This window comes from Meriones unguiculatus, chromosome 6, assembly GCF_030254825.1.
Source record: "Meriones unguiculatus strain TT.TT164.6M chromosome 6, Bangor_MerUng_6.1, whole genome shotgun sequence".
Lineage (NCBI taxonomy): Eukaryota > Metazoa > Chordata > Mammalia > Rodentia > Muridae > Meriones > Meriones unguiculatus.
Window position 1 is genome coordinate 98,772,275 of NC_083354.1, and position 72,089 is coordinate 98,844,363.

A 72,089-nucleotide genomic window follows, 5' to 3' on the forward strand; every position below is an offset into this window, starting at 1 on the left:
GCCATCACAGCACACCAAAACATGTCTCTCACTGCTGTTTGCAACTGCACTTCTCCCAGGTTATAGGATTTACAAGAAATGGTGTTATTTCCCCCAAAGAATATAGTATCGAATACAAATCATCAGTTCTATTGACTTTTTTTCTTCAGTGTGATTTTAAATTAGATGGAATCATACTAAGAAAAGATTGGTTTTTTGTACATCACAAAAATAAATTCTGTGCATAAATCTACACATAATGTGTCCATTCAGATAAATGTTTTTCTTAATGGATTACTTTTGAACTTATAGAATACATTGTATTTTAGAGTAATTTTTACAAAATAATTTTGTTATTTTGAAAATGTGACTCAAGATCAATAGGGAAGCTGTGTCCTTTTATTTCTGAAGTCTCTAAAATCAGAATTCTTGATTAATTTCTACATGCTATGAATTATTCATCATTTATTCAATACAAGCTAAATGGGCTGATATTACAGAACTTGAATAAGTAGGTGGAAACATAACACTATATCAAGGCAAGCAGAACACGTGTTTTCAAGTGTTTTTGATTCAAGATTAGTTGTCAAAAAAGACCGCATATTATTATAGCAAATCAATAAGCAGACACTCACTTGTTTGCATATATTTTAAATTAGAAAGCAAGAAAATACCTTGAATACAAGTAAATGAAGGCACTAAGTGGCTTTGCAAGTTACAAAGACTATTAAATAATTTCATCAGTATTTTATGATTAGTTCAATGTTTTCTGTTTTTGTTTCATTTTGGCTTGTAATGTGTAAAACAGGTGTTCACAGTTATTCTGTTACTTTCTTATTATCATGAAATCTAACAGTGCTTTGCAATGGCAATTTAATCTCAATCTCAAATTCTATTTTAAAGTAAGTGTGTGAGAAAGAATTGGGATTGGGCTAAACATAGCTCTATACAAACATAATCACTCACTCGTAAGTCTGGATGCTGTACAGGGGGAAAACTCAGCAATCTGGGGAATTTCAGGTGGATAGAACTGTATAATAAAATTATTTTGTTCACATGGTTGTTAATTTTACAAACAGTACAACCCAGAGGTGGAATCTAAGTTCCTTTTGCTGAAGACACCATGAGCTTCTGAAACAAGGCTCAGAGGCTCTTGACCTAGAGCTGACCCGAATGCCTCATCCCAGAGATACGAGAATGTAGCAAGAAAGCCTCAAAAGCAAGAAATCAACCAGCAGTCCCACTCAGCTATGATATCTGTGAAAAAATCAACATGGCAAGACAGCCCTGAAGGTTGCAACAGAGGCAACATGCTTTGGCAGTGACCAGTCACTCTCTAACTGGATTTAAGACCTACTCCAAAAGAGGAAAAACATGCTTAGTACTGGAAACCTAGGCAACTCAGTGCTAGTGACGTCATGGAACTTGGAGAAGAACCTACACCCACCACTTTGCTACACCTGCAAATCCCAAACTACATCCTAAACTTTTCTCCTCATACCTGCAGATAATAGTGCTTTTTACCCCTCATCACGGACTCTTTTCTTACAACAGGTAGAGACCATTACAGAAAATCATAACAAATCGAACTGCAGAGTCGAGGACACAAGCGTCACTGAACATATCTACAGAGTACTCCTATATACAAGGCTTAGGGAACTTTCTGGAAAATAGGATTAAAAGATGTTAGGAGCCAGACAAAGAGGATGTTTACTATGAGATTGTGTACAGTGGTAATAGCAGACACAATTCCCATAAAATATGACCAAAATGTCTGCCAAAACATGAGCTGAACAAATATGGCATAGATATACACCAAAGTAGAAGGGAAAAGCCCACGAGGTTTCTCAAACCGAACCTAAGAACACATAAAAGATATCATCCTGTGTGAACAAGTAGCCTGCATCCTAGACATGTAGGGGTAGATCAATATACAGAAATCTGTCCATGTAATCCACTATATAAACAAACTTGACAAAAACCACACCATCACCTTCTTAGATGCTGAAAAAGCATTTGAAAAAAATTCAACACCCATTCATGTTTGAAGTTTTGGAGACCTAAGGGATAAAAGGCACAAACCTAAACATAGTAAAGACAATATACAGCAAGCCTATAGCCAACATAAAACTCAATGGAGAGAAACATAAATCAATCCCACTGAAATCAGGGACAAAACAAGGCTGCCCACTTTCTCCATAGCTCTTCAACACAGTCCTAACCAGAGAAATAAGACAACTAAAGGAGATAAAGGGAGTATAAATATGAAAGGAAGAGATCAAAGTATCACTATTTGCATATGAGATGATAATATATATGAGTAACCCCAAATATTCAACCAGAGAACTCCTTCAGCTGATAAACACCTTCAGCAAAGTGGCTGAATACAAAATGAACTAAAAAAAAATTAGGGAAACAACACCCTTCACAATAACCACTAATAATATAAAGTACGTTAATGTGACTACAACCAAGCAAATTAAAGCCCTGTTCAAAAAACCTTCAAGTCTCTGAAGAAAGAAATTTAAGAAGGCATCAGAAGATGGAACGATCTCCCATGTTCATGGACAGGAAAGATTGATGTAGTGAAAATGGCCATCCTGCCAAGAGCAATCTACAAATTCAATGCAATTTCCATCAAAACACCAACACAACTTTTACAGAACTAGAAAAACAATTCTCAAATTCATATGGAAAAACAAAAAAACCTGGATTGCTAAAATAATCCTGTGCAACTACAGATAATCTAGAGGTATCTCCATTCCCTGATCTCAAGGTGTACTATAGAACAATAGTAATAAAAACTGCATGGTACTGGCATAAGAAACAAAATGATGGATCAATGGAATGAAACAGAAGACCCAGAAATAACCCCACATACCTATGGATACTTGATTCTTAACAAAGAAGTCAAAACTATACAATAAAAAAGGACAGTATCTTCCACAAATGGTGCTATTCTAACTGGATATCCACATGTAGAAAAATGCAAATACATCCACACTTATCACCCTGCAGAAAACTAAAGTCTAAGTGGATCAAGACCTCAACATAAAACCAGATACACTAAATCTGTTAGAAGAAGTGGGGAAGAACCTGGAACACATTGGCACAAGAGACAACTTCCTAAACAGAACACCAACAGCACAGGCTCTAAGAGCAACAGTCAATAAATGGCACTTCATGAAACTGAAAAGCTTATGTAAAGCAAAAGACACTGTCATCAAAACAAAATGAATGGCTACAGATTGGGAAAGAATCTTCGCCAACCCTTTATCTGACAGAGGGCTAATATCCAGTATATATAAAGAACTAAAGAAGAAGAACAGCAGCAAACCAAGTAATCCAATTTAAAAATGGGGAACTGAGCTAAACAGAGAATTCTTGAAAGAGGAACATAGAATGGTAGAGAAACACTTAAAGAAATGCTCAACCTCATTAGCCATTAGGTAAATGGAAATCAAAACGACCCTGAGATTTCACCTTACACCCATCAGAATGGCCAAGATGAAAAACTCAGTTGATAACACATGCTGGAGAGGTTGTGGAGAAAGGGGAACCCTTCTCCACTGCTGGTGGGAATGTAAACTGGTACAACCACTTTGGAAGTCAATCTGGCGCTTTCTCAGACAATTAGGAGTAATGCTACCTCAAGACCCAGCTATACCACTCATAGGTATATACCTAAAATTTGCTCAAGTACACAACAAGGACATTTGTTCAACCATGTTTGTAGCAGCTTTGTTTGTAATAGCCAGAACTTGGAAACAACCCAGATGTCCATCAACAGAGGCATGGATACAGAAATTGTGGCATTTTTACACAATGGAATACTACTCGGCAATCAAAAAGGAGGAAACCATGAAATTTGCAGACAAATGGTGGATCTAGAAAAGATCATTGTGAGTGAAGTATCCCAGAAGGAGAAAGACTAACATGGAATATACTCGCTTATATAGACCTACAAGATATGATTAACATAAAGAAATCTATACACCTAAAGAAGATAAACAAGAAAGCAGACACTGGGTAAGATGATCAATCCTCACTTAGAAAGACAAATGAGATGTACATTTGACATATGACAGGAGTCTACCACAGAAGGTATCTGAAAGACTCTACCAAGCAGCATTTCAAAACAGATACAAAGACTCATAACCAAACCTTCAGCAGAAGGGGAGTTAGTATGACTTGGAAACGATAGGAGCCTCACAAGGACCAAATATATCTGGGCACAGGGTTTTTTTCTGAAACTCTTTCTCCAACCAGGGACAATGTATGGATATAACCTAGAACCTTTGTTCGGACGAAGCTCTTGGTAGTTCAATAACCAATTGGTTTCTCATAGTAAGGGGAACAGAGACTATTTCTGACAGGAACTCAATGGCAGGCTCTTTGACCTCCCCACCCCCCAAGGGAGGAGCAGTCCTGCTAGACCACAGAGGAGAACTTTACAGACAGTCTTGAAGATACCTGATAAAACAGGGCCAGATGAAAGGAGAGGAGGTCCTCCCCAATCAGTGGACTTGGAAAGGGGCAGGTAGAAGCTGAGGGAGGGAGGGTGGGATTGGGAGGGAATAAGGGAGCAGGATACAGCTGGGAAACAAAGTTAATAAAATGTAACTAACAATAATAAACAATAATAAAAAAAGACAGTACCATCAGAATAAAATAACAGAATACAGACTGGGAAAAGCTCTTCACCAACCCTCTATCTGTCAGAGGGCTAATATCCAGAATATATGAAGAACTCAAGAAGTTAAACAGCAACAAAACAAGTAATCCAATTTAGAAAAGAATAGGATATATAGGATATTTTCCACAGTAGTATTTATACCAATAATGCTGACAACCTCACAAAAGAAAAATATCTCTAGAATATCTATGAAACTTTTGTTTGTTCAATAAAAAAGACACTTTTGTTTATCCTGTTAAAGGACTGAGATGCAGAGTGAGAGTCCAGAATAGCTGGAGCTCTGCATCTGGATAAGGAAAGATAGGGTAGCCATATTTACTGTAAGAACTTTGCATTTATTCCACTACTTTTCAACATCTGCCCCAATTTTCATGCTAGGCAAAGACATACTATTTCTATCACTTTTGGGGGCTTGGCATATAAAAATGTAGCTACTATCTCAGTAGAGTTATGACCAGTTGAGTTTTTTGGACACTTTTCATCTCTGAATTATGTAATATTTGATGAACCGTGAACAAACACTTGAGTGCAGTGACTAAACATAGAGAGTATGGAGAAAGCTTTCTTTCAAAAATTCTAAACAAAGGTGGCTTTTCTCTCTCCAAGTGAATCTGGTCTCTTTGACTCACAAATAAACTGAGAAGAGGAAACATAAATTGCCTGAAACTATCTCTGCTGACATTAAGCAATGGCCTCTGAGGGGAGGAATATTACTTTTGCAATCTAGAGAAGTGATTAAGCCTTTACAATAAACCTAAGGATTAAAGTGCTGCTGGAGAAAACATTGAAGTTCAATATATTTGCAGGACTTTTGCAATTTTATGCCTCAGTGTAATGAGACATGACTCACTTAGGAAGAACTATGTCACTCTTTCCAGGTGCTCTCTGACCAATGCACATCTATATATAAGTGCTCATCAAACCTAAATCAAGAATGCTAAACTAACAAAACAAAAACACTAATAAAGATGAAAGCAGATAAAAAAGTGATGGAAAAAAGAATTAGATCATGTACCAAAATTAAGGAACATCACAAAGTTTACTTATGTCTGAATTAAAAATTCATGTTTTGAAAATCTAGGACATCATACATGTCTTAGACACCAGCACCTTCAAATGGACCTCATAGTGCAAACAGAATGCTATTCTTTATTTTTCAATTTTATAAAAACTTGTTCTAACACTTATTTTATAATTGACAATATTATTTGATACATATATCTTTGAAACGTGTTTTAAACTATGATTATTATAATATAGTTACTATCACCTGGGACAGATTCTGGCAAACTGTTCTTGATATCAAAAAGGCTAGACATGAATTGGTTAGATGCATTCATGAAAATCTAGACCAGAGATAAGAAAGAAATCACCTGATCTAAAAAACACAAACTACCTTCCACTGCCTGTGCATTAAAAAAAAAAAAAAATCAAAACTCCAGCTTTTATTGAATGGTGGGGCATCTTTTCGGTATATGCCCAGGAGTGGTATAGCTGGGTCTTGAGGTAGCACTATTCCTGATTTTCTGAGAAAGCACCAGATTGATTTCCAAAGTGGTTGTACATTCCCACCAGCAATGGAGGAGAGTTTCCCTTTCTTCACAACTTCTTCCACTGAGTATTTGATCTTAGCCATTCTGACTGGAGTGAGGTGCAATAACAGGGTCCTTTTGATGTCCATTTCCCAGATGTCTAAGGATGCTGAGCATTTCTTTAAGTGTTTCTCTGCCATTCGATATTCCTCAGTTGAGAATTCTCTGTTTAACTCTATACCCCATTTTTTAACTGGATTATTTGTTGGTGTTTAACTTCTTGAGTTCTTTATTTATTCTGGTTATTAGCCCTCTGTCATTTACAGGGTTGGTGAAGATACTGTCCCAGACTGTAGGCTGTCATTTTGTTGCGATCACAGTGTCCTTTGCTTTACAAAAGCTTTTCAGTTTCATGAGATCTCATTTATTGATTGCTGTTCTCAGTGCCTGTGCTTTTGGTGTTCTGTTCAGGAAGTTGTCTCCTGTGCCAATGAGGTCAAGGATCTTTCCTAATTTTTCTTCTAACAGATTTAGTGTATCTGGTTTTATGTTGAAGTCTTTGATCCACTATGCCTTTGCTTTTGCGTAGGGTGATAAATATGGGTCTATATGCATTTTTCTACATGTAGACATCCAGTTAGATCAGCCCCTCCATTCAATAATGACATTTGCTCAACTATACTCATAGCAGTTTTATGTGTAATAGCAGGAATCTGGAAACAACCTAGGTGTCCCTTGATGGAATGGATACATTTACACAATGGAATACTACTCAGCAATTAAAAACAAAGAAATCATGGAATTTGCAGGCAAATGGTGGGAACTAGAAAAGATCATCCTGAATGAGGTATCCCAGAAGCAGAAAGACACATATGATATAAGTGTCTTATAAGTGGATATTAACAATTTAATATAGGATCAACAAACTAAAATATATAATTCTAAAGATATGATAAACATAATGAAATCTATACACCTAAAGAAGATAAACAAGAAAGAAGACCCAGGTAAGATGATCAATCCTGACTTAGAAAGACAAATGGGAGGTGCATTGGACATAAGAGAAAAAAAAGTAACAGGTCAGGAGCCCAATGCAGAGGGCCCCTGAAAGACTCTACCCAGCAGTGTATCAAAGAAGATACTAAAACTAATAACCAAACCTTTGGCAGAGTGCAGGGAATCATGTGAAAGAAAGGGGAGTTAGTATGACATGGAAAGGATAGGAGCTCCACAAAGAGCAAATATATCTGGGCACAGGGGCCTTTTCTGAGACTGATACACCATCAAGGACGATGTATAGATATAGCCTAGAACCTCTGCTCAGATTTAGCCTGTGGTAGCTCAGTAACCAATTGGTTTCCCATAGTAAGGGTAACAGGGACTATTTCTGACAGGAACTCAATGGCAGTCTCTTTGACCTCCCCACCTCCCAAGGGAGGAGCAGTCCTGCTAGGCCAGAGAGGAGAACTTTGCAGGCAGTCCTGAAGATACCTGATAAAACAGGATCAGATGAAAGGGGAAGAGATCCTCCCCAATCAGTGGACTTGGAAAGTGGCAGGGAGGGTGGGATTGGGAGGAAATAAGGGAGTGGGAGACAGCTGGGATAAAGAGTTAATAAAATGTGACTAATAATAAAAAATGTTAAAAAAGAAAAAAATTAAACAAAGAAGCTTAACAACAACAACACCCCTATTGAAGACATTGGAACCTCACTCAGAAGTGCAAATAGGGTAGACATCATCAAAAGTAGGAGAAGACAGGAGCAGGACAGGAGCTTTCTACAGAGGATGTCTTAAAGAATCTACCCACCAGGTTATAGAAGGAGAATCTGAGACTCATAGTGAAACTTTGGGCAGAACTCAGGAACCCTTATGGAAGAAGAGGGAGATGAAAAAATCCGGAGAGGACAGGAACTCCACAGGAAGCCCTACAGAACCTAAAACCCTGGCCCAGCTGGGCCTACAGAGGTCTATACTCCAACCAAGGATCATGCATGGAGAGGACCTACACCCTCTGCTCAGATGTAGCCCATGGCTGCTCAGTTTCCATGTGATTACCCTAGTAAGGGGATCAGGGGCTGTCTCTGACCTGAACTTAGTGGCAGACTCTTTGATCACTTCCCACTGGAGGTGCAGCTTTGCCACACCACAAGGGAAGATGATGCAGCCAGCCCTTATGAGACCTGATAGGCTAGGGTCAGATAGAAGGGGAGGAAGTCCTCCTCTATCAGTGGACTAGGGAAGGGCATAGTGGGAGAAAAGGAAGGGAGAGCAGGATTGGGAAGAGAAAGGAGGGGCTACAGTGGAAATACAAGTGAATAAATTGTAACAAATAAATAGGTAAATAAATAAATATATAAAAAGCTCTAGATCTAAGGTGAGACTGCTCTGCTGACAAGCCATATAAACACTGGACTAGAATTTGAAGCACATAAATGTAAAGTCATGGTTTTTAAAATATAACCAAATGTTTTTTCAACAGCAGAAGGTACACTGAAAAACAAGATTTTATACTGAACCTAGAGACAAACAGATAAAAATTAAGTTAACCATACTATTAGAACAGTTATTTATCATTAACAATTTTAATAACTAGAATAATTTTCTATCATACTGGTCATATACTGATTCATCACTAAAATTTCTGCTAATTATCTTTTATGAGATCATTTTTCAGAGGTTAGATTCAGAACATATACATATTTTCTCAGTAGATGTACAGTCATTCTAATGTTCATCTTTTACAAGTTTAAATGAGAGCTCAATGAGGTAGTTATTATCATGGGAGTGCTATTGTGTACAGCAGAGAAGCATTCTCTAGCCTAATATTCCCTCAGACCTCCATTCAATGACAGGGAATTCATTACCTACAGACTTAATATTTGACCTGTATCTCAAATATTTTTTATGTAGTCAAATCTAAAAGTGATAAATTACATACATGATATTTTCTAGATCACTGGCCCTTTGAAAGTATCACATGTAATTAACTAAGCTAAAATAAACACTATATTGATCCTCACATTGCAGTGAATGTGTGTGTGTGCTCCTTTTAACTGTCTTTCATAATTTTATGTCAACTTGTTACAAAGCATGGCAAGCATGCATAAAATAAAATTTTACATACATTGAAAAACTACTTTTGTATTCTATTTATATTTATATACATCTAAACCATCTACTTTTTTACTAATAAATGGTCAGCAAATAGCAGAAAGATTGCAACTCAAATACTCTCATGAAATATTTGTGAGTTGACCACATTAAGTAATGATTGACCAAAGAGTTAGTCACTTGCTATAAGAAAGAGTTGATATCAGCATTTTTTAATTCACATTTTTAACCAATCAATAAATTTCTTTGTTGAAATATTGATGGAAATTACCAATGACATTTTGGGGATCTTCCTTTCCTCCCCAAAATATCAAAATAGATATCTTGCTGAAAGGTACTTGTTATTAAAAACATAACTGGATAAAACCACAGAGTAAAATAAGAATTTTCTTTTTACATTTTGATTAGTGATCATGTATATGTATTCCTAAAATATAATAATGAAATCTATCTTACGTTTTAGGTGTAAGTAACTAATTAAATCAACAGGCTATATTTGGGAAGCACTTATAAACTAAAACCAAAGTTTAAAAAAAAATCTCCTAATGTTGTTGAAATCATGTAATAGACTGTTAATACCTCAATCAAATTCAGCATAGGATGTACTGAATTTTGTCTGATTAATTTTTAAACAAATTAGATTTGATTAGGTGGTAATATACTTTATGTAATTTTAGTGCTCTCATTAAATTTGAGCTTTAATTGCCTTTGTTGTTTTATTAGAACTTAATTTCTGCACACTTCCTGTATGATACAATGGTCTTTTCAGACAAACACGGTAGCATCTAGAGTTATTATTTAATGGTGTTGTAAAACTCTGTCCTCCATAGGCATGATTGCTGCCTTCTTCAAATCAAAGTAGTTGTGATTACCCTCAGGAAATTCTCATGTGCTTGACATTTTCACTCCATTGTGGTTGAGGAGGATGACGGATGACATACATGAAGCTCAGGAGACACAGGAGGCCCCAGTCCCTGACAAAGATATGTGAGTGGTTTATAATTGCTGGTGGACATTTCTTATTGGTGTGGTAAAGCTATAAACTGCCTGTACTCTTGTAAATAGCACCAATTAAATTCAATAGTTTGCAAAAGCTGTTTTTAAAAAGGTGGGGGATGGGTGGTTGGAAAGAACATTCAGAGATCAAGAGAATTTAATGCTCTTGCAGAGGATCCAAATTTGGTTCTCAGCACCCATCCTGGTGGCTTGAAGACACTTGTAACTCTAGCCCCAGGGGATACAGTGGCACCTTCTGGCCACATACGCCCATGTGCACATGTGAGCAAACACACAAACATAATACAATAATAAACATTCAAACTTTTTCGGAAAAGCCAATGAATGGTATGCTTGCTCCTTGGATAACCACCTATCCGTTCCTAGCTTTACTCAGTTGCTCCTGGTTATTTATGTAGCACTGAGGCTTCATGGGATTTTCCCTGTCCATTTTGACATGTTTGATGGTGTCCTTCTTGTTCAGATCACGTTTGGGTGGTCATGATCGTGAGAATTTATGGAAATAGTACTTGATGTTACTGGAAAATGCAATTTCACAGCAAACTGACACTCTTCTGCCCCTCCCTCACAGTTTTCTCTGAGCCTTAGGTGCAGGAGTTGTTTCCAAAGGAGTTAGGCTGCACAACTATGCATTTTTACTGTTTGTGGTTTTCTGTACTAGTCTCCATCTGTTGCAAAGAAAATTTTTCATGATAAAGGGTAATGGATAATTATAATTATCTGTGGATATAAGGAAAATACTGATAAAATGTATTTATGGTTATGGTGGTTTAATGAGTTAGTGATTGCAGATTATCCCCCAGAGTATAACAGTTTACTTTCCAGTGCCAAATAGTCAGCACTGAAAAGCTATATACAGGCAACATTGTATGGACTTAACCTCAACAGGTTATAGTTAGGAATTTATGCTTATATACAAATATGCATAAGCATACAATAACACTTAATTGAAAATCAGTCCATGAATTAGAGAGAAGGCAAGAAAGGCATATGTAAGGGTTTGAAGAGAGGAAATGAGTAAAGAAACATTGCAATTAAATTATAACCTCAAAAATTAACAAGCACACAAACAAATATCCATTGATTCATCCAAATTAACTTGTGTAATTATTTCTATAGCCTTTTACCTTTTTTGTTCTGGTGTAAATAGAAATGCACTCCCCAGAACACATCATGCAAGAGTCTTTGTCTTAATATAGACAAGATCAAACAAATGATAATGTTTCGAAAGACACGTATGAGGGCTCTGCTATGGATTTTAAGATACAGAACTGAACCTCTGCCACTGGACGGTAGACTAACTTTCTGAGTTACTATGATGTAGCTGTCTTTACCCATGTAATTTCGAATGTCAGACCTTGCATTGCCTCCGCTATGAAGGAGAATTCTTACAACTGATGCTTCATTGTATGCTTAGACAGAATTGGCCCATGACATGGAGGCATTAAAGGAAACATATATGTGAGTATGTCTTCAAAAGGTCATCTAGTAGGAAAGGTAAATGGAGGATAGTTTGAAACTGAAGCACTTGCTTGTTATTTCTTCATGTCAGGGGAGCATAAGAGAAGAGACTGAAATATTTATTTGTGTGAAATAGTGCCTTATGGCATACAGGAACTTATTTCGACTGTATGGGAAGGTTGAGAAAGGAAGAAGAAAGTATAGTGATAGTGCAAGAAATGATAGTGCAAGAATGGAGCATGGGATGATACAGGTGATTAGATATTCATTCCACGAGACTGGTTAGTATTATATCCACTAGAGACTGAAAGATAAAATTAATTCATCAGAGACCATTTGAACAGAGGTTTTAATTGAGTTAAAGTTTTTGGTTGAATATCATTCCCACTAGGAAAATGTTATTTAAAATAAAAAAATTCTAATTTTATCTCTCATATATGTGTGTAAGAGAGAGTTATTTGTGTATATCAGAACTTTTACTATAAAATGATCAAGAAATTTTAGAGAGAAAAGATAGAGTATTTTTATTAGCAATCTTCAAATAAAAACTTAAATAACAAAAAGTGTATTACACAAGAATCAGTATATCAATCATAATATAGAATAATAAACAAGATGAAAAGGTATTTCCGATCTCTTATGTCTCTTGACAAAATATAACTTTGGAAGAAACAGAATTACAAGCATTAAACTAATAGGTTTACTGAAAATTAATAAAAGTAAGCTGTATATGATATAAAAGCACATGAAAACTTATGTATTGAGTTGGTAAACTTCAAGGTGTTGGAGCCTGCAATGCTTCCAGGACAGGATTCCAATCAACATTTATTAAAATTTATTATTTAAATCTTTACTTACCTTGCTGCTGTAAGGTAGAATAACAATGGCTATGGAAGTTATTAAGTAGGTGGCCCTGGCTAAAATCATATTAGTTTGTTTTATCAGAAAGAAAACAATAGAATTCTTATGAAAGGATCCCAGGTACAGGTAATAATTGTAAAGAGAAATTGAAGAAGACATCAGAAGATGGAAAGATCTCCTGTGCTCATGGATTCGTAGGATTAACATTGTGAAAATGGGCCATCCTGCCAAAAGCAATCTACAGATTCAATGTAAATCCCAACAAAATACCAACTCAATTTTTTACAGACCTTGAAAAAAAGTTTCTCAGCTTCATATGGAGAAACAAAAAACCCAGAATCTTCAAAACAGTCCTGTAACAACAGATCATCTGGAGGTATCTCCATCCCCAATCTCAAGCTGTACTACAGAACAATAGTAATAAAAACTGCATGGTACTGGCATAGAAACAGAAAGGAAGATCAATGGAACCGAATAAAAGACCCAGAAATAAACCCACACACCAATGAATACTTGATTTTTGACAAAAAAGCCAAAACCATTCAATGGAAAAAAAGACAGCATCTTCAACAAATGGTGCTGGTCCAACTGGTTGTCTACATGCAGAAAAATGAAAATAAATCCATATTTATCACCCTACAGAAAACTAAAGTCCAAGTGGATCAAAGACGTCAACATAAAACCAGATACTCTAAATCGGTTAGAAGAAAAAGTTCTAGAACAGCCTAGAACACATTGGCACAGGAGACAACTTACTGAACAGAACACCAACAGCACAGGCTCTAAGAGCAACAATCAATAAATGGGACCTCATGAAACTGAAAAGCAAAGGACACTGTCATCAAAACACAACGACTGCCTACAGTTTGGGAAAGAATCTTCATCAACCCTTTATCTTATATCCAGTATATATAAAGAACTAAAGAAGCTGAAAAGCAGCAAACCAAGTAATCCAATTACAAAATGGGGAACAGAGCTAAACAGAGAATTCTAGATAGAGGAATAACGAATGGCAGAGAAACACTTAAAGAAATGCTCAACCTCATTAGCCATTAGGTAAATGCAAATCAAAACGACCCTGAGATTTCACCTTACACCCATCAGAATGGCCAAGATGAAAAACTCAAGTGACAACACATGCTGAAGAGGTTGTGGAGAAAGTGGAACCCTTCTCCATTGTTGGTGGGAATGTAAACTGGTACAACCACTTTGGAAGTCAATCTGGTGCTTTCACAGACAATTAGGAATAGTGTTTCCTCAAGACCCAGCTATACCGCTGCTAGGTATATACCCACAATTTGCTCAAGTACACAAGGACATTTGCACAACCATGTTTAGCAGCTTTATTTGTAATAGCCAGAACCTGGAAACAACCCAAATGTCCATTAACAGAAGAATGGATACAGAAATTGTGGTATTTTTACACAATGGAATACTACTCAGCAATCAAAAAGGAGGAAATCATGAAATTTGCAGACAAATGGTGGGATCTAGAAAAGATCATTCTGAGTGAAATATCCCAGAAGGAGAAAGACAACACGGTATATACTTGCTTATATAGACCTATAAGATATGACAAACATAATGAAATCTACACACCTAAAGAAGATAAACAAGAAAGCAGACACTGGGTAAGATGATCAATCCTCAATTAGAAAGACAAATGGTATCTGGTTTTATGTTGATGTCATTGATCCACTTTGACTTTAGTTTTGTGCAGGGTGATAAATGTGGATCTATTTTCATTTTTCTGCATGTAGACATCCAATTGGTCCAGCACCATTTGTTGAAGATGCTGTCTTTTTTCCATTGAATGGATTTGGCTTCTTTGTCAAATATCAAGTATTCATAGGTGTGTGGGTTTATTTCTGGGTCTTCTATGCAGTTCAACTGATCCTCCTTTCTGTTTCTATGCCAATACCATGCCGTTTTTATTACTGTTGCTCTGTAGTACAGCTTGAAATCAGGAATGGAGATACCTCCAGATGATCTGTTGTTGTACAGGATCGTTTTGGAGATTCTGGGTTTTTTGTTTCTCCATATGAAGCTGAGAATCTTTTTTTTCAAGGTCTGAAAAGAATTGAGTTGGTATTTTGATGGGAATTGCATTGAATCTGTAGATTGCTTTTGGCAGTATGGCCATTTTCACAATGTTAATCCTACCAATCCATGAGCACGGGAGATCTTTCCATCTTCTGATATCTTCTTCGATTTTTTTCTTCAGAGACTTGAAGTTTTTCTCAACATAAAACCAGATACTCTAAATCAATTGGAAAAAAAAAAGTGGGGAACAGCCTAGAACTCATTGGCACAGGAGACAACTTCCTGAACAGAACACCAACAGCACAGGCTCTAAGAGCAACAATCAATAAATGGGACCTCATAAAACTGAAAAGTTTCTGTAAAGCAAAGGACACTGTCATCAAAACAAAACGATTGCCTACAGATTGGGAAAGAATCTTCACTAACCCTTTATCTGACAGAGGACTAATATCCAGTATATACAAAGAACTAAAGAAGCTGAAAAGCAGCAAACTAAGTAATTCAATTAAAAAATGGGGAACAGAGCTAAACAGAGAATTCTCGACAGAGGAATATCGAATGGCAGAAAAACACTTAAAGAAATGCTCATCCTCATTAGCCATCAGGGAAATGCAAATCAAAACTACCCTGAGATATCAGCTTACACCCATGAGAATAGCCAAGATGAAAAACTCAAGGGACAACACATGCTGGAGAGGTTGTGGAGAAAGGGGAACCCTCCTCCACTGCTGGTGGGAATGTAAACTGGTACAACCACTCTGGAAAGCTATCTGTCGCTTTCTAAGACAATTAGGAATAATGCTTCCTCAAGACCCAGCTATCCCACTGCTAGGTATATACCCAAAGTTTGCTCAAGTACACAAAAGGGATACTTGCTCAACCATGTTTATAGCAGCTTTATTTGTAATAGCCAGAACCTGGAAACAACCCAGATGTCCATCAACGGAGGAATGGGTATAGAAACTGTGGTACTTTTACACAATGGAATACTACTCAGCAATCAAAAAGGAGGAAATCATGAAATTTGCAGGCAAATGGTGGGATCTAGAAAAGATCATTGTGAGTGAAATATCCCAGAAGGAGAAAGACAAACATGGGATATACTCACTTACATAGACCTATAAGATATGATAAACATAATGAAATCTATAGACCTAAAACAGATAATCAAGAGAGTGGACATGGGGCAAGATGATCAATCCTCCTTTAGAAAGACAGATGGGATATGCATTGAACCTATGACCTGAATTGACTGAGCACATCTGAAAGACTAACTAGCAGTGTTTTCAAAGCAAAGACTCATGACCAAACCTTTGACAGAGTACAGGGAATCATAAGAAAGAAGGGGAGTTAGTCTGATGGGGAAAGGATAGGAGCTCCACAAGGACCAAATCTATCTGGGCACAGGGTCTTTTCTGAGACTGACATTCAACCAACGACCATGTATGGATATAACCTAGAACCTCCGCTCAGATGTAGCCTGTGGTAGCTCAGTAAGCAATTGGTTTCCCAAAGTGAGGGGAACAAGGACTATTTCTAACAGGAACTCAATGACTGACTCTTTGGTCTCCCCACCCCCGAAGGGAGGAGCAGTCCTCTTAGGCCACAGAGGAGGGCTTTGCAGCCAGTCCTGAAGATACCTGACAAAACAGGATCAGATGAATGGGGAGGAGGTCCCCCCCTATCAGTGGACTTGGAAAGGGGCACAGTGGAGATGAGGGAGGGAGGGAGGGACTGGAAGGGAATGAGGGATCGGGACACGGCTGGGATACAGAGTTAAAATGTAAGTGATAAGAAAAAATTAAAATTCAAAAAGAAAAAAAAAAAGAAAGACAAATGGGATGTGCATTGGATGTATGACAGGAGTCTACCACAGAAGGTATCTGTAGCAGTGTTTCAAAACAGATACTAAGACTCATAACCAAACCTTCGGCAGAAGGGGAGTTAGTATGACATGGAAAGGATAGGAGCTCCACAAAGACCAAATATATCTGGGCACAGGGGCCTTTTCTGAGACTGATACTCCACCAAGGACCATGTATGGATATAACCTAGAACCTTTGCTCAGATGAAGCCCATGGTAGCTCAGTAACCAATTGGTTTCCCATAGTAAGGGTAACAGGGACTATTTCTGACAGGAACTCAATGGCAGGCTCTTTGACCTCCCCCCAAGGGAGGAGCAGTCTTGCTAGGCCACAGAGGATTTTGCAGCCAGCCCTGAAGATACCTGATAAAACAGGGTCAAATGAAAGGGGAGGAGGTCCTCCCAAATCAGTGGACTTGGAAAGGGGCAGGGAGGAAATGAGGGAGGGAGGGTGGGATTGGGAGCGAATAAGGGAGAGGGATACAGCTGGGATAGAGGTAATAAAATGTAACTAATAATAAAAATAAAATAAATTAAATTTTTAAAAAATGAAAACTAAAAGAAAAAAACAAAAACATGTGTCTCCCTTTCCTGAGCTGTCACTGGGTGTGCCAAATTGGTCTAGATCTGGTAGGATCTGGAAAAGTCAGCATAGGAAATATAATTTCCTGTAACTTTCATGACTGTAGATCAAGCTTTACAGATGGCTTTCATAACATGTGTTGTAAAACTGTAAATGTAAGAACCCACAAAAGCTGTAGGTCAGGACAATAGTATGTATCAATAAGTACTCAGAGATTCAATACTAGTCACGTGTACAATGTGGAAAGTAAAGCTCAGGGAACAGAAATCCTGGAAAGAGGCAGGTCCCCAGCTGACTTTATTTCAACATGAATACATTTAATTGAGAAAAAAGCATTTCTTCACCTAGTGAGAGGAAGACTCTGATATCAACAGTAATAGTAAATAATCATCAAGAAGTGATTTCAAAATATCCCTGTATTCAAAAGATCTCAAATGAAGCTTAGAGAGAGGGCTGGACTTTCCTAATGTGTCTATGTAAAGCGGCAGTTGTTGACATCAGTCTGTGTTTGTGTCCCTGAGTCCTATATTTTTACGAGTCTCAAGTGCACTTCTGCATCTTCTCCACTCGAATCAGTGGTTTTTCTAACATTCTTGGATCTTTATAGTCTCTGGAAATATATGCCAGCAGCTTTTTAGCAAGATTACTGCTCAAATACTGTGCTTCCTTTACCTCTTAAGCCTTAGGCTATGTCACTTTGAATTCGAAAGATCATAAAGGAAGATGAAAGCATGGGATGATTGAGCACTTTGTTTTACTACTCAGATTTAGTTCCTGAAAATTTGAGTGTAATTATCAACTTTTGACTTTCTGGGTTTGAACTCTGCATAAATATCTCACAACTCCTCTATGGCTAAATTTATTACTATGTAGAGGGGGGTGTCATGTATGCCCTGACAACTGCTTGGGAATATTACTTAAAATGATGTATGTAAAGGCATTTTATTTGTACTAAATTTCTCTCTATCTATCTATTTGGGTATGCATATATGTGCATATAGTTTTTAAAATTAAACACACAAATAGATGAGTACTAATATGTGTGTAGTATTTGCAGATATAATGGTAAACAATGTTTTTAAATAGTAGTATCACGTAAATTTACTTTGAGAAGAATCCATGTCTGAGTAAAAGTAGGTGTTAAAATAATTTAAAAAGTAAATACATTATAACAATTGTGTAACAATATATTTCAGTCAGAGAAATCAGCAGCATTCATAAAAACTTTGAAAATGATGGGAAAATTAGTATACTTTCAAATGTGTACTGATACATTCTTATGGCTATGTAAATTTATTTCATATTATTCAGTTATTCAGTAATTAAAATCAGTAAAAAGTTGTAATTACATAAAACCTATCACATGTGTATGCTGTATATAATGGAATTGATTTTAAATGATAATTAGCAAAAGTCTGGCAGAGTAGTACATTCCTGTAATCCCAGGTATCAAGAAGCAAGAGTAGAGTGAGCAGAAATTACAGACCAATTTTTCTATACCCATCTGGACTACGTGATGAAATGCTGTCTCAAACAAAACAAAATGTCAGTTTTAAAGTTCAATGATTATAGAACGGTCATATGAGACACAGCCTGAATATGCAACTTTTCCAGAACATATTTGCATATTTCTCCTTAAAAGTTACTGAATACTTTCTTTCAACAGGACTTATAGACCAGTAAAACAATGTACTAAATCTATTAATGTGAGGAAGACAATGTAGCCAGTCCTGATGAGTCCTGATAAGCTAGGATCAGCTGTTAGGGGAAGAGGACCTCCCCTATCAGTGGACTTGGAGAGGGGCAGGGAGGAGATGAGGGAGGGAGGGTAGAATTGGGAGGGAATGAGTGAAGAGACTACGGCTGGGATATACAAAGTGAATAAACTGTAATTAATATAAAAAATAAAATTTTAATTAAAAAAATCTATTACATATATTGAGTCTGGTTCTAAAGTGGACAAAAACTGTAACAATGTAGAAAGAAGAAATGAGTGTAAAGTGAAGCCAAGAAGCTAAATTTTGTTATCATTGGACTTATAGGATTTTTGACATGTTTCTTTATTAGTTAGATATAACATTTGGATATATATTTTTTTGTTTTGATGGTTGTGATCCACCATGTGAGTTCTGGGAATTGATTCTAGGACCTTTGAATAAACAGCCAATGTTCTTATCCTCTGAGACACCTCTCCAGCCACTGAATATAATGCTAATAATATGGTTTCTGTGCTTTGCTTTCTCAGAATTAGAATTTATTAACTATTACTTTAAAGCTATAGGTAAAGGTTAAAGATTTGTAAGCAGCCAGGAACAATGGTACATGCCTATAATCCTAACACTTAGGGATGCAGAAACAGTTGGATCACTGTGAATTTGGGGCTGGCCAGGTCTACAAAGTGAGTTTAGGACAGCCAAGGCTATACAATGTAGGCAGAGGATTTATAATTAATGACATTAATTTCTGTGGAAGCATAGTTAGACTGTAGTGTCTGTTAATCAAGAGTATTACTCAGAACTTAAACTCCTATTTTGTCTAATACTCTTATACTCTACAATAGTTATAATCAGACTTAATTAATTCTTTTGCATAAATAAGTGAATACCCACTTTGCTAGGTTATCATTTTAAAGTGTTCTTTCATAAATGTTATTTTTTCCTTTAAAACTATTTTTGCTTGACAGTGATGTAGATGATTGAAATAAGAATTATTAGTAATAATAAACATAAAATGCAGGTCTTTGAAAAAAATTACATTCTTTCCAATTTTGGATATAATACCCTAGTTCTCCTCTTTTACTGTGCAGACTGCCAGAGATTTCTTTTGAAGACTCTTTTTCTATATTTCTTTAAAATATGCCAAAATGTATGAGTGCTATGTTAATGTGTGTGTGTGTGTGTGTGTGTGTGTGTGTGTGTGTACTATTTCAGGAGCTAAACATTAACTTTTATAGGTCTATATTCATCCTAATATCAATCTGGTATCAACTTCATCTGTGTATGTAGAATAAACAACTTGAATTGAATTAATATTAATGAATTGTGAAAACTAGAAAAAAGTATGAGGTGAATATAAAATAGTTAAATCAAGTGATGAGATCTGACTTTTGCAAAAGATTACATAGGAGTGAAAAGTAAAGTCATTTTCCATTCTAATTATTTTTATTTACTTAGCCATTAATTTTACATTTCTTCTTTTAATTTATTTTTTTATTAATTACAATTTATTCAATTTGAATCCCAGCTGTAGGCTGCTCCCAAGTTTTAACAAAAGGATTATATGACTATATAGCAATGATTCAGCTATCTGACAGAGACTATACATAGAGTGTTTCATTTTGGTAAGTTTGAATTTGACAATTAATATGCTTCAATTGAAGCATTTTAAATAACTTAACCATTGCAATATATATATGAGCCAAAGCTGCCACTTTCTCAGAAAATCAGGAATTAGTGTTACCTCAAGATCCAGCTATATTATTTCTGGGCATATACCTAAAAGATGCCCCACCATTCAATAAGGACATTTGCTCAACTATGTCCATAGCAACTCTTTTAAAAGAAAGCATTAAATTGGAGCTAGATTATAGTGCACAGGTTTAGTACATTGTCATTGTCATCATGCTCAGAAGCACTGGTAGCATGTGAGAGCATGGTGACTGACAGACCATACTGTGCCCATACTGTGGCCATACTAAGGCCTGTCTCTGCCACATCCCTAAGCCACTTGCCCAAACCCACCATCTGTGGATACTTTCCTTGGACCAGCAACTCACAGCTCCCCCACAGCCTTAACCGAACTGCCAAAGCCCACCTTCTGTGGATACCTTCCTGGTACCTGAAGGTAGCAGCTTAATCCCCAGGCACTCAAAATCACTGCCTCTGGAGTGAATACCTTTGTTTGATGAGAGTGAGGCTCCAAACCTTTGCACCTACTCTCACAGTCCTGTGGACACCTTCTGGGTACCAGTGACTCTTGGTTCCAAAGCCAGAAGGGCCTGGACAGATGTAATGTAGATACTAAGAAACTACATATGTCAACCCAAACGATTATACCCAGCAAAACTTTCAATCAATGTAGATCGAGAAAACAAACGATTCCATGACATAACTAAATTTAAACAATATATATACAGCAACCCAGAGTTTTAGAAGATACTAGAAGGAAAAATGCAACCCAAGGAGATCAATCACACCCAAGAATACAAAGGATAAAGATACCTTCACAAAAACAAAAGCAAAAGAAAACAAGTACACAAATACACAATAATCACCAAATTCACAATAAAAGGAACTAACAATAATTGGTCACTAATATCTATCAACATCAATGGACTAAGCACTCCAGTAAAAAGACACAGACTAATAGAATGGTTGTGGAAATGATATCCAAAATTCTGCTGCATTCAAGAAATATCATCTGCAAGAAAGATAGACACTACCTTAAAGTAAAGGGATGGAAAAAGGTTTTCCAAGCAAACAATGCAAGCTGGAGTAGCTATCCTAATATCTAATAAAATGGACTTTCAAACAAAATTACTCAAAAAAGATGGAGTGGAAAGCTTCATTCTCATTAAAGAAAAATCCACCACAAGGATATCTCAATCCTGAACATCTATGCACCAAACTAAAGGCCTCCTGCATTTGTAAAAGAAACTTTATTAAACCTTAAATCACACGTCGATCCCAACACCTTAATAGTGGGAGACTTACACACCCCACTATCACCAAGGGAAAGATCATTAAACTAGAAACTAAATAGAGAAATAATGACACATACAGACATCTTAAATCAAATGGACCTAATTGATATCTATAGAATTTTTCACCCCCCCCCGAAAAAAACAGTATAACATTTAAGCACCTCAGGGAATCTTCTCCAAAACTGACCATATAGTCGGGCACAAAGCAAGACTCAACATGTAAAAGAAAATAATACCTTCTATATTATCAGACCACCATGGTCTAAAACTAGACCTCAATGACAATTGAAATAGCAAAAAAAACATACACATGAATGGAAACTGAACAACTCATGGACAGCTGCATCAGGGAACAAACAAAGGAAGAAATTAAAGACTTCCTAGAATTCAATGAAAAAGAAGGCAAAACTTACCGAAACTTATGGGATAGAATTTCATAGCTTTATGAGCTTTCATAAAGAAATTGGAGACATCTCAGACAGGCAATTTAACGGCATGCTTGAAAGCACTAGGAAAAAAAAATAGCAGACACACCCAAGAGGAGTAGAAGGCTGGAAATAATCAAACTCAGTGCAGAAATAAATAAATTACAAAGAGAACAATTCAAGGAATCAATGAAATCCATATCTGGTTCTTCGATAAAAATCAACAAGACAGACATACCCTTAGCCAAACTAAAAGCCAAAAAAAAAAAAAAAAAAACCTATCCAAGTCAACAAAATCAGAAATGAAAGAGGGACATAACAACAGACAGTGAGTAAAACCAAAGGTCCTACTTTAAAACACTATGCCCAACAAAATTTGAAAATCTAAATGAAATGGACAATTTTTTTGATAGATTCTATTTTCTAAAGCTGAATCAAGATCAAATAAATAAATTAAATACTATATCCCTTAAGGAAATAGAAGCTGTCATCAAAAGTTTCCCTTCCAAAAAAAAAAAAAAAAAAAAAAAACCCAGGGACACATGGTTTCAGTGCATAATTCTACCAGAACTTCAAAGAAGAGCTAATACCAATACTCTCTAAACTGTTCCAAGAAATAGAAGGAACTTTACCAAACTCATTCTATGAGGCTAGAGTCACCTTGATACTGAACCCACATGAAGAACCAACAAAAAAAGAGAACATCAGACCAATCTCGCTTATGTGCATTCATGTAAAAATACTTGCACACTGAATCCAAGATGGCATCAAAGATATCATCCAAAACAACCAAGTAGGCTTTATCTCAGGCATGTAGGGGTAGATCAATATACAGAAATCCATCAATGTAATTAACCATATAGACAAACTGAAGGATAAAAACAACATGATCATCTCCTTAGATCCCTAAAAACATTTGACAAAATCCAACACCCATTCATGTTTAAGGTTTTGGAGAGATAAGTGATACAAGACACATACCTAAACATAGTAAAGGCAGTATATAGCAAGCCTATAGCGAACATCAAACTAAATGGACAGAAACTTAAATCAATCCCACTGAAATCAGGGAAAAGACAAGGCTGCTCACTCTGTCCCTATCTCTTCAATATAGTACTTGAAGTCCTAGCTAGAGCAATAAGACTAATAGAGATCAAGGAGATACAAACAGGAAAGAAATTAGTCAAAGTATCAGTATTTGCAGATGATATGATAGTACAAATGACTGACTCCAAAATTCTACCATAGATCTCTTTCAGCTGATAAATACCTTCAGCAAAGTGGCAGGATACAAAATTAACTCAAAAAAAAATCAGAAGCTCTCCTATATAAAAAAGACAAATGAGCAGAGAAAGATATTAGGGAAAAAAAAATCCTTTACAATAGCCACAAAAACCAAAAAGTATATTGGTGTAACTCTAACACCAAATAACATAAACTACCTTGGTGTGATTCTAACCAAGCAAGTGAAGACGTGTATTAAAAAAAACTTCAAGTCTCTGAAGAAAAATGGAAGAAGATATCAGAAAGATCTCCCATGTTCATGGATGGGTAGAATGTGAAAATGGCCATCCTGCCAAAAGCAATCTACAGATTCAATTCAATTCCATCAAAATAACAACACAATTACTTACAGAACTTGAAAGAACAATTCTCAATATCATATAGCAAAACAAAACATTCAGAATAGCTAAAACAATCCTGTACAATAAAAGGTTGCCTGAAGGTATCTCTATCGGTGAACTCAAGATGTAATATAGATCAACAGTAATAAAAAAGGCATGGTACTGCAATAGAAACAGCCTGGTGAATCAATGGAATTGCATCAACGATCCAGAAATAAACCCACATACCTATGGATACTTGATTTTTTACAAGAAAGCCAAAACCATATAGTGGAAAAAAATAGCACTTTCTTATTTATTTATTTATTGTTTACCATTTATTCACTTTGTTTCCTGGCTATAGCCCCACCTCATCCCTTCCCAGTCTCACCCGTCCTCCCTCTTCTCCCCCTATGCTCTTTCCTTAGTCCACTAACTGGGGAGGACCTCTTCCCCTTCTATCTGACCCTAGCCTATCAAGTCTAATCAGGCCTGGCTACATCCTTTTCCTCTGTGGACTGGCAAGGCTGAATCCCCTAGGGAGAAATGATCAAAGAACCAGCCACTGAGTTCATGTCAGAGACAGCCCTGATCCTCTTCCAAGGGAGCCCACATAGACTCTGAGCAGCTTATGGATTCATCTGAGCAGGGGTACTATGTCCTCTCCATGCATGGTCCTTGGTTGGAGTATCGACTTCCTGGGCCCATGTTTCTTGCTCTCTTGGTCTCTTTGTGGAACCCCTGCCCCTTCCAGGTCTTCCTACTCTTTCTTCCATAAGATATCCTGCACTCTGCCCAAAGTTTGACTATGATCTCAACATCTACTTCAATACCCTGAGGGGAGGAGTCTTTTAGAGGGGCCCTGCAGAAGGCTCCTGTCCTGTTCCCTATCTTCTCCTACTTCTGATATATATTCTTGTTGCCCTTCTGAATGAGGAAAAGATAGCATTTTCACAAAATGGTGCTGGTCTAACTGGATGTAGATAAATGCAAATAGACCCACATTTATCGCTCTGCACAAAACTACAGTCCAAGGGGATGAAAGACCTTAACATAAAATCAGACACACTAAAACTGTTAGAGAAAAAAGTGTGGAAGAGCCTTGACCTCATTGGCACAGAAGACAGCTTCCTGAGCAGAGCACCAATATCACAGACTCTAAGATCAAAACTCAATAAATGGGACCTCTTGAAACCGAAAATCTTCTATAAAGCAACAGACACTGTCAACAGATGAGAATGACAGCCAATAGACTTGGAAAAGATATTAACTAATCCTACATCTGTCAGGGGGTAATATCCAGAGTATATAAAGAATTCAAGAAGTTAAACACACACACACACACACACACACACACACAAAAAAAAAAAAAAAAAAAAAAAAAACACCTAAGTAATTCAATTAAAATGGGTTACAGAGATTTCTCAACAGAGGAATATAGAATGGCAGAGAAACACTTAAAGAAATGCTCACAGTCCTTAGTTGTGAGGGAAATACAAATCAAAAGGACTCTGAGATTTCACCTTATACCCATCAGAATGGCTAAGATAAAATATTCAAGTGACAGCACATTCCAGAGAGAGTGTGGAGAAAAGGGAACCCACCTCCATTGCAGTGGAAATCAGTCTGGCGCTTTCTCAGAAAATCAGGAATAAGGTTACCTCGAGATCCAGCTTTACCACTCCTGGGCATATCCCCTAAAGATGCTCCACTATTCAACAAGGACATTTGCTCAACTATATTCATAGCAGCTTTATTTGTAATATCCAGAATCTAGAAACAACTTAGATTTCCCTCTACTGATGATTGGTTACAGAAATTGTGGTACATTTTACATAAAGGAATACTACTCAGCAATTAAAAACAAGGAAATCATGAAATTTGTAGGCAAATGGATAGAACTAGTTCTGATGGGACCTAATAGAATAGGATCATATAGTAGGAGAGGAACACCTCTCCTATTGGTATACTAGAGGAGGACCATGTGTGGCAGAAGGAAGGAAGGGAGGGAATGGGAGGAGATGAGGGTGGGGGATATAGTTGGAATACACAGTGAATAAATTGTAATAATAATAATAAAGAAAAATAATTTTAATAAAGGAAAAGATCATCATGAGGTAACCCAGAAGCAGAAAGACACATGTGGTATATAATCACTTATAAATGGGTATTAGCCATATAATATAAGATAAACATACTAAAATTTGTGTTTTAAAGAAGCTAAACAATAAGGAGGACCTGAGGGACCTCACTCAGAAGGGAAATTAGGATACACAACAGAAGACTACCAGAGAGGGCCTCTGAAAGACTCTTCCCATCAGGGTATTGAAGCAGATGCTGAGAGCCATAGCCAAACTTTGGGCAGTGTTCAGGGAATCTTATGGAAGAAAGCTGAGATAGAATGACCTGGAGGAGATAGGAGTTCCATAAGGAGACCAACAGATCTAAAAATTCTGGGCCCAGGGGGACCTGCAGAGACTGATGAATCAACCAAGGATCATGCATGGAGAGGGCCTAGACTCTTGCTCAGATGTAGCCCCTGGGCAAATCAGTCTCCATATGGGTTACCTAGTAATGGGAACAGGGACTGTCCCTAACTTGAACTCAGTGGCCGTCTCTTTGATCACCTCCTCATGTGGGGTGTAGCCTTGTCAGGCCCCAGAGGAAGAGGATGCAGCCAGTCCTGATGAGACCTGATAGGCTAGGATCAGATAATAGGAGAGGAGGACTAGGGGGAATTATAGTAGAGGAAGACGGATGGTAGGTGGAACCAGGAGGAGATGAAGGAAAAGGCTTCTGCTGGGATACAAAGTGAATAAATTATAATCAGTAATAATAATAGTAATTTTTAAGTATTAACTTTAAAAAGAAACTACTGATGAAACCTGATAGACTAGGATCAGAGGGAAGAGGAGGAGGACCTCCCTTTTCAGTGGACTGGGAGAGGGACACGGGTCAGGAAGAGGAAGGGTGGGATTGGGAGGGGAAGAGGGAGGTACAGGGGGATACAAAGTGAATAAACTGTAATTAATATAAATAAAAAAGAAAAAATCCATAATATAAAAAAGAAACTTTAACTTTATTTGCATGAAGATTATACACATTTCTTTTTCCTCAAACTGCATTAAAGTGTTATGTTTATATATATATCTTTACCTTCTTTCTATAGGCTCCCATGTGTATTGGTGGAACAAGGACTCCCTGAGTTCTGCCTTTCCAGAGGGACTGGATAACACTAACACTGTTAGTTATGCTGGTGATATTATTATCTATACCAAGTTTGTATAAAATATTACCTTACTTTCTAGAATGGTCTTTGAAATTTAGAAATATTACTAAACATACCAAATAGAAACTACCTCCCCCTAATTTCTTCTGAGCTTTAGAAAACATTTCATATCCCTAAAGTCATAGGTAGAGGGCACAAACATCTACATTTTCAACAGGGTTACAGAAACACTTTTGGAAATACAATGTCTTTGCTCGCCTCCCTCTAGCTGAAGCTACCATATACAATCCAGAGAAACGTTTGTCTTGGCATCAAAGATCAATAAAATAATAAAATGTCATAGCCATGTAAGAAATACAGTGGAATAGTACTTGATTAGTTTGCTCTCTTGAGAAAGAAAGTTTGCCAACAAACATGGATTAGATCATTAATAAGTGTGTATGTGTTTATAGTCTCCAAGGTTCTCTCTGTTTGTGTGTGTGTGTGTGTGTGTGTGTGTTTTAATTGGTTCTATTTTGATTTTCAGGTATTGAAAAGTGTTATTCATTTTCTTTAACTGTTTAATTGTGTTTTCCTGTATTTCTTTAAGGGATCTATTCATTTCCTCTTTAAAGGTCTCCATCATCTTTGTAAAACTGGATTTGTGTTCTTTTTTTCCTTTCCTATTTTTTTGTCTTTTTGTGGTTTGGTTGTGTTAGGTTATCCAGGGCTTGTTGTAGTAGGATAGCTGTGCTCTGAAGGTGTCATATTGCCCTGGCTCTTACTTTGGCATTTTGCCATCTAGTTTTCTGGGAAGTTTCCCATGTAGCAGGTAAGAGGATGGTGGGTGTAACCTGGATATTTCTTGTATAGCTGAAAGACCAAAGAATTAAAATTTAGTGGGTTTTTTGTTTGTTTGTTTTGTTTTTGGGTATTGGATTAAAGTTTAAAGCACAAGTGTGAACGAAGGCCAGCCAGAATCAAGACATGTACAGCCACCTCTGAGGAGGAACCAGCCTTACTGCATTCTTTTCCTTCCCACTAGAGATACAGTTGCTAGGAAACCAGCCCAAATCGCCCCTCCCCTAGGATACCCAAACAAAGGAAGCTGGAACATTAATGGTTTGGGGCCCTTCCTATAGCCAATCAGTTCAAAATGCAACATCCCCTTTTGTATTTTGACCAATAGTCGTTTGCCAGTCAGGAATCCCCCTGCTTTGGGTGTGCTGAGAGGGACCAGATACTCAAATCAACCACCTTACCTTAGGCTCTCTACTTTCAACCATTTTGGCGGTGAGGGTCTGTGAGCCCAAGCTATAGCTTGTAATAAAAAGATCCTCATGTGTTTTGCAAGGGACTCCATTCCTGGTGGTCTTTTGGAGTCCCACCAATCTGGCAACAACACAGCAGGTCTTTAGAGGGTAGTCTGGGGCTTGACACTGGAGCTGGATGTTCATGGGACTTTTCTGGTCTCTTTGGGAATTTTGGCAATGGTGCTTGGAGAAGAGTATGCAGCTCAACTCAGCTGGCTGTGACCCAGGTGGACCTAGGGTGGAGTGTATTGGTAGAGCAGGGTGGATGTGTCTAATCTACATGTTCTTGGAGCCAAATAGGCCTGCATTTATCTGGGACTTTGTAAGTATCCTTGGAAATGTGGGCCATAGGGCTCTGAGGACAGAGTGCAGCTCAGCTCTACAGGCTGTCATCCAGGTGGATCCAGAAAGAAGGTGTTTGTTGTTTGTTTGTTTGTTTGTTTTGAGACAGGGTTTCTTTACATAGCCCTGGCTGTCCTGGAACCCACTTTGTAGACTAGGCTGGCTGTGAACTCACAGAGATACAACTGCCTCTGCCTCCAGTGTAATGATTGCAATATTTTTTCCCAGCATTTTTTAATTATATTTATTAACTTTGTATCCCAACTGTAGCTCCCTCCCTAGTACTCTCTCAATCCTGCCCTCCCTTCTTCTTCTCCTTCCCTGCCCCACCTCAAATCCACTGACAGGGGAGGTCCTCCTCCCCTTCCATCTGACCCTAGCCTGTCACATCTCCTCAGGACAGGCTGCATTGTCTTCCTCTGTGGCCTGTTAAGGCTGCTCCTTCCCCTCAGGAGCTAGCCACTGAGTTCATGTCAAAGTGTAAACTATCCTTTGAAAATTTTGAAACTGAGTTGATTTAAAAAGTACACTGCATTTTCCTAATTAAACAATTTAAGTATTATGATGCATTAATTAAATAAACACCAGTTTAACAAGTAATAGTGAAATAGTTGTTTTTCCACATAGAAATATTTAAGGAAGGGTGAAGTGATGCTTTCGTGGTTAAGAGCACCTAGTGCTCTTCTTAAGGGTCTGAGTTTGGTTGCCAAAATGCAAGTCTAACTTCTATCCCAGGAGATCTGATATTTCTTTTGACCTCTTTAGGTAACATCATAAATGTGGAGCATGAACGTACAGATGAAACACTCATAAATAAAAAATGAAAGAAATAAGTTTAAGAGAAGAAATATGGAGACTTTGTGTCTTAATTCCTCTGCTACACAAGCCATCATCTTCATGAGCTTAATATTATATATAAAGTTACAGGTGTTAAATATGATTATTGTTATCTTTATCACATAATTTGTTCACATAGCCTTTTTGTGTTTACTTTAGTGTGTTTTGAGACAGGTTCTCACTATTTACCCTAGGCTAGCCTTGAACTTAAGATCATTGAGGCTCAGCTTCTAATATATTCAGATTTCAGAAGTGTGCAGGCTAGTCCTATGTGGGCTTGACATGAAAACTAGAGCTATCTGAAAGGAGGTAACCTTAACTGAGAAAACGCCTCTTAAGATCCAGCTGTAATGTATTTTCTTAATTAGTTATTGATTAGAAGGGGGCAGAGCCCATTGTAAATGGCTCTAGCCCTGGGCTGATGGTTCTGAATTATATCAGAAAGCAGGCTGATTGAGTCATGTTGGACAAGCCAGTAAGCAACACTTTTCCATACCTCCTGGTTCTTGCCTTGCTTAGATTCTTTTCCTAACATGATTTGTTGATAATTAGCAAAGTGGAAATATAAGCCAAAGTAACCACATTCCTACCCATCTTGATTTTCTTTTTGTCATGGTGTTTTATCATAACAATAGGTTAACACCAAGAACATCAGAGGTAGAGCAGAGCCCAGAAGACAAGCTATGTGTGTTGCAGAGGGTGGAGCTGGATAAGTGACCCAAGCCCTTTGAGGATCTCAGAAGATTATGACTGAATACAGAATAATTGGACAATGAGTAATTTTTACTGTTGAAGTTTAGTTTTGCTTTGTTTAGATTGAGGCTATGCCTTGGTTATTCTCTATTGAAGAACATATTTAACTTAATTTTTATTTTTATAGGAGCCTAGAGCTGAAGGAAGATGAACTTTTAAGAGAGATTTTGGACTTTTTGAGAGATTGGATATTTCAAAGAGACTGAGCTTTTATTGTGTTTGAATTTGTAAAGACTGTGGGAGTTTTAAAGTTATTTATGTTTATACTGTGATATTAATAGCAATGTGCCATCTTGGGAACAAATGAAAACAAAACACTTTTGATTGAAAAGTAATATGTTTGTGTGTCAAGTTGACCAAGGATAAGTTGTTCTGGCTAATTTTATGTCAGCTTCACACAAGGTAGTGAGCAGGGAACCACAACTGAGAAAATGTTACCACAAGACTGGTCTGTGGGAAAGCCTATAGGACATTTTCTTAATTAGTAATTCATGTGGGAGGGCCAAGATCATTGTGGGTAGAGCCAGCCCTGAGATGATGTTCTTGGGTTTGATAAGAAAGCAGGCTGAGCAAGCCAAGGGAAGCGAGCTAGTAAACAGTACTCCTCCATGGCCTCTGCATTATCTCCTGTCTCCTCGTTTTTGTTTTGTTTAACAGTGTATCATGACTTCTTTCAATGGTAAACTACAATGTGAAAGTGTGAGCCAAATAAACACTTTCTTCCCTAACTTGCTTTTGGGTCATGACATTATATTGCAGGAACTGAAACCCAACTAAAGCAATATATATTGTGGAATTTTTGTTTACTCTGTGCTTTGTTTTCTATTACTATCTGGGAACTCTGAGATGCCATTTTAGATGTGCTAGTAAAAAAAAAAAATGCTTTTAAATATCATCAGATTAAGTTCAGAATCTGAAGAGAGAAGCCTAAAGTTGTTTGTAAACCTTTATAACTCTTCTGTTATGAATTCTCTAATATCCCATCTGATTAACTATTTTCTATTTCTCAGAGCCAATACTCTTCAAGTTGAATTATTGTTTGGTAACAATAACCATATTTTTACATAAAACATTCTTTAGCAGTTGATACATATCATTCTTTCTGATAACAAGCTATTTCTGAAGTTACAAAGCAAGAACATATTGCCATCAATTGCTTAATAATAGGGATTTATCATGAGAAATGTGTTTTAAGATGATTTCACCATTGGGAGAACATCATAGATGGTACCATTATAGAAATACAATTTACTATTAAATGAAATGTCATTGTATAGTAACTGGCTATCTGTATTAATTCTTTTTCCATGCTGTGATAAAACACAATGACCAAAGAAACTTCTAAAAGGAAGGGTTTATTTGGTTATAGTTTCAGAGGCAAAAGAGTCCATCACAGTGGGGAAGCATGACAGCAAGCAGCAGACATGGTGTTTAGAGCAGAGGGTGAAGGCTCACATCTTGAATCACAAGCAGCACACAAAAACTATACAGTAAGAATAGTACAAGGCTTTGGAATCTCAAAATCCCACATGCTTCTTCTAGCAAGGCCACACCTTCTAAATCTATCCAGACAGCACCACAAATTCAGGATCAAATATATAAACATCTGAGCCTTTGACAGACATTCTCATTCAAACTAAACATCTGTAGGAATGGTGCCACAAAGTTTCTGTAACAAGATTATAATCAACATTTCTGTGGAGGTCAAGGCTGATTCTAGATTAAAGCTTCAGTGTAGATTATCTCTATATTATTGTTTTCTGAAAAAAATAATTATGCATTCAGAACGTGCACACTCCTTTGAACATAGTATAATGTCTTTGAAACTGACTGCTGGAACATGATGGATTGGCAGGCCTGTGCTCTCTTGTTTCTCTGCTGTTCTCCACTGAAGTTTGTAATATTCCAAGAATGATATAATTGCAGCTGTGCCCATCCCCCAATAGATAATGACAGGAAACATAATCACAAGAGTGTTTCTTGTCCCACATTGTATACACTTTAAATGACTTTGGCTTGAGTTTATAACAATTGGACATAATTGTGATAAGTTGTGCAGAGAAACTCTGTAAATAATCAATGAAAAGTATTTTCCTTGATGTGGCAAAGTACTCCTTAGCTAGTGTCATTTCTCAGAGGCCAACTGTAGCTAAGTACACAGCAGACACTTTGCTTTATAAATACTCTACCAAGTGAATGTTTTCTTAGGATAGAAAACTAATTCTCTGAGTTAATAAAAATTTTGCTACATTGACTTTTAGGATGAGAGAAATATTTGAGGAAGAATGAAAACAGATTTAGATAAAAGTAATATTCTTAAAGCCCTAGAACTATCTGCTGTGGTGGTTGTATAAATGGCATTTTTCACCAACAAGATTGAAATTATATGAAAGTCAATTTGTATTACGTAGTTAACCTTGAAAAATTAATTTCCATTTATTCACTAGAATATATTAATTGTATACATATGTGTCCTCATGTTTCTTAGCTAAAGTAAGAACTATAGATTTAGGACCAACCTGGTGTTATTCTCCTGTATTCAGTAGTTAAAACAATCCTGGGCATAAAGTGCTATCTAGTACTGAACTAGCTTAAGTATTCATAGTATGCTAGCAAAGCACTCTGCTTTGAATTTCTTAATAGACTGAAACAAGAAAACCAAATTAGGAAGACGAGAAAAAATTATTGCAACATTCAAGTTGTGCTACCTAGAAGAAGTTTCAGAGAGCCATGAACTCAATTAATGGACAAAATAATGTGCTAGAAAAGGTTACATAGTAAACTCTTTGATGAGTAATTTAAAAGAGCATTAAAAAGCCACCATGTTTCAAGGAAATAGTGAAAAATTTAAATTCTTAACACAAACATGTTATTCTAAATATTAAAAAATATTAAAAAATGTTATTCTAAATATTAAAAAAATTAAGCTGGCAATTTACACTCTGATATGTTAATGACATTAAAAAGAATTGATAGATGAATAAATCAAGCAAAAACAATGAATTTGGGTTTATTAAAATACATTTGAAAGAAAAAAGAAAAGAAAAGCAAAATGTAAAGAGAATGTGTTGAAAGCCACTAAATATCTGGAAAATATCAAGAGAAGAAAAACTTAGGTTTCAGATTCAAAATGAATTTAAGAATGCAATTTAAGTACTAGCTTACCTTAAGAGATTCTAAGAGAAAAACTCAAACTGACAGAAAGAGATGTATGTCTGGGAACGTCACTGATCACTAGTTAGGTTCATCTTAACCAAAGCCCTAAGGTATATTATAATCAAGATACCAAAGCTGAAAGTGAGAACTCTCAGTGTAGCAATATAAAAGGAACAACCATAAAAATATACCAATAAAGAATACATGTATATGAAAATTTATTAACACGTTCGAACAATCAAAAGAAGAAAAAATTGAACACATTTCTTGTAAGAAATAAAAATAAAGACATTTCCTTTAACAGATAAAAATGAAGATTGAAATACAACACAGCACACATGGTACACCACAGCAAGACTAGGATCTAAATTTTAATAATACATATCTATATCTAAAAAGAGAACAGAGAGATAGACAAAAACAGAGAGATAGAGATAAGAGATAAGAGATTTGGAAGCTGAGGAATGAGAACAAGAAACTTTCTAGGAAAGCTGGATTGCACTTTTTTAAAAGTATCAACAATGATATCAAGTAAACAAGCTATCAAGTAATCTCCTGAAAGCTAAAAATTAAGAATTAATCAAACCTAAGTTTGATAGAATAAAGGAATGTTAAAGATCACAGTAGAAATAAATGAACTGAAGACTTGAAGGCAACACAACTTCTGATTCTTCAGAAAAGATAAATAAAGAAAAATAGAGATAGAAATCTCATGTAAATAAACTCTAAAAACAAAGGGAGACGTGTCAAACATCACAAGACCACCTATAGACATTACAGTACAAATATCTATTAAAAGAACTTAAAAATCTAAATCAGTTGTTCTTACCCTTCCTAATGCTGTGACCTTTTAATAAGTTCCTCATGTTGTATTGGTTCTCAACTGTAAAATTATTCTTGTTGCTACTTCATAACTGTAACTTTACTACTATAATGAATTATAATGTAAATATACGGTATACAGGATTATTTTTATTGTTATAAATTGAACATAATTAAATCATAATGATTTTCACAAAACAATATGTAATTATATATTGTGAACTATTTGTTTCTAATTACAAATAATAGTACAAAATGAAATTTTGTCTTAACCTTGGTATAGCGTGGGTATTAGTGTTGATGTAACAACAGTAAACCTCATTGTTTTATTTTACCCCAGTATGAGTAAAGAGCCCACAGCATTGGGAAGGTTGACATTGCTCTTTCCCACCAGATTGGAAATTCTATGAGCAGTCTTTGAAAAAGAACTAAGATAATCTTCCACAACAAGTCTGCCTCTATATGTGAATTTGATAAACAACAACATGGGAAACCCCCTATTTCACAAAGATATGTTATCAGAAATGGAAGGCATGGCACTGTCTCAGGAAGAGCAGAAACACTTGATCCAGTGTTACAATATGTTGTAACTGGCATTGTAGAGAAATCAGTTCTACCTGCATTGCTGTTAATAAGATCAATGAACTCTTCTTGTGCTCTTTCAGATAAGTCTTCAGCTTTCATTGTGAATGGGCTTCTGGAAAGTTCAAATGGGTGTCAGGTGGATTTAGAAAAACAAAATGATGAAATTTAGTCTGCAAGCATGAAAATTATCTTTGTAATCCTTTCATATGCTTCAATTTCATGTTCCTCAAAGAAGGCAGAGAAGGTAGATAGCATTTAAATTTTATTTTTCATTCTGTTTTGCTATGTTCTTGGCCAAAAGTGTATTTATATGGAACATTTGGATGGATTTTGGAGTCTTTTCAGGCAAATCCAGACATGTTGTATTTCATCCTTTCAGTAATAAATCTAACTCTTTCGAGATGGCAAAGATATCAATCAAGTAAGCTGTTTTCCACAATTCACCTTTATAGCTGAAAAGTGCTTCGAACTGTGGTCTTGCTTTCTGATTCAAAGAATGGTTGGAGTTCATCATGAAGCTCAAAAACACATTTTTAAACAAAGAGCAAGGAAGCTTCCTTTGAAGTAATATTGATGACTGCAGCTTCACAGTTGAGAATGAGAGATATAGAAGGCGCCTTTATTGACCTCTCTGCCCTCTCCCCAAAAGAAACAGACCAGGCAGGAAGCCATTAAAAAAAATCACATTAAAATTGTGAAAGGGAGGCTGAAGTTTAGCTCTGTTCTTCCTGGTTGATGGTTTCTGGCTGGGTGATGGGTAGGGAAGGACTCAGTTTTATTTAAGTGGTTGGCCATCAGGAGTTTGACTAGCTCCAGTGAGTATGTGAGCAACACAAATTCGATTTGTATTTTTCAGTTTCTTTTTTTGGGGGAGGACATCACAATGGAGGGCTGAACCGGGGAGGACTGGGAAAAGTTAATGTAGTCATGGTACATTCTGTTTTTGTTTGTTTGTTTGTTTGTTTGTTTTTATTCATGGTAATTCTATTGTGTTTTGTAACTCTTGTGGCAGCATCTTCATTGTTAATATTTGCTGATGAGTCATACAGTCAGTTCTGATGAGTTTTGGTCAGTGAAGCATAAAAATATTGTTAACATCACCATTCGTTCAGAGATGAAGACTACATCTTCTTTGAGATAGCAGCATACACACATAAAAATGGCCCAGGAAAAATAATCAATAAGGTTGATTAAAAATGATTGAAAGTAATTTAGAATAGAAATGATTGAAGTAATTTAGAATCGAAAGTGACAAATAGGACAATTGAGCAATGATTGTTTTTGTTGTATAGAAAGTATATTTTATAAATACATAGTGAAGTCATAGAAATATACAAAATACATTGTATAAATAATTCTTCACACAGAGGCAGAGAAAGAGGAAGACATAGTTCTGTGTAATATATATTGGAGGTACTAATTATTTGAATTGTTTACTTTTATATATATATATATATATATATATATATATATATAGATTTCAACAAAATGATTTCTGATTGTTTTAGGATATTTGTTCACACTGAGAAACCTGAGATTGTGTTGTATACTAGAAAAACTTGTTTTTAGTGTGTCTCATCCTTAACACACACCTTTAATACAAGAGCTCTCTGCTTGAATATTGTAAACAGGATTAAATAAAGTCAATCATAAGTAAAGAGGTAGAGCAACCAACCAGTTGACAGGGAGTGAATATAGGAAAAAAACATAAAGAGTAAGAGGAAATCAGGAGAGATAGAGAGACACTTAGAAAGTAGAAGAGAAAGACACTGAGTTTGAGGGGGTCTTGATATGGCATAGGGAAAGAGCTTTGCCTTTCTGTTTGGGACATAGGCTGAGGAGGAAGGTCAGCTGGGTGCCTTCTCTGCCTCTCTCTGCTAGCAGCCCCTCACCTCACCATCTGGCTCCTGAGTCTTCATCATTAAAATCCACTGATTAAGATTTTGTTAAAAACAACATCTAACACTAGAAGAAAAAATAAAAAGAAAAAAAAAATCTTGAAGACTCAGAAAAAGTGAACATGTTTAGCCAATAATTTTAGTTTAAAATATTTACTTGGAGAGCTTTACTCTCAAGATCTTAACAACTCTACCTCCAAATACCACCATAAGACACAGCTTCTGAGGAATGAAAGGAATCGCTTCTATAACAACTGCTGTTGTTTCTCCTCAGCAATTTAATCGATTGACTACTATTTTTCCACTTGTCTGTGAGTTACCCCTGGCCCACAGAAGTTTAAGGAGGAGCTGGATGCTTTCTTTTCTGAACAAGCCAGCACATGCCAGCATGATCTCTCTCCCCTCTATACATCCCTGTCTTTGAGGGGTATAATAAACAGTTTTTTTGATAACAGTTTAGCTGGTAAATGGTTGGTTCTTTAATTTCTAAAGTTATGATTATGAGTTAAAATTGTTATCATCTACTTATAGGTCAATCACCAAGGAAAGCAACAATGTAATGTCTCTCTGTTCATTAATCCATTCATAGCCATTGCATCATTTTTTTTTTCAATGCAGTTTATTCAGAAACCTTGAACAATCCTCGGACCCTGGGGAAAGCCAGCCCACAGCTTAAATAACCTCTGGGTAGCCAACCCAGGCATGCCACATGGGCAATGCAGATAGGTCCACATACATGGAAGCAAGCCAGATCCTCAGCCTTAGCCAAATGTGGAGTTGTTTGTGACAGAGAGCACTCACCATCGGGAAGGTGGAAGGCAGAAACCAGCTCCATCTTTAAGGCATAGCATTCTGCAGCTCTCTACAGTTCCCCCTTTTTGTTTTGGACGCATCAGGCAAGAGTAGAGGTCTGATCTCTGATATTAGAAATAAATTGGGACTTTGTACTGATGTTCATTTAGGTGTCATCCACCCAAAGAGCATCAGACCCGTCTGATACCTTTTTCTCAGAGGCGGGACCTGGGGCATCAACCCGCATGCAATCAGACATGCTCTTCTCTGGGTCCAAAGCAGCTGACCCTGAGTGCAGTGCTTAGCCTCGCATCCTGAGCATATCATTTTAGCTTTTTATGATATCCAACCATGCTTGGGGAGAATGTCCTGCTTCAATGGCTGTAAAGGCCTGAATGATCAAGGCTGCATCACACTGTTGTGAGACTCTAATCTTGCATATATACCACAGGCAAACCAAGGAGACCAACACCAGAAGGCCTGCTAACGCTCCCATGCCCGCCCATTCCTTCAGATGATTCATGGCTGCAGCAATCCATGATGATAATCCTGCGGCTAGTCCTGCGTCCACTCTGGTAGAATTTACTGTGACAATGGCCACTCTCAGCTGCTCCATCGTAGTATCGAATTCTCCAGTCCAATTACCTAAAATATAGCTAGACAATTGTTTATACAGATTTGCAGCACAGGAAAAATTCTCATGTTATATGCTAGTGACTCAAAGTCCAGCATATTTTCATTGACAGCCAAGTTGAGCGATTTGCCATAGGGTATCAATTTGCTCCTGCACGAGGTCAATCCTCTGATTGAACACCATCAAGCTTCCTTTTAGTTGAGCATTAATTCCTTTATGTACAACTAAGGCATGAGCTACATTGGCTAAATGATTGTTCAGGGTCTGAGCAGTCTGCCCAGTATGACTCATGGCTAGTGCCCCAATGGTAGCTCCAACAGCCGCCAATGAGATGGTAGTAACAATGATGGCTGTAGTTCCAAGATCCCTTTTCTGTCTGAAGAGAGTCATAGCATGAGGGGCATCAAAGGTCACAGGCACGCAGTGAGGCATGCGAGTAACCAGGGCATACCTAAATTTACTAGCATTCCAGCATTGGGCAAAAAAGCAAGTATCATCACCACAATTACTTGGCTCTATCTGGCTAATAATGAATAAAAATGGGGGATATAGACAAACAGGTGTGGGCTTATAGGAAATATTATGAGAAGCCTTAACCCCCTCGTTGGAACTTCCTGCATCAGTTCTAGAACTAGCAGTGGTGGTGTCCGAGGTCTGAGTAGGTTCAGGAGACCATTGCCCCCAGGGGCAAGACGTGCTCCGTGCCAATTGACTAACTCCATGTTTTCCTCCACTTTTGAAAGTCATTTAGGGTTCTTAAATTATTTTTTCCCTTTTTTTCTAAATTTTTCATCAATTACACTTTATTCATTCTGCATCCCCCCATAAGCCCCTCCCTCCTCCCCTCCCAACCCCACCCTCCCTCCTCCCTCTGCTTGCATGCCACTTCCCAAGTCCACTAATAGGGGAGGTTCTCCTCTCCTTTCTGATTTTAGTCTGTCAGTTCACATCAAAAGTGGCTGCATTGTCCTCTACTATGGCCTGGTAAGGCTGCTCCCCCCCAGAGGGAGGTGATCAAAGAGCAGGCCAATCAGATTATGTCAGAGGCAGTCCCTCTTCACATTACTATGTAACCCAATTGGACTCTGAACTACCCTGGGCTACATCTGTGCAGGGGTTCTGGGTTATCTCCATGAATAGTCCTTGGTTGGAGTATGAGTCTCTGGGTAGTTCCCTGTGTTCAAATTTTCTTGTTCTGTTGCTCTCCTTGTGGAGACCCTGTCCTCTCCAGCTCTTACTATTTCCCAGTTCTTACCTAAAATTCCATTCACTCTGCCCAACAGTTGCCCATCAGGCTCAGCATCTGCTTTGATAGTCTGAAGGGCAGAGGCTTTCAGAGGCCCTCTGTGGTAGGTTCCTAGGTTGTTTCCTGTTTTCTTCTTCTTCTGATGTCCATCCTCTTTGCCTTTCCGGATGGGGATTGGACATTTTAGTTAGGGTCCTCTCTCTTGCTTAGTTTCTTTAGATGCACAGGTTTTAGTGGGTTTGTCCTATGTTGTATGTTTATATGAGTGAGTATATACCATGTGTGTCTTTTTGCTTCTGAGACAACTCACTCAGGATGATCCTTTCCAGATCCCACCGTTTACCTGCGAATTTCATGATTTCCTTATTTTTCATTGCTGAGTAATATTCCGTTGTGTAGATGTACCATAATTTCTGCATCCATTCTTCAGTTGAGGGGCATCTGGGTTGTTTCCAGCTTCTGGCTATTACAAATAAAGCTGCTACAAACATGGTTGAGCAAATGTCCTTTTTGTGTACTTGAGCCTCTTTTGGATATATGCCCAGTATTGGTATGGCTGGGTCTTGAGGAAGCACTATTCCTAGTTGTCTGAGAAAGCGCCAGAGTGATTTCCAGAGTGGTTGTACAAGTTTACATTCCCACCAGCAGTGGACAAGGGTTCCCCTTTCTCTACAACCTCTCCAGCATGTGTTGTCACTTGAGTTTTTGATCTTGGCCATTCTCATGCGTGTAAGGTGAAATCTCAGGGTTGTTTTGATTTGCATTTCCCTAATGGCTAGTGAGGTTGAGCATTTCTTTAAGTGCTTCTCTGCCATTCGGTATTCCTCTCCAGAGAATTCTCTTTTTAGCTCTGTTCCCCATTTTTTAAGTGGATTACTTGGTTTGCTGCTTTTCAGCTTCTTTAGTTCTTTATATATACTGGATATGAGTCCTCTGTCAGATAAAGGGTTGGTGAAGATTCTTTCCCAATCTGTAGGTGGTCGCTTTGTTTTGATGACGGTGTCCTTTGCTTTGCAGAAGCTTTTCAATTTCATGAGGTCCCATTTATTGACTGTTGCTCTTAGAGCCTGTGCTGTTGGTGTTCTGTTCAGGAAGTTTTCCCCTGTACCAATGAGTTCTAGGGTATTTCCCATTTTTTTTTTCAAGCCGATTTAATGTGTCTGGTTTTATGTTGAGGTCTTTGATCCACTTGGACTTCAGTTTTGTGCAGGGTGATAAGTATGGATCTATTTTCATTTTTCTACATGTAAACATCCATTGCATCATTTTTAAATGTCTTATAAAAGCCTTCATGGATAGAAGCAACTTACTAGCTCCCTGAGTTTGATAAATACATCCACCTGGTATTTTCACTACTGCACAGTTTCTTTTCTTTTCTTTTTTTCCAGAACAAGTATTTTTTATGTTTGAACATTTTCTAAAAGATATATTTACAGTTGGTTTCAAAATTCCTTTTTCCCAACAATAATTGAATATCTAACTCTGCTGTGTTTTAGGTAGCCAAAACACACTATATGATACATGGGAAGCGGTAAAAATGACAACTTGCACTCTCTCATTCCTGTTCCCATTGGCTTGTTCCCAGAATTTCCTATTCCCTATGGAAAGAGAAAGCTGAGAGATTCTCAATGCATTGGAAACTTTTCCTTTCTGGCACTTTAAAGGGTGTGATGAATCACATTTGCTTTGGGCTCCAGGCAGTACTTAGTCATTTTCATGGAGATTGCTTGAAGATGAATTTAGTATATTCAACTGAACAACTCTGCATAAAAATGTGATGATAGAGAGACCTGAAAGTACTTTCCTGTATTCACTTCCCACTAGATAAGACAAAGGAGTATCAGAGAGTGGCATTTGTATTGATGTCATTTCCCTCAAATTCTTACCATTACCAGAGAGAGAATGTTAAACAAGGGTATGGTACAGAAACTCTGATTTAAGTTTTGAATGCCAAATGATTTAAATTCACCCACTGGTGACATGTCAATGTTCTCTGTTGAAAACTATCTATTAAAACTTTTTCTGTGGAATTATTTACTTGTCAAAGAAGTATATTTAATGTTGATCATGATGACCAGAGAAAATATATGATATTATTTTGACAGTTCATAATTTATCTTTTTTTTTTTCAAAAAATAACTGTCAGATTTTACATTGTAAAAGTATAAAAATTATTGCCAGCTTAAGATGTTCAAAAGAAACTTGATGTTGGAAAGAGAGTGCTGTGAATACAAAACCTGTTTGAATGTTGTGTTTTTTATGTTTTTATAGAGTAAATTTTTCTGCTGTTACTGTAAGCTTGGTCTTTAGAGGACTGCTAAGTTCTTGGAGGACCAATTTTGAGACTGTCCTCATTCCTATATCTTTCAGACTAATGATGCTGATGGTTTAACATATACTTAGAGTATTATGTAAATTCTCTATAATGTATTTTAGTGAGGTTAAGAACCAGAAACATAATTTTACCTGTGTGTCACAGCTCACCCTAAGCTAAGATAAAATTGTTGCATGTGTTTCCATATAGTATATGAAGATCAATAACGATCCAAATACTGTAACTAATACTGAAAGTGGCAATTGATTGCAAGTTGACATGGATAAAATTCCAACCATTCAGTATGTGTGATGGTGCTAAAAATTGCTTCATAATTCTGAGCACTTGTGTAGTACTTCTCAAGGCTATATCTGTATATTTCTTCTCTTGCCAGGCCATGGAGGAAGAGAATCCAGGCAGTCCTAATGAGACTTATGGGCAGATGGCAATGGTGGAGAGCTCCCCCTTTCAGTGGACTAGGGGAAGGTGATAGAAGGGAAGAGGAAGGGAGGATGGGACTTGGGGGGAGTTGAGAGAGGGGGCTTCAATCAGGATATATAATGAATAAATTGTGGAAAAATAATATTAAAAAAGAAATGATACCTTAAAAATACAAAATAAGAAGTTGGACTTGATAAGAATATGCCTGAAGAAATATAAAGCCACCTAGAGAAGTTACTTGTATGCATAATGTGAAAGCCACTACTTTATTATTTCACTTTTTTGGATATAAGAGTGTGTAATATTATTCCATGTCTAAACAAAAGTATTTTAAAATAGTTCTACTATCTAGAACTATCTATATCTAGTGATTTAATCTCTTTATATAAACTCATAACCTTCAACATTTGAAATGATATACTTTTGTAATTTTAGTAGAGATACATATGGTTGAAATATTGACTATTATATTCCAGATATATGTGGGGAATGAAATTGTGTTAGGAAATAATGAATTGAATCATTTGAAGGCAGTGGTCAGGTTCACAAACTTCCTTTCTGATAGAATTTTCATTTTTTTAAAATTTTTAATTTTAGTTTTTCACAATTTTTTTATTATATATTCTCATTGAAGCCACCTCCCTCAACTCCTCCCAGCCTTGCCCTCTCTCCCTTTCCCCTTCCATGACCTTCCTCTATTTCACTGAAAGGGGGAATACTCCATCATTGCCATCTGCCCATAACTTGTTAATCTCATCAGGACTGCCTGGGTCCTTTTCCTTTGTGGCCTAGCAAGGCCTTATGAGCAGGAGTGATCAAAGAGCAGTCAACTGAGTTCCTGATAGAGGCAGCCTCTGATCCCCTTCCTCTGATATCCACATGGAGACTGAGCTGCCAATGAGTCACATCTGAGCAGGGGGGCTAAGTCCTTTCCACACATGGTCCTTCGTTGGTGCATTAGTCTCTGCAGGAACCCCTAGCCTCAGATCTTTTAATTTTGTTATGTCTTTTTGAGGCTCCTGTCTCCTCCATGTCCCTCTATCCCCATACCCCTCTTCTTCCATAAGACTCCCTGTACTCTGCCCAAAGTTTGGCCTTGAGTCTCAGCATAATGCTCGTTTTTAATGTCATTATTTGTGGCAAGTGTTGGAAGAAACTGGTTGAGGAATGTTGAAAAGCAAATATTTTCTTGTACCTAATAAATATCATAATCATGAGGGCATCTTTTCTGGGTAAAAAAAAAAATCATTATAGATTCTTTTTCACTCCCTTTCATACTCTTTAAGTCCTGCCTAATGACACAGCAGTCCTGTGCTTTGTAGCAATTTGAAATTTGTTTCTTCCAAGAGTGCAAGACCAACAGTGCAAGAAACATGGAACTGCTCACTCTTAAAACGTGTGAATAAATATTATTTATTGTAGTTTGATCACAGGACTTGCTTTCAAAAATCAGAGTTATTTTTTACTAAAATCACATTAACAGGCTAAATGCCTATAAAATAACTTGATGTTTATGTTTTGAATTTGAAAGACTGAAACCCAGGAACATTTTTTTAAGTACCTAGTGCCAACATGTTGCTTAATGATTTAGTCTGTTTTCACTGATAATTTAATGTGCTGGAACTACATAATCTGTACCAATGGCTGTTTTCTTACCAAAGCTATGCTTGATACAGCCTTGTTTCAAAAATTCTCTTTACTGTGAATCCTTTTTTGTTGTTGTTGATACAATTACTCATTTGTTTAAGTAACATTGTTTGGTACTTTTTTTTTTTTTTTTTTTTTTTTTTTTTTTGTAAAACCAATACAGTAGGGTATCATAGATAGAAGTCATTCATTAATGATACCACAGTTCTGCCTGAATTGCCTTACCACAGATTTCTGTAATGAGAAAAAGAAATACAATTCTATTTCCTTTAGGCAGTGAGAATTCTATGGCAAATGTCTAGTAATTGTCTTCCTGCTACAGTACTTTGGTTGCAATAACACACACACGCAAAATCATGATACAGACAAGGAAGTGTATTAGCTTACAAAAATGAAATTCCCAAATGATGAATAGGATTCCTGCTTTGTATAGTGCTTCAGTGCACTTGGAGGCTACACTGGTGTTTGGAGGCTCTCACATCTGAATGGGAGAGGATTTGAGGCCTCCAGGCTAAATCCTTTCATTTTATTTTGAGAGAATGGGGAACAAAAAGAAAGATAGGTAATGAGATATTTTTGAAATTTTAACATAAATTTCCTTAATCTGGACTTAATTATAGCACTTGTTTATACCTGTGAGCTTCGACCCCCCACCTCCCCGCCCCCCCACCCCCCGAAGACTGTGTACTAATTGGCAAATATTTAAGGATGGGGTGATTCTTGTCTAAGATAGACAGGTATTGAGTTGTGAACTGAATAAGATTCTTCTAAGGCCCGCAGAAATATAGAAGTTTAACATCTTCCCACATATGAGTAATTTGGTCATCCCCTGGTCTTAAGGAAACAGCTGTTGCATATGAGGCTACAGTGTTTAAGAAATGGCATAGGATCAGCAGGAGTCTGAGCCGGGTACATAGTGAGTCTGTGAGGTACATGAGACCTGTAGACAGATCTACAGAGATACAGAGCCAGGCAGGAAGACAGAGAGAGAAAGAGGGGGGGTAGAGTCAGAGACAAAGTGAATATGCAGATAAACTTACAAAGCAATTTTAAAGACTAGATTATTGATTTTTTTAAAATTTAGATTTATCTGAAATTATAATTTATTTGTATTTCCTTATTGAAAAGATTAGGCTGATAATTAGGGAGCTATGTGGTGAAAAATATTCATGAATTTTGAGATAGGTTCATTCTTTATTATCACCTTTAAACGTCAAATGAATGTAGATATGCATATACATTCGGTAGTATTTATAAGTCATGAACACTAATACTCATATACAAAGTTGATTACTAGCATTAAAAGAACCTAGAAAACAGTTTATAAAAATACATGTTAAATAAAGTTGGTCCTTAGTTTTTTTTTTTAATTTTTATTATGTATATTAATTATAGTTTATTCACATTGTATCCCAGCTGTATCTCCCTTCTACATACCCTCCCATCCCATCCTCCATTTCTCATTTCTTGCCGTGAGCCTCTCGAAATCCACTGATAGGGGAGGTCCTCCTCCCCTTTCCTCTGACCCTAGCCTATCAAGTCTCATCAGGACTGGCTACATTGACTTCCTCTGTGGCCTGGTAAGACTGCTACCCCCTCAGGGGAGCAGACCAAAGAGCCAGCAACTGAGTTCATGTCATAGACAGTCCCTGTTCCCCTTACTAGGGTATCCACTTGGACACTGAGCTGCTGTGGGCTCTATCTGAGCAGAAGTTGTAGATTATCTCTATGCATGGTTGAGCAAATATCCTTGTTGTGTACTTGAGCATATTTTGGATATATGCCTAAGAGTGGTTTAGCTGGATCTTGAAGAAACGCTATTCCTAATTGTCTGAGAAAGGGCCGAAATGATTTCCAAAGTGGTTGTACAAGGTTACATTCCCACCAGCAGTGGAGGAGGGTTCTCTTTTGTCCACAATCTCTCCAGCATGTATTTTCATTTGGGTTTTTGATCTTAGCCATTCTGATGGGGGTAAGGTGAAATCTCAGGGTCATTTTGAGTTGTACTTCTCTGATGACTAAGGACACTGAACATTTCTTTAAGTGTTTCTCTGCCATTCGATATTCTTCTACAGGGAATTCTCTGTTTAGCTCTGTACCCAATTTTTTTTTAATTGGATTGCTTGATTTGTTGCTTTTTAAATTCTTGAGTTCTTTATATATTCTATATATTGGTTCTTGGTCAGATATAGGGTTGGTGAAGATCCTTTCTCAGTCTGTAGACTCTCTTTTTGTTCTGATGACAGTGTCCTTTGCTCTACAGAAGCCTTTCAGTTTCATGAGATCCCATTTGTTGATTGTAGATCTTAGAGCCTGTGCTATTGGTGTTGTATTCAGGAAGTTTTCTCCTGTGCTCTTCCCCATTTCTACTTCTAACAGATTTAGTGGGTCTGGTTTTATGTTGAGATCTTTGATCCACTTGGACTTTAGTTTTTCAAGCAGGGTGATAAATGTGGATCTATTTGCATTTTTCTACATGTAAACATCTAGTTAGACCAGCACCATTTATCTTTTTTTCCATTGTATGGTTCTGAGTTCTTTGTCAAAAATCAAGTATCTGTAGTATGTGGCTTTATTTCTGGGTCTTTTACTCAATTCCATCAATCCACCAGTATGCTTCTATTCCAGTACCGGGAAGTTTTTATTATTATTTCTCTGTAGTACAGCTTGAGATCAGGGATGGAGATACCTCCAGACAATCAGTTGTTGTACAAGATCGTTTTTGGCAATTCTGGGTTTCTTTTGTTTTTCATATGAAATTGAGTATTGTTATTTCAAGGTGGAAATTGCATTGAATCTGTAGATTGCTTTTGGCAGGGTGGCCATTTTCAATGTTAATCCTACCGATGTATGAGCATGGGAGATCATTCTATCTTCTGATATATTCTTTGATTTTTTTCTTCAGAGACTTGAAAAATTTTTTTTTCAAACAGGTCTTTCACTTGCTTGGTTAGAATCACACCAAGGTACTTTATGTTATTATTTAGTGGCTATTGTGAAGGGTGTTGTTTCCCTAATTTCTGTCTCAGCCCTTTTTGTCTTTTGTTTATAAGAGAGCTTCTGATTTTATTTTTATTTTTATTTATTTATTTTTTTTTTAGTTAATTTTGTATCCAGCCACTTTGCTGAAGGTGTTTATTAGCTGAAGGAGTTCTCTGGTTGAATGTTTGGGAACACTCACTTATACTACTATATTATCTGCAATTAATGTTATTTTGATTTCTTCCTTTCTGATTTATATCCCCTTGATCTCCTTTAGTTGCCTTATTGCTCTAGCTAGTACTTCAAGTACTATGTTTAAGAGATATAAAGAGAGTGCGTAATCAACCTTGCCTTGTCCCTGATTTCAGTGGGATTAAATTATATTTCTCTCCATTTTGTTAGATTTTTGCTTTAGGCTTGCTGTATATTGCCTTTACAATGTTTAGGTAAATGCCTTGTATATCTAATCTTTCCAATACTTTAAACATGAATGGGTGTTAGATTTTTGTCAAGTGCTTTTTCTGAATCTAAGGAGATGGTCATGTGATTTTTCTCCTTCAGTTTGTTTATATGGTGATTTACATTGATGGATTTCCCTATATTGAACCTCCCTTGAGTACTTGGGTTGAAGCCTACTTGGTCATGGTGGATGATATTCTTTATGTGTTCATGGAATCAGGTTGCAATATTTTATTGTTTTTGCCTCAATGTCCATGGGAGAGATAGGTCTGAAGTTCTCTTTTTTTGTTGGTTCTTTGCGTGGTTTAGGTATGAAAGTGACTGTGGCTTCATTGAATGAATTTGGCAATGTTCTTTCTCTTTGTAATTTGTGGAACTTTAATTTCCTTCTGGTGGATTTTTCCTTTGATGAGAATGAAATGTCCTCCTCAGTTTGAAGAGAATTAGAGTTAGCTCTTCTTTGAATGTCTGGTAGAATTCTGTACTGAAAGCATCTGGCCCTGGGCTTTTTTTTTTTTTTTTTTTTTTTTTGGAAGAGAGATTTTGATGACTGCTTCTATTTCCTTGGAGGATATAGGACTATTGAATTTATTTACCTGATCTTTATTTAATTTTGATAAATGGAATCTATCAAAATAATAGTCCATTTCATTTAGATTTTCAAATTTTGTGGTATATAGGCTTTTGTAGTAAGACCTAATGATTGTTTGGATTTCCTCAGTGTTTGTTGTTATGTTCCCCTTTTTGTTTCTGATTTTGTTGATTTGGATACTTTCTCTCTGCCTGTTAGTTTGGCTGTTGGGTTTGTCTATCTTGTTGATTTTCTCAAAGACCAAGCTCTTGGTCTCATTGATTCTTTGTATTGTTTTCTCTTTCTAATTCATTGATTTTAGCTCCTAGTTTGATTATTTCCAATCATCTACTCCTTTTGGGTGTGTCTGCTTCCTTTTTTTTCCCTAGTGATTTTAGGTGTGCCATTAAGTTACCCTTATAAAATATCTCCAATTTCTTCCTGAATGCACTTCTACAAATTTTCCTCTTAGCACTGCTTTCTTTGTGTTCCATAAGTTTAGGTAAGTTGTGCCTTCATTTTTATTGAATTTTAGGAAGTCTAATTTCTTTTTCATTCCTTCCGTGACCAAACTGTCATTGAGTAGAGAGTTGTTTAGTTTTCATGTCTGTGTAGGCTTTTTGTTATTTCTATTGTTGTTGAGGTCTAGTTTTAGGCCATGTTGGTTACATAGGATACAAGGGATTATTTCTCTCCTTGTATCTGTTGAGGCTCACTTTGTGCCCACCTATATGATCAGTTTTTGAGAAGGTTCCATGAGGTGCTGAAAAGAAGATATACTCATTTTTGATTAGGTGAAAAGTTCTTTAGAGATCTATTAGATCCATTTGACTTAGGACCTCTGTAAGTGTCATTATTTCCCTGTTTAGTTTCTGTCTAGATGATCTGTCCCTTGGTGAGAGTGGAGTGTTGAAGTCTCCCACTATTAAGGTTTTGGGATTGATGTGTGATTTAAGCTTTAACAATGTTTCATTTAAGAATGCAGGTGCTTGTGTGTTTGGGGCATAGATGTTCAGGACTTTAATTTCCTTCTGGTGCATTTTTCCTTTGATGAGAATGAAATGTCCTCCTCATCTTTTTTGATTAATTTTGGCTGAAATTTTATTTTACTAAATGTTAGGATAGCAACCCCAGCTTGTTTTCTGGGTCTATTTGCTTGGAAAACAATTTTCCAGCCCTTTACTCTGAGATAGTGTTTATCTTTGTTGCATAGGTGTATTTCTTGGATGTAGAAGAATTTGGGATCCTGTTTCCACAACCATTCTGTTAGTCTGTATCGTTATATTGAAGAGATGAGTCCATTGATGTTTATAGATAATAGTGACTAATGAATTTTAGCTCCTTTTTATTTTGGAGTTTGTGGAGTTACTGTGTTTCTATGCTTGTTCTTATTTATCTATCTATTTATTTATTTATTTTGTCCTTTGTTTTCTTGGGTGTAGTTGTTTTCATTGGATTGGAGTTTTCCTTCTAGCATCTCTGTCTCTATGGGTTGCTGTGCAGATATTTTTTAAGTTCAGTTTTATCATGGAATATTTTGTTTTCTCCATCTACGTTGATTGAAAGTTTTGCTGGGTATAGTAGTCTGGGTTGGCATCTGTAGTACCTTACAGATGCTTACTTTTGTGGTTCCTGATCTTCTCTCTAAGTTCTCTAGCTCTAGGGTTTTCTCTGTTTGCATTTTCTTTATTGATTCTAATTCTGTTTGCATGTCTTGCACCATTTCATTCATCTGTTTTAATGTGGATTCCTGTCTTTCCATGATGGCCTCTATTTTTTTGTTCATTTCTTCTGTATATGCCACTAATTATGCCTCTCCCAGTGTCTCTATTTTTGTTGCTGTAGTTACCTGTATTTCTTTGAGAGTTTTGGTCATTTCCTCTTTATTTGTCTCCATTTGTGTAGCTATTTCTTTTTTTTCCATTTTTCCAAAGTTTTTTTTACTTTTATTATTATTGTTGTTGTTGTTTATTGTTAGTTACATTTTATTAACTCTGTATCCCAGCTGTATCCTGCTCCATTATTCCCTCACAATCCCACCCTCCCTCCCTCAGCTTCTCCCTGCCCCTTTCCAAGTCCACTGATTGGGGAGGACATCCTCCCCTTTCATCTGGCCATGTTTTATCAGATATCTTTAAGACTGGCTGCAAAGTCCTCCTCTGTGGCCTAGCAGAACTGCTCCTCCCTTGGGGGGTGGGGAGGTCAAAGAGCCTGCCATTGAGTTCCTGTCAGAGATAGTCCCTGTTCCCCTTACTATGGGAAACCAATTGGTTATTACGCTATCACGAGCTTCTTCCAAGCAAAGGTTCTAGGTTATATCTATACATGGTCCTTGGTTGGAGAAACAGTTTCAGAAAAAAACCCTGTAGCAGACATGGGGTAAGATGATCAATCCTCACTTAGAAAGACAAATGAGATGTGCATTGGATGTATGACAGATTGGTATCTATCACAGAAGTCATCTGAAAGACTCTACCAAGCAGCATTTCAAAATAGATACTAAGACTCATAACCAAACCTTCAGCAGAAGGGGAGTTAGTATGACGTGGAAAGGATAGGAGCCCCACACGGACTAAATATATCTGGGCACAGGGGTTTTTTTCTGTGTAGTTATTTCTTTGAGAGATTTGTGCGTTTCCTCTTTATGTGCCTCTAATAACTGGATAAGCATAGCTTTAAAATAATTTTCCTGTTTCCGATGAATTAAAATATCCATTGTCTTTTGGGTTTGCAGTTGAAGCTATGATGTCCTGGTTTTTGTTGGATGTGTTCTTACATGGACCTCTAGCCATCTGCTTATCCATAACCTTCGCTGTTTGTTCCTGGAGTCTGTCCTTCAGACTGGGTCTTTCTGTGGTGTCTGGAGTATTCCTCTGGGAAGATGAGAAAGGTACACCAGTTAGGAGTGTGCTTTGTTGTTTCAACTGTAGCTATGGGAGGAAGGTCACAGAGCAGGTGCATAAATGTGGGCAAACCAGTGTGGGTGTGTGAGTGGAAGTGTGCCTTGAACCATTGTGGGTACTATAGAGTGTAGGTGCTTGGAATGTGGGGCAGGGGATTGCAGGTACAGGAGGTGGTGTGGGCACTGGCTGCGGTGTTTGTGTGCATTGTGCATATGCAGGTTCCCTGAATACCTCAGTGGCCTACAGGCCTGTCATACTGTCCTGGTAGTCAGATCCAGTATCTGGCTGTTAGCTTAGAGGGACGCTGGATCTGGGGCTCTGCACACACTCACTTGAAGACTCATTCACTCTAGCAGGCTTAATTGGAAAGCAGAGGGGTTCCCCTTATTCTCTACTCTCAGATTTGGGCCTGCAGGGGCAAATACGAGTGTAGATCTGTCAGCTCAGTGGTACTTCAGCAGCAGCAGAACAGGGAGGCTGATATGGCAGCCCCCTGGGAGTCCAAACACAGCTGGAGAACTGGAAGACCAGGACAGATGCTGGCTGGGAGGTCCTAGGGAGCCCGTACAATTGTCCACGGTCCTCGGTGGCCAGGCAGAACTTGGTGGCCTGTACAGCTGGCCACCTGCCGCTGAGGAAATGGGAGACCCACCTTCTCTGTCTCAGATACCGAGCAGGGAGTTCTGTGCTAGGAGCAGTGGGCACTGTGGGCTGCCTCTGCAGAGGAAGGATGCCTGACAAGGGGAAGTGCAGAGTGATGGAATTTCACCACTCTCAGTTCCTGGAGAAGTCTGCAGGTGAGCTGGATCCAAATGGTGTCAGCTTTTGGGTTGTACCCTCTCGCCTAGGAATTCTCAATGTTGATTTTCTGGCTTCAGCTGCCCCGCCACTCAACTATTTTGGAGTTTCAGATGCTCAGTTCCTCAGATAAGGTGCACACTGGTCTCCTCCATCTTGGATTCTCTGGTCATTAGTTTTTAAGCAAAAGAATAATCTCCCAAAAATTAGTCTCTGCATATTTACATCTTAAGTTGAATAATTAAATATAAATTCTTTTAAGCACTTAATAAATATACATATCAACTATACAAAATATATCTAGGTGAAGTCATGCATCTGGCTTAAAGGTTACTGTCATGAAATTGTAATCATATTTTAATTGCTTTTAATTTATATTGGGCAGAAAGAAAACTGGTAATTGTTTTCTTTCTCACCATTCTTTCACATTTGAAACTGATTTTTCTTACTTTTATTTAGTGAACAGTTAAAAGAAGCCCTTTGTAAATAACAAATCTTCAATAACTCTTTTTAATTTTTCAATGTGTTTTTTCCCCTTTGGCTTTATAATACATAAAAATTGTACATGCTTTTTAAAAGACATTTTCTTATTTTGTCCAAGCTGTCTTCAAGTTCAATAAGTATCTGAGGCCAATTAACTTTAAACTATTTCTCTTCTTGCCTCCAACTGGGATTTTGGCATGCTTAAACCTAGGATCATCCTGAAAAAATCCTGTAGGATAACATATAAGTACAAAATGTATTGAATATGGTAATGGTGTCAGCATGCATTCTTATTCCACCTAATCATCATGTATGGAATTGCAAGCTATTCTACATTGTTTAGATAAATGTTTTCTGTCATAGCACATATTGCACTTTCCTCCTCATTTGTGGTTCTTTTCAACCATGATTATTTTTATCTTCGGTGTATTATGAATTTATTTTATTAGAGTTTGATACTTGCACTTCAGTGCATATTATGTTCATTGCAACGCTGTTCTCAACAACTACAATATGGAACCTAAGTAGGAGTCCTACAATAGAAAAATTTATAGAGAAAATGTGATATTGATAAATAACGGAATTTTCAGGTGTAAAATAAAATTAGATAATGCTTCCAGAAGACATGGATTACTTACTATATATCTCAGTGCCAAGCAGAGGATATCTCCATTCACCCACACGCAGAAGAAATTGCTCTCAGGGATCTTAAAAACAGACAAAATTAGAATACATGAAGTTTGCATATATACCACAGGCAAACCAAAGAGACCAACACCAGAAGGCCTGCTAACGCTCCCATGCCCGCCCATTCCTTCAGATGATTCATGGCTGCAGCAATCCATGATGATAATCCTGTGGCTAGTCCTGCGTCCACTCTGGTAGAATTTACTGTGATAATGGCCACTCTCTGCTGCTCCATCGTAGTATCGAATTCTCTAGTCCAATTACCTAAAATATAGCTAGACAATTGTTAGACAGATTTGCAGCACAGGGAAAATTCTCATGTTGTATGCTAGTGGCTCAAAGTCCAGCATACTTTCATTGACAGCCAAGTTGAGCGATTTGCAGAGTCTCACAACAACGTAATGCAGCCATGATCATTCAGGCCTTTACAGCCATTGAAGCAGGACATTCTCCCCAAGCATGGTTGGCTACCATAAAAAGCTAAAATGTTATGCTCAGGCTGCGAGGCTAAGCACTGCACTCAGGGTCAGCCGCTTTGGACCCAGAGAAGAGCATGTCTGATTGCATGCAGGTTGATGCCCCAGGTCCCGCCTCTGAGAAAAAGGTATCAGACGGGTCTGATGCTCTTTGGGTGGATGACACCTAAATGAACATCGGTACAAAGTCCCAATTTATTTCTAATATCAGAGATCAGACCTCTACTCTTGCCTGATGCGTCTAAAGCAAAAAGGGGGAACTGTAGAGAGCTGCGTAATGCCGGGCCTTAAAGATGGAGCTGGTTTCCGCCTTCCACCTTCCCGATGGTGAGTGCTCTCTGTCATGAAAAACTCCACATTTGGCTAAGGCTGAGGATCTGGCTTGCTTCCATGTATGTTGACCTATCTGCATTGCCCACGTGGCACGCTGGGGTTGGCTACCCAGAGGCTATTTAAGCTGTAGGCTGGCTTTCCCCAGGGTCAGATGATTGTTCAAGGTTCCTGAATAAACTGCATTAAAAAAAAAAAAAAAGAATACATGAAATACATGAAGTTATGAGGAAGATAAACTAGGAAACACTAAGGGGAAGTAGGAGTTAATTGTAGATGGATATGTTAAAATACACTATATAAATATAGAAAATTTTTCAAATATTAAATAATAATATTTAGAAAGTTTAATAAAGACAAATACTTTTTCTATTGTAGTCATTTTTTATACAGGACATCTCAAAGTTATCCTTGTGCATCCTTGGCTAGTAAAGATGATTCCCAAGAGAACACAGCTTCCTACATCTTCTTTAGAACAAAATATGAAGTCTATAGGAACTTTAAAAGTCAGTATATAGTTCAGTGTAGTAGGAGATATAAGCCTGTATTTCAGCAGTGCTTGGCTGAGGCAGGTGAGTCACTCCAAACTTCAGACAACCTTAAGATCCAAAGAAAGACACTGTGGAAAACACTAAACTAAATTATAGTAGTGGGGAAGATACATACTAGAAGATTCTATGAATACATATGATCATATACATATATATATATGTATATAACTATATAATATAAACATAGGAAATGCCATTCTAAACAGTACCCAAGATGTATATACTAAAAAAAACTAATATAAAGTGGCATTATTTTACATCACAGACTTCTGCTTATTGAAAAGAATTGTAAAGGTGGTAAAATGATGTAGACAAAATGAAGGTTTTTGATACCAAAATAACCTCAATGAACTTTGTAATCTTAAGAAAAAATATCTGTCTAGAAAAAGAGAGGGAAAGATAGAAGAGGTGAGGAGAGAAGAGGAAGGAAGGGGAGCAAAGGTGAGGGGAGGGAAGAGGGAAAAGAGATTTCAGTAAATATATCCTAACAAAAACAGTATTATTAGATTTTTAAATTATTTTAACATTTTTCTTTAATTCCATTTTAATTAATTACAGTTCATTCACTTTTTAATTTTATCTGTAGCCCCCTTCCTCATCTACTCCCAATCCCACCCCCCCTCCTTCATCTCCAGTCATGCCCCTGATTGGGGAGGTCCTCCTCTCCTTCCATCTGATCCTAGTCTATGAGATCTCATCAAGAGTGGCTGCATTGCCTTTCTCTGTGGCCTGGTAAGGCTGTACCTCCTGAGGGGGAGGTAATCAAAGAGCAGGCCACTGAGTTTATGTCAGTGACAGTCTCTGTTTCTCTTTCTAGGGATCCCACTTGAACGAGCTGCCATAGGCAACATGGTTGTAGGAGTTCTAGAGTATCTCCACAAATGGCCCTTGGTTGGAGTATCAAACTTGGAAAAGATCCCTGTGACCAGATTTTTTGGTTCTGTTGCTCTCCTTGTGGAGCTTCTGTCCTCTCCTATTTTTCTATTACTTCTTTCTTTCATAAGATTCCCTGCACTCTACCCAAAGTTTGGTCATTAGTCTCAGTATCTGCCTTGACACCTTGTAGGAGGAAACAGGACAAGAGCCTACCACAGAAGGCCTCTGAAAGACTAGCCAGCAGTGTATCATTATTTAGGACATAATTTATTACATTGTTAGAGCAGCAAAATATCCACAAGTGTGTTTCTACTTTGAAAAATTTTCTAATTGAAGGGAATTAGAATTTTTTCTCTTCATAGTACTATCTTTAAAATTTCAGTTATTTTTAGAAAACATTTAATTTTGATATTATAGTTATAGAACTTCTCCCTTATTCTTCTTTCAGATCTTCTCATGTATTCTTACTCTCTTTCAAATATATGGCTTCTTTGGAGAACAGGAGCTCCACAAGGAGAGCAACAGAACCAAAATATCTGGGCACAGGGGTCTTTTCTGAGACTGATAATCCAACCAAGGAACATGCATGGAGATAACCTAGAACCCCTGCTCAGATGTAGACCATGGCAGTTCAATGTCCAAGAGGGTTCCCTAGGAAGGGGAACAGGGACTGTATCTGATATGAATTTAGTGGCTGGTTCTTTGACCACCTCCCCGTGATGAGGGAGCAGCATTGCCAGGCCACAGAGGAAGATAATGCAGCCAGTCCTGAGGAGACCTCATAGGCTAGGGTCAAATGGAAGGGGAAGAGGACCTCCCTTATCCATGGACTTGGAGAGGGGGATAGGAGGAGATGAGGGTGGGGGGGAAGGGAGAGGATGAAGGAGGGGACTAGAGCTGGGATCCAAAGTGAATAAACTGTAATTAATATAAAAAAATAAAATTTAATTAAAAAATTGTTGTTTGGTGTGTGTGTGCTTGTGCACATACTTGCCCACATGCATGTACACCTAAATACATAATTAAAACATAGCCTGAACAAAGGAAGTGATGTAAACATAGCCCTAGGACCTTAACCTACAGGTATATGCTGTCACTACCTGAGCATTCCCTATTCCACAGGAGTCACTGGCCACTGTCCTACAAATGCAAGTTAGGCAGAAGTGGTGAGCAGGGTTTGTATGGCCCATTAGTATGAAGGACTTCAATGAGACCACTCAACTTTATTCAAGGAAGGTGAGGAGATTATATAGGACATAGACAGTAGTCTTGGGTTTTCATGCAATAGATACCCACAGTGTGCTTTATTTTAATTTGGAAGCACATTCTATCATATGGATAGAAACACAATACTTAATTATTCTATAGGTGGCAGGAGGAGAATGTTTGCAGGGAATGGTGTCAAAGGTCAGGCACCTGTGCCTAGCAATGGTCTGATAATAAGGTCAGGCAGAGAGTAGAAAGCTCTGCTAAGGGAAGGGGGTCCTCTTTGCTCCAAGCACAAAGAGTCATTCAGATATGGTGGACTGCAACTTTAAACAGCAGAGTCCTTTAAAACTAATCAGTGATTACAAATATTGTACTTGAAGAATTTCCTTCTATTCCCATTAGGACCTCCCTGGTTGTCTGACCATGAAATTGCTAGCTGAGTATTTGTTTCAAAGGTAGAGGCATATGCAGTTATTCTAAACAAACAGACTGTGGTAAAGCATGATTGTCTTTATGACCAAAAAGAAATAAAATGCTTACATATAATAGTAAACATAAGTGACCCTACAAACTCCATCAGAGGATTTCTACAGCTGATAAACACTTTCATAGAAATGGCTGGATATAAGATTAACTAAAAAAAAAATCAGTAGTGTTTCTTGTACAAATGATAAATGGGCTGAGAAAGAAATCAGGGACATATGCCCATATGCCCATATACAACAGATCAAATAACTATAACAAAGCAAGTAAAAAGCTCATATGATTAAAAATTCAAGCCTTTGAAGAAAGAAATTGCAGAAAACATCAGAAGAAATAAAAATTCCCAAGCTCATGGGTAAGTAGGATTCACATAGTAAAATGTCCCAAAACAATCTACAAATTCAGCACAATCTCCATCAAAGTTCTAACACAATTGTTTTACAGACTTTGAAAGAACAATTGTCAACTTCTTATGAAAAAAAAAAAAAAAACCCAGGATATCTAAAACAATCCTGTATGATAAAAGAAATTCTGAAGTTATCACCATTCCTAATTTTAAGTTGTATTACAGAGCAATAGTGATAAAAAAAAAAAAAAAACAAAAACATGGTATTGGCATAGAAACAGACAGGTAGATCAATGGAATCAAAGCAAAGAGCAGGCACAAATAGACACCTGAATTTTTATGAAGCCAGAAATGCACATTAAATGGTGCTAGTCTAACTGGATATCTGCATGTAGAATAAATGCAACTAGATCCAGATCTATCACCCTGCACAAAACTCAAGTCTAAGTGGATCAAAGACATCAACATAAAATTGCATACACTGAATCTAACAGAAGAGAAAATGAGAAATATCTATGAACACATTGGCGCAAGAGACAACTTCCTGAATAAAACAAGATAGCATCTAGCACAGGCAATAAAAACAACAATAAGTAAAAGGGACCTCAGGCAACTAAAAAAGCTTCTGTAAGGCAAAGAACATCAATAGGACAAACAGCAACCTACAAAATCATAAAATAATTTCACCAATTCCAAATCTGACAGAGGGCTAATATTCAAAATATATAAAGAATTTGAGAAACTAGACACCAATAAACCAAATAATCCAATTAAAAAATGGGTACTGATATCAACAGAGAGTGCTCAATAGAGGAATCTCTAATGGCCAAGAAACACTTAAAGAAATGTTAAACAGTTTTAGTTATCAAGGAAATAAAAAACAAAAGGACTCAAATTACATATTACATATGTCAGAATGACTAAGATAAAAAACAGGTGACAGTTTGTGATGACATTGATGTTGAGCAAGAGGAACAGTTCACCATTATGGGTGGCAGTGCAAACTTATACAACCTATTATAAATCAATATCATGGTTCCTCAGGAAACTGGGAATTGATCTACCTCAAGATCCACCTATACAGCTCTTGAGCATATACAGAAAGGATCTTCCATTCTACCAAAAGGGCACTTGTTTAACTATGTTCACTACAGCTTTATTCATAATAGCCAGAAACTGGACACAACCTAGATGTCCCTCAACTTAAGAATGGATAAAGAAAATGTGGTACGTTTACCATCTTTCTTTTTGAAGTCCCAGATTGCATTGGTTCCTGCCATCAAGACTTCTCTTTGTAGGCAGAACATTTGTTACAAAGAATGTGTACGTTTGCCAGTCCACAGAGAAAGACAATGCAACCAATACTGATGAGAACTGATAGGCTAGGGTCAAATAGAAGGGAAGGAGGACCTCCCCTATCAGTGGACTAGAGAAGGGGCATAGGGGAAGAAGAGGGAGGGAGGGTGGGATTAGGAGGAGATGAGGGAATGGGACCACAGCCTGGACACAAATTGAATAAATTGTAAAAAATGATGATGATAATAATAATAATAATACATTTCTAATTAAAAAAAAAAAGAATGGCAGCTAGAAGCTAATTCAGTTGCGTCTACACCATGGAAACCAACCAGGTAACTGACAGCATCAGCTATTTCTTTTAGACTCAGTTACTGAGTTACTGAGTTACTCAGTTACTGAGTCTAAAAGGTGACAGAAAATGGTCCATGAATAGGGGTAGCTTGTCAGTCTCTAATCTGGCAGTGTAGAGCCCAGTGGTTGTTCAGAGTCTGCTCCCAGAACCACACTGTGATGACTATTCTTGGTTGGGAACATGGGTACCTTTAGAATAAACTAAATCCAAAAACATAGGACACATCTGTGAGGGTCTTACCCTGTGAATTTGAAGTAAGAAGACCCACTTTTAATCCAAGTCTTGATGCAGGAAGACATATGTCTTTAATCTGGCCCACACATTTTGTTAGAAGCCTATATAAGGACATGGAAGATGAGGGTTTCTTCTCTTTGCCTTCTTGCTTTGGCCTTGCCATCAGGTTTATTTCTTCACCATCATTAGAGCCTAATTCTTCAGGTTTCTAGCATCTACTGCAGACCAGCTGAGACATCCAGCCTCATTGACTAAGCCACTTCTTAAACTTTCCAGCTATTGTTCCATTAGCTGGATATCACAGCCTATAAATTATTCTAATAAATTCCACATATATATGTATGGGTATATGTGTGTGTGAGTATGTTTAAGTATGTTTGCTGAGAGGATTCATTCTATAACTTGTTTGTCTACAGAATCCTTACTAATATACACTACCCTCTGTCAAATTTCACATTTGTTCTATGTTTTAATAAAATTTGGCATATAGGTAACTTAGAAATTATAAATCAAATATGACATATATTTTAAACTTTAAAATAATTTCAAGCAAAGCAACTTGGGTAAAATTTCTGTGGTCAAAAAAGGCAATATCTAATTCAGCTGATATGTTCATAAACCACGAAAGGATATTAAGAAAAATTGAATTTTATCTCTATGTGCTCTTTTGGCCAGGAACAGATAAATCATAGAAAACACAATACTCACAGCAGGTGTGGATTTCATAAAATCAAGATGCTTTGAACGTAAGGTGGATCAATCAGAATCCTACAGGCCCGGATGAAAGAGAATAGCCATGGACCGAGAGGATGGAGAGGAAGTATGCTTTCACAGAGTTATCAGCATTGGGAAAATGTGAGAAGCACCCAAAACACCAAACTCTACTTCCCCGAATATCTGTCTTTCCCAGCTAGCTCTGGACACAAAGAAGGTATTTACAACAGTATCTGATAAACGATTTGCTAGTAGGTTTGTATTTTAAGGTAGTATGATCAATCACTTGTTTACAGAAACAAATATTAATAATATATGATAGACAGAGAAGCTCCCTCCAAACAACCTGAGTAATTATGACAGCTGAAGACTTTCGGGTGACAATCAGCTTTCAGCCAGTTATGAGCCTTAGTACATCAACCATGTTTTAGTGGATGGCTCCACACCCAGGGCCAATAGAAACTGGATTCCCTGAATCATGGAAAAAACACAAAGTTGGAAAGGGTGGGTAGCCTGGAAGGTGAGGTGGGAGGCTTAGGAGAAAATCATCAATATACCATCTACATATGAAATTTAAAATTAATAAAAAATATTTGAAATATAAGACAGCTAATGATAGGTAGAGCATAGTTTACTTTCTCAGACATCGCTAAGCACATGTGTGTAGAGCTGTACAGTGAGGAAGCAATAAGGAACACTGCTCTGACTGAGGGGAGCTGGCGATTTCTCACTTGGAGGAAACTTCGAAAGTTAAGATGCCCAAACTTTTAAAAATGCACTAACCAAATCTTTTGTCTTGCTTAAGTGAACAAAGAAAGCAACACACAGCTTTTAGCTACTCTCATTGTGATTTCCAAAAAAAGTATTATTTATAAATAGATTAGAATGATACCATAAAATAAAATAAATTACTCTAAGAATGCAGAATTGTAAAATAAAATGGAGCATACAATGGCTTTGAATACTAAATGTAATAAATCTCAATTAAAATTAGTGGTTTCCCTATCATATATTTTTTAATTACAAAAGAAGATAAATTAAATTTTAAGACCATCAGGTCTTTAGGTATTTTATTTTCTTAAATTATTTTACTCTCTCTCTCTCTCTCTATCTATGTGTGTGTGTGTGTGTGTGTGTGTGTGTGTGCTTGTACTTGTCATGGGAACCAGGTGTCAACCTAGTGTGTTGTCCTCAGAGATGTCATTCACTTCCTTTGGGGTATAGGAAACCTACAAAAATATTAGGCTAGACTTGCTGACCAGTGCAGCTCTGGACTCCTGTCTTTATTTCTCCCTAGTACTGGCAAGAATGAATCTCCAGCTAGGCAATTTTACCTGGATTCTGGGACTCAACAAGCATGCAAGGCAGCATACTATTAACAGCTAACTCTTTCACGATAGATTGTGTTTTCAAGTATAGAGTGTATTTTAATGATTCAAAATACTTAATTTTAAGTAGATATTCACATTATGAGGGCTAGAAAAACAATGAAGGGCTTTAGTAAAAAGATAAAGTAGATTTTTTTGACATATTTTGTTCTCAATTGCTATTAAAACTGTCTGACATCAACTCAGTGGCTGGCTCTTTGATTGCCAGGCCACAGAGGAAGAGGGTGAATCAAGTCCTGATGAGACCCGATAGGCTAAGAAGGGATAGAAAGGGAGGAGGTCCTCCACTATCAGAGGACTACCAAAGGTCATAGGGAGAAAAGAGGGAGGAAGGGTGGGATTGTGAGGAGATGAGGGAGGAGGTTATAGCCAGGATATAAAGTAAATTAACTGTAATAAGTAATGAATCAATAAAAAATTCTGTTTTTGAAGCCATGCTCAGCAGCACACACTTGTAATCCCAGCATTAAGGGAAACAGAGGCAGGTTTATGTCTGTGAGTTTGAGGCTAGCCTGGTCTAGAGAGCAAGTCCAGGAGTCCAGGACTGTCAAGACTACACAAAAAACAATAAACACACAAGCAAACAAACAAACTTGTTTTTTAAAAGATTATGGCCAAATCGTAAGATGTATCAGAGACTGTGTTTTATAGATATATGGACATAGACATATAGTAATTAGCAATGTTACAAAATAAGCACTATCACTTAATCACATAAAGAAAAAACTTTAAGTATATATATTTCCAGATTGAAAAATTGTGTCACTAAATCATGAGTATATTATACATTTCATCCACATATAAATACTCACAGAATTACCTTATAGTCATGACCACACCAAATGAATATGCACAGATTTACTTAAAATATTTCATCTGTAGACTTATATGTAATTATATTTTCTAGGTTTGAAGGGAATTTTTAAACCAAAACGTTACCTGGAAATTTTCACCTTTAACCGCACACAAGTATCGTGTACTCTTAGTAGATGCCAAACTTCTAGGAATGAGAATATTCTTTTTTTAACTTTTATTTTCCCTTTTTATATGACTAATAGTTTATTCACTTTGTATCCCAGCTGTAGTCCCCTCCCTCATCTCCTCCCATGCCCCTCTCCAATGACACTGATAGGAGAGGTCCTCCTCCCCTTACATCTGAAACATACCCTATCAGGTCTCATCAGGACTGGCTGTATTGTCTTCCTCTGTGGCCTGGTAAGGCTGTTCCCGCCTCAGGGGGAGATGATCAAAGAGACAGCCACTGAGTTCATGTCAGAGACAGTCCCTGTTCCCCTTACTAGGGAATCCACTTAGATACTGAGCTTCCATGGGCTACATCTATGCAGGGGTTCTAGGTTATCTCCATACATAGTCCATGGTTGGAGTATCCATCTCAGAAAAGACTCTTGGGCCTAGATGTTTTGGTTCTGTAACTTTCCTTGTGGAGCTCCTATCCCCTCCAGGCCTTTCTATTTCCCCCTTCTTTCATAAAATTCCCTGTGCTATTCCCAGAGTTTGGTTATGAGCCTCAGCATCTGCTTTGATACACTGCTGGATAGAGTCTATATCACTCCTAGGCATAGATACAAAATATGCTCAAATATACAACAAGGATGTTTGCTCAACCACATTTGTAGCAGCTTTATTTGTAATAGCCAGAACCTGGAAACAGCCCAGTTGTCCTTCAGCTGAAGAATGTGTGCATAAATTGTGGTACATTTACTCAATGGAATACTACTCAGTAATAAAAAACCAGGAAATCATAAAATTTGCAGGCAAATGGTGAGAACTAAGAAAGATCATCCTGAATAAGGTTTCCCAGAAGCAGGAAGACACACATAGTATATACTCACTTATAAGTGGATATTAGATATATAACATAGGATAAACATACTAACATCTGTACACCTAAAGAAGCTAAGCAAGAAGGAGGACTCTGGGTAAGATGACCAGTCCTCACTCAGAAAGGCAAACAGGACTGAAATGAGAAGAGGGAGAAAACAGGAAACAGGATAAAAGCCTACCACAGAGGGCCTCTGAGAATATTCTTACTTAACAGCAATAAGACATTTTGTATTATGGTACTGAGTACTCCCTTTGTGCCTACAGGTCTATGGAAACCATGCTGTGTACCTTCTTTTTGACTTTACATAAATTATCATGTCAGTGTTGATGAACACAATCACAGATAAGCATCATTGAAAGGAGAAAATGTACTAGATAAAAAAGAATAACATGCTGGAGAGGTTGTGGAGAAAGGGAACCCTCCTCCATTGCTGGTGGAAATGTAAATTGGTACAACCACTTTGGAAATCATTCTGGCGCTTTCTCAGACAATTAGGAATAGTGCTTCCTCAAGATCGGCTATACCACTCCTAGGCATACATCCAAAAAATGCTTAAGTATAAAACAAGGAGATTTGTTCAACCATATTCACAGCAGCTTTATTCGTAATAGCCAGAACCTGGAAACAACTGAGATGTCCCTTTACAGAGGAATGGATACAGAAATTATGAAACATTTACAAAATGGAATACTACTCAGCAACTGAAACCAAGGAAATCATGAAATTTGCAGGCAAATGGTGGGATCTAAAATGATCATCCTGAGTAAGGTATCCCAGAAGCAGAAAGATACATGGTATATACTCACTTATAAGTAGATATGATAACTATAAGATAGGATAAAAATACTAAAATCTGTACACCTAAAGAAGCTAGACAAGAAGGAGGTCCTGTGTTAAGATGATCAATCCTTACTTAAAAAGACAAATGGGATGGACATTGGAAGTAGGAGAAAAGAAGAAACAGGACAGGAGACTACCATAGAGGGCCTCAGAGACTCTACCTAGCAGTGTATCAAAACAGATGCTGAGTCTCATAACCAAACCTTGGGCAGGGTGTAGGGAATCATATAAAAGAAGGGGAGTCAGTAAGACCTAGAGGACAGGAGCACCACAAGGACCAACTATATCTGAGCACAGGGGTCTTTTGTGAGACTGATTCTCCAACCAAGGACCATGCATGGATATAACCTAGAACGCCTGCTCAGACGTAGCCCATGGAAGCTCAGCATCCAAGTGGGTACCCTAATAAGGAAAACAGGGACTGTCTCTGACTTGAAATCAGTTGCTGGCTCTTCGATCCTCTCCCCACCTAGAGGGAGGAGTAGCCTTGCAAGATCACAGAGGAGGACATTGCAGCCAGTCCTGTTGAGACCTGATGGAAGGGGAGGAGGACCTCCCCTATCAGTGGACCTAGAGAAGGGAAGGGAGGAGATGATTGAGGGAGGGTGGGATTGGGAGGGAATGATGGAGGGGGCTACAGCTGGGATACAAATTAAATAAACTGTAATTAATATAAAAACCAAAAATTATTAAAAAAGAATAACAAGAAATTTATTCATCCTAAGTATTTAAAATTTATAGAAAATAGGAAGTGTTATAAATTGCCCCCAGAGACATTCATTTCTAATAGTGAAAACTATATTGTAGTTATCATGTATTACAAGGAAGGTTAGAAGCTTTAAGATTTACAGTAATAAGTAGCTGTCATCTTTGATTTTCTAATTGGTGCAAAGTTATTTCTGTCTTTCTCCCTCTCTCTTTTTTTATTATCATATTATGAGTCTGGCTTCTGAATTCTATCCTTGTGATCACTAGAAAAAAAAAGAAGCAGTCTAACTTTGTTACTGTAGAAATAGGTCTAACATTTCAATATGAAAAGTATATGAGATCAACTAGCCTCCATAAAACTTCAGTTGGATTAAATTCTATTCTATAATAAAGAACAACATTTTACTCAAAATTGATTATATATATATATATATATATATATATATATATATATATATGCACTTAAAGGTGGATTTGAGTTTACTTTTTTCGGCTGACTTTGCTTCTGTTTCTGAAACAGCACAGATTTCAAGAATACTTTCCAGGGAAAATTAATGCTTTTAGCTCTTTGCATTTGGATGACTCAGCAAAATATCTTGCTGAGTAGATGACACATTTCTTGAGCCAAACCAGTGTTTAATGAAGTTTCCTAGTCTCTTGGCAAGTGGACGAAAAACCAATGTATTCTTGTTATCAAAGTATGGAAGTAGAAGATGTCCTTTACTGTGAGTTTAGACTTAGTTATATATCATTTTCTCTTCAAAAACAGAAGTCTCTTAAAATGATTTTATGTTGTAAACAAACACTGGGAGAAGATGGAATGTTCTCCTCCATAGTAAAATTATATCCTATGAAAATTTTTATTTCAAAATCACAAACACAGGAATCATTATAAAAATAGCTAAGGCTTTAAAATCCTAATGAGAGTTATTTTAAATTCCCTTGATCAATGCATTTCATCTGCAATTCTTTCAAAGCTCATCACCTTGTGAAACCAGACATTTCAAAGAATAAAGCTGCCATATCTTTACTATGACACTTTTATTTGAATTCTATGTGAGCCATGCTTGGTAAGTAACTATAAAATGAATGAGAAAAACCCTGTTTATAGCCCCATTTGGAAATGTAATGCTAATTACCTTGGGGAACAGTCTACTTCTTTATCAAAGGCCTCTTCCTATCAGGATTTTGCTTCCTATGGTTTCTACTTGTTGTTTTTTCAATTATTCGTTTAAAATAGATCATAGGAAATGAAAATATACAGGTGAACATCTAGAAATCAGTGGCAGAAGCTGTCCTGCAAGGATAACTTTTCTTAGCAATGAACCAAATTCGTAGTGCAGAAGAGACAGAAGACCACAGATCTGCAAAGTCAGAGCCCTTAAAACACAAAGGAAATTACATGCTGTGGCAGAGATTTGGAACAAATTAGAAAAATATATTTGCAAGATGTGAAAAAGATCAAGAAAAATTCCACATCTTGTGCCTTATTAACTATTTCCTTATTAACTGTTTTTTTAGAGAATAACTGCTAACTCAGGGCTTTGATTGGGACACTGTACTTTGATACTTTATTTTACAGCATCTATAATTTTTAAAGGTTCATTTGCATGTGTGTGTATGTGTGAGTGTGAGATGGGTATGTCTGTGTATAAGTGCATGTGTCTGTGTGTGTGTGATAGTGTGTTTGTGTGTGTGTGTGTATATACATGCACATCTATGTGACTGTGTATGTACACGGATAAGCACCAGAAGAAAATGTTGAATGTTCTGGAGCTGGGTCACTGGCTGTTTTGTGCTGCTAAACACAGGTGCTCAGAAATGAACCTATTCCTCTGAAAAAGTAGCAATCAGTTTTAACTGTTAAACCATCTCCCCAGCCTCCTTATTGTTTTAGAAGAACTCATTCCTTTCATAGCCATGTGGAGAGGAGGAAGGGTGAATATGCTCTTCAAAAGAAAACTTAGGTGGAGAACTTCTAGGAGCGTTTGAAGACTCCAGGAACACTGGGAGAAGGAAGTCCATTGTCTCCTCTCACCTCTGACCTATTTGTCTTTCTAGAGTCAAATAGTGTTGGCTTTTGCTTGAAGCTTGGAATTCAATGCAGCATATGGGATCCTAGCACTCCAGTGGAATTGTGGAGAACTACCCTCCTCTCATCAGAAATTGCACTGATAGTTATCATAAAAGTTCTTTATTAAAAATCAAATATGTTCATGAATAGAAAGTTATAAGTGAATGAGATAATTTGTAGAGGATATAAATAGGCATACCTTTTTTCATTTACTAATCCATTTTGTTTGTTTTCCTGTATTGGGTAGAAGCAGTTTTATAAATAAATTCTGAGGAATAGGTAATAGTATTAATAACAAAATAACAATTTAAAAATAACCAGGATAAGATCTGATGGCTGTATGTAGAACCAAAGAAAAACTAGGTTTTCATTTTTGCTTCCTATTGCCAAGAACTCCATGAGAAGTATCAGTATTGTAGATTAGGCCAGACATGAAACAGCTTTACTAACTGTAAGGGGATAACAAGCTAGCAGCTTCATAAAAGCCTAATATATAACTAGGAAAACAGGATGTAAAAATTCAGTTTTATCAATTAATCCATTTTATTCAAAATAGCATTGCTTTCCATTATGATCTTATTCTGATTCTATGCCATTTAATTTCCTTTCTGTAACTTCTGCCACTGTGTAACCTCCTCCTTGCTTAGCTTCATGTGACTCTTCTTGATGTGCAGCCTGATGGGAGCCCACACTCTACGACTGGAACCGAAAGAAATGTGCTATGTCCAGTGTAGTGGACCAAGAGTTTTATTCTATCTGATGTCCCCTACAGCTGCAATTTCTTTGGAAATGAATATAATACATCTCTCTGCTCTGTACATTTCTTCTTTGGCCTATCTCATCAATTTTTCTTTCTTTCTGCTCCCAAAATTTAGTCACCTGCAAACATCTTCTATTTCTTCTACTTTGCCTGTCTCCATCTCAGTAGCTAAGCATGATTTTTCTCATCATCCTCTCTGACACATATCCTTTCCAGGTCATTATTTGCCTCAAATCCACATATATCAAACTTATTTCCACTAACTGCAATAATAGAGTTTAAAAATAAAACTTTAAATGTTATGACAAATATTAACATTTTTGTAGACTTTTGTAAACATTTTGTTTGATATGATTAACCAAGTCAATCTTTCATCTTAGTTTAAATATGTTTTATAAGTACTCATTAATTTAAGGCTTAATTTCTTGTTTTCTTTTTTTTTTTTTTTTTTTTTTTTGCTTTGTTTTGTTTTTTTCTCCTATCTGTCTTGTTTGATTGTGTTTGAGCAACATACTGGCCTATTTTTCTGTTTTTTTTTTTGTTGTTTTTTTTTTTACACATAATCTATAAATCTTGTCCCCCCTTTTTAAAATTTCTTCTTAAAATTCCATCACCTTGTTTCTTACATCTTGGTTTGTTCTCATCATAATCACAATCATTTTTAACTCTTGTTCAAGTCTTTCCTTCAAATAATGGTGTACACTGTCTCCTCTTGATACCTTTAATGATTTGTTATTCTTCTTGGACCATTTATATATAGCACCTTATTCTGATTCATTTTATTTTTATTTTGTTACGGTTATTTCTAGTCTTAAGTCTTTCCCTTCTACTATTTCTCTTCACTTAAGCTATCTTTTCCATTCTTGCTGTGAACTATCATTTGAAGTAGTTTTATCCTAAAAAGTGTGTATGTATTTTGCATAAGTCCAATCTCTTCTAAGGTTATTGTTTGCCATAGATGTGTATCTGGTAGAAAAGTAAAATGAAAGCTTGATTTCTGTCAGAGCTAGAATGTGGTTTCTGTGAGAGGCAGGATGTGGGAAGAGCTGGTACACAGGGCTGGAGTGGGTCATGAGGAACATGTCACTACTAGCTATCCCTCTGCTTCCACACAGGACCCGCCCTTCTCTCAGTCTTCATCTCATATGAGAAGAAGAAAAGCTTGGAAGAAAGGTTTACCGCTGAGGGCTTGTTCTTTATTTTCAGAAGTCTATTGCTTCAGCAATAAAATTAAAGGTTTACAATTAATTTGTGGGGTTTATTACATGCACTTTTAAAATCTCATATCATGAACTTTTGGTTATATAGATCTTAAGAAGGATGAATTTATGTGATTTCTTTTTACTTGAAAGAGAGAGAAAAGAAACAAATACTTGAGTAAGAAGGTAGGATCTGGGAGAAGTTGAGGGATGAGAAAACATGTTGAAAATATATACATTTTCTTTTCACTAAAAGAAATGCCCAAAAATGCATATACATTTTTACAGTTGTAGTTCTGTGTACCTTTGTCTTTTTACTTTGGCTGTGTTGTGTATCTTCTCTTTACCTCCAAGTTAAAATTCTATGTTCTGGTATTATATTATATTTCTTATTCTCACGTATGTTGAACTAGGTCCATTCATCAAAATGAGACACATTTTTCCTTGGTAGCATTATTCAAATCCTTTCTGCCACAGACTACAAATGCACATAATTTTAGTATTCTAGTTCCTGTTATCCCACAGCTGAAATTCCTGTCTTATTTATACAGTTGTTAAATGTCTAGGTCGTACTTAGAATAAGTGGTTTTCATTTTTTTTCTTCAATGGTCTGGTCTTTTAGTTTTCTCTCATTTTGACTGTTTACATTTTGCTATTTCATTTACTAACTTACCTCTTCCTTGACACCACTTTTCTCAGGTAATCTCGGTGTCTATGCAATCTGTGCACTGGCCAGTACTGGGTTCTCAAGGTCGAGGGTTTCTTATTGCAGAGGAGGATGATGAAAACTTTCTACCAAGGCCTTTGACTTCTCTTTAACAACTCTACCTGGTGACTCTGTTTCCTAGCATCTGTTTTCTGAGTTTCTGGGTTTGCTTTTTTTTAATTTTTTAATTTTTATTTTTATTAATTACACTTTATATCCTCCTATAAGCCCCTCCCTCCTCTCTTCCAGATCCCACCCTCCCTGCCTTCTTCAGGCATGCCCCTCCCCAAGTCCACTGATAGTGGAGGTCCTCTTCTCTTTCCTTCTGATCTTAGTCTATGAGATCACATCAGGAGTGCCTGCATTGTCATCTTCTGTGGTCTGGTAAGACTGCTCCCCCCTCAGGGAGGTGATCAAAGAGCAGGCTAATCAGATTATGTCAGAGGCAGTCCCTCTTCCCATTACTACGTAACCCACTTGGACACTGAACTGTCATGTGCTACATTTGCTCAGGGGTTCTAGGTTATCTGCATGAATAGTCCCAGGTTATCTCCATGAACAGTCCTTGGTTGGAGTATGAGTCTCTGGGAAGTTCCCTATGTTGGCTTCCTTCAGGAAAAACACTGGGTTTGCTTTTACTGAACACTTCTATTCCTAATTGTGGTCAATATGTGCTACTCTAAACCCATAACAATTATAAATTTGCCTTGTAATCATTGCACATTTTATTTTTAGGGATGCCAGATTTTCACGTGTTACTTAATATTTCTTTTGTTTTGTAATTAATGGTAATTTGATCTTTCTGATTTTTGCTGCTGGATTATAGTATTACCAACCCAAAGCAGCATTTATTCTGGGACTATTTTGAACGCACTGACAGTGATGGCTTCGAGGATGCTTCCAATATCCTGGATTTAGGATTTCTCATTCGAACTCAAGATAGGTTAATTTCAAGCCTTAAGAGCCCTCATTATTTAGCGAAATCTACGATATTCCTTACCCGATAATTAGATCCTTTTCTTTAGGTGAAATTTTCTACCAGCCAATGGTTTTCTCAGCAGATTTTAGTGACAAAATTTAGTATCGCCAGGGTTTTGTGTAAGGGTTACCGCCCTGAGAGAAAAGGTATCCCAGCAGCTGAGAGCCAAGTAACACCACAAAGTCACACTGCACAAGAAACCTACTGGAAGAGGTTTATTGGGAAAAACAAAGGTACATGGCTGTCTCACCTCGGGAGAGAAATAATATGGGACGGAGAAGAAGGTGGGCTTTCTAAAGAAATTTGGAAGTTACCATGGGGATTTCCAGGGTGGCCTGGGGTTGGTGGGATTCTGTAGCCGGGTCTTGGGGAAAGCTCAAGGACTGGTGGGACTTTAAGCTCAGGGGTTGGTGGGATTCTGTGAACTGATCTTGGGACTTTTCTCTCAAGGGGCTGGAAAAGGCTTTTACCCTCTTGGAGTAGCCTGGAGGTTGGGGCTTTAAGAAACATACATTTTGTCATCACTAGTTTCTGTTTGGTTCTGTTTGTAATATACCTGCCTTCCCTAGCGCAATCTTCTTCTAGGGAAACAGAAGAGAAAAATAAGCAAACTAAAACTAATCTTTCCCAATAAAGTCCTCTGTACCTCCAACCATGTTCACTTCCAGAATGAATGAGAATGTGCCAGGAGAAGCTAACCAGGTGCTCAACAGGGTTTTGTTAAGTCATCCAGGTTGCATCCTCTTACAGATATGGCAGAGTCAAGTTGCTCAGTCCCTGATTTGCCCAAGGGTGCATGCTGTTTGACATACCTGGTGCAAAGTTGCCAAAGTAGAATAGAATAGGCCTACTCTTCTGCTACACCCACGCCAGTGTCGCCATAGTAGCATAAGCTACAGGGCGGGGGATATGATTTCCCCGGAAATAAGCCTCCTGGAAGGTCCCTGGCAAACTCATCCCACGTGGAAAAGAGACGTGTTCTGAGATTTCTATGCTTCTTCAGTTGTGGCTCTGGGGCTGGAATAATGAATTCTTTGATCTTTCTCTGTGACACCTAAAACAGCACAACTAACTTTATAAAGAAATTTGTTATTAGTAGATTGTTAAAGGATTTAATAAAAATAATAAGTTTAAGAAAGGTAATGAATTAGATTTAATATTAATAGACATTAAAAATAGTGTAAAAATAATAGGCTCCTTCTTAGGAAAAAATAACATGAGAAGTACAGCTGGCATGAGTTTACCCCTCCCTTCAGCGTCTTGTTCCTAGGGAAGATCATAAATCTTTAGCAGGACATAAGGGAGGATGGTTGACAAAGGTGTGTTTAGACTTTGTCAGGTATTCGACTTGGCTCGGAGGACTATTACAGCTCCTGACTTTCCTCTTCACTAGTCAGTGATAATGAAACCATAGTTTGAGGCTTTTGTTTCTGGTTTGCGTTGATCAGAAAGTTTCTAGGCAAAGATTTCTTGTGGGCACTGCCCTATGTTAAAACATAAACTTTGTATCCTTGGTGAAAGTCTGAATGTTCTGGAAAGCATGCCAATTTTAAGGTGCTTTCTTGTGAGATCACTATAAAAATACTAGCTTGACTTCAGTAAAGTTGCAGCAGAGTCAAAACCATCAAGGTGTCTCTGTCTGTCAATTCTTCGCCGAAACCGTGTCTTCCTGTCTAAAGTCTTGTTCTCCCGCGGACGACGGGAGCCCGACTGGGCAGGTCTGTGGCACTCTTCCTGATAAGGATGAGTCTGTTGGAGGAATTGAAACCTAAAGTGGGTCAGATAACCAGCTATTTGGTAGACTGAGACAAAATGGCATCACTAATATTAATCCCTGTCACATGTGTATTCATTCACTTGATGCTCATTCAAGAAAATATTTTCTTAGATTATTCTCACAGTGTTTCACCATTACCACATATCCATTTAATACTGCATATGGAAGTGAGTTACAAAATGTGATAGAAG